The sequence below is a fragment of the Gadus chalcogrammus genome, chromosome 4 (genome assembly GCF_026213295.1).
Source record: "Gadus chalcogrammus isolate NIFS_2021 chromosome 4, NIFS_Gcha_1.0, whole genome shotgun sequence".
Classification (NCBI taxonomy): Eukaryota; Metazoa; Chordata; class Actinopteri; order Gadiformes; family Gadidae; genus Gadus; species Gadus chalcogrammus.
In genome coordinates this window covers 13,259,206-13,331,294 of record NC_079415.1, presented here as the reverse complement: position 1 = coordinate 13,331,294, position 72,089 = coordinate 13,259,206, and the positions used below count along the sequence as shown (strand labels likewise).

The 72,089-nt window shown below is 45.2% G+C and overlaps 3 protein-coding genes across 3 annotated transcripts in view; all 3 read left to right on the top strand.

The window, feature by feature from the left end:
• psmb10 (proteasome 20S subunit beta 10) overlaps positions 1 to 1,355 on the top strand; it is a 5,887-nt gene extending 4,532 nt beyond the window's left edge. The window contains exon 8 of the mRNA XM_056589448.1: positions 479 to 1,355. Within this exon, the coding sequence (XP_056445423.1) occupies positions 479 to 566 (88 nt within the window). The 3' untranslated portion in view covers positions 567 to 1,355. The remainder of the gene's footprint in view (positions 1 to 478) is intronic.
• A 10,800-nt stretch (positions 1,356 to 12,155) lies between these two features.
• On the top strand, positions 12,156 to 28,694 carry ccdc80l2 (coiled-coil domain containing 80 like 2). Its single transcript, XM_056589636.1, has 13 exons — positions 12,156 to 12,617; positions 12,782 to 13,020; positions 13,437 to 13,525; positions 13,958 to 14,131; positions 14,760 to 14,911; positions 15,269 to 15,655; positions 16,007 to 16,238; positions 16,541 to 16,697; positions 17,293 to 17,429; positions 25,089 to 25,237; positions 25,784 to 25,887; positions 26,597 to 26,677; positions 27,472 to 28,694. Exons 2-13 carry the CDS (start codon positions 12,798 to 12,800, stop codon positions 27,831 to 27,833), a joined length of 2,247 nt encoding a protein of 748 aa, XP_056445611.1. The 5' UTR covers positions 12,156 to 12,617; positions 12,782 to 12,797; the 3' UTR covers positions 27,834 to 28,694.
• Positions 28,695 to 32,705: 4,011 nt separating this feature from the next.
• LOC130381325 (FYN-binding protein 1-like) lies at positions 32,706 to 46,230 on the top strand. The gene is made up of 17 exons (XM_056588844.1): positions 32,706 to 33,297; positions 34,884 to 35,013; positions 35,458 to 35,531; positions 35,784 to 35,806; positions 36,049 to 36,101; positions 36,694 to 36,814; positions 37,252 to 37,411; positions 38,200 to 38,338; positions 40,714 to 40,733; positions 40,873 to 40,945; positions 41,801 to 41,841; positions 42,045 to 42,117; positions 42,355 to 42,448; positions 42,624 to 42,786; positions 43,281 to 43,314; positions 43,420 to 43,451; positions 43,582 to 46,230. Exons 1-17 carry the CDS (start codon positions 32,757 to 32,759, stop codon positions 43,602 to 43,604), a joined length of 1,794 nt encoding a protein of 597 aa, XP_056444819.1. The 5' UTR covers positions 32,706 to 32,756; the 3' UTR covers positions 43,605 to 46,230.
• The last annotated feature ends 25,859 nt before the right edge of the window (positions 46,231 to 72,089 follow it).

The following is a 72,089-nucleotide window of genomic DNA, read 5'->3' as shown; positions in this document are numbered from 1 at the left end:
TGTTAGGTTAGATATGGTTAGTTTAGGTGTTAGGCTAGAGATGGTTAGTTTAGGTGTTAGGTTAGAGATGGTTAGTTTAGGTGTTAGGTTAGAGATGGTTAGTTTAGGTGTTAGGTTAGAGAGGGTTAGTTTAGGTGTTTTTCTCTAAATTAGGGACTTACTTCAGTATATCGTATTTCATCAGTGATCATATAAGACAAATGACCATGTTTAAACCACAGAGAGGTTTAGGGTTCACTGGCTCTTTAAATACTCCCTTGGTGTTGATTCTACATTCATTCTATAATTTTACATTTTAATATCCACTATCACAAGCTTAAAACAACACGATTAATCTTGATTAATCACAGCAAAGTGTTGGATTAATTAGTCTATATTATATAATATTTATTAGATTACATTTATTTAAAGGATTGACAGAATTCATAGTTGATGGCCGTGTAAGTGCGTGGTAACATAAGGTTCCTTGTGTTTCCAGGGGGGGGCGATACAGGTTCAAGCCCGGAACCACGGCGCTGCTGAGCAGCTCCGTGACGCCGCTCTCCGTCGACCAGCTCCCGGAATGACGAGGCGGGGGCTCGGTGGACCCGGTCCGACGGACCAGGACGGTCTGGACCAGGACACGGTGTGGACCACATGGACCCGGTCCGACCCAGTCTTTAACTCGTCTGTTTTCCTGCTCAAACTGCAGTCATCCTGTGAATTAAAGCACAATGTTCTCTACAAACGATTCATCAACTTTCCTTAAACGCTCTTTGCACTCATAGAACTGCCGGTTTATTTCCTCACACGTGACGTGAATATGACATAACAGGTATGGCCCTACGGTGGCCCATACATTCACATATCCCTTCAGCTCCCCCTTTTAAGTCGTTAAGAATCCCATGAATTACCCAAGACAGAACAGGTATAATTTCGGGGTAGCCTGCCCGCCATCCTCAGCCACGTAGGGATTATTCTGCCCTCGATAGTTGCTGTCCCTATTGCTCGGAAACAGTTCAAAAATTCCATGTGTTTTCAACTTCTGCAACAGCCTTACAGTCCATTTCCATATCCCCATATCATAACTCAAAAGTGCATTACTTATAACGACTGTATTTCAGTATGAAAACAGTCAAAATCTCAACAATAACAATTTCAATACTGTCAACTTAATAACATATAACATAAACAATCCATGTTTTCATTTCACATTTTCCTCCTCTTTTCTTTTTTACCAAAAGAAGTGTATTAAAGCCGGCCTAAGAGCTAGGTGTCCCTATACCTGTAAGGAAGTCTGACCTCTGGAAGTCACCTGTGTACCCCACTATGCGGCGGTGTATGCGGGGATGCATGCATGCCCCACGGCTCAGTCTGGTGGTTTGTCGCTGAGGGCAGGACTGGCCGCAGGAGAAGACCCCCTTGGCAGTGCTGTGGGTCTCTCTCTCAGTCCGCAGCTCCTATTGGTCAGACCAATCTGCAGACTCTGGCAAGGCCTGCAGGTGTCTCCGGTTGCGACGCAGCACTGCGCCGCTGTCCAACTTCACCAGGTACGACCGGGGTTCTATGAACCGGCCAACCACTTCCACCCATTCTCCCCATCAATCTTGGCTCTGACGTCCTGGCCCTGATGAAGTGGTGGAAGTGGACATGTGGAAGTCTGAACAGCCTGTTCTGATGCACCATTCCCCTGGAGGTAGTGAGGGCTAATTGTGGTATGGGCAAAACTAGTGGTTTAGTCTACGTGATACGCAGGTATACGCCGTATACCCACTAGGAACACTCAAGGTTTTCCGTACACCCACCTAAAAATGTGCACAGATACGTATCAATCGTTTTGTGACAGAACTTTTACTTCAGTGTTTATTTTTTGCAATTTTTTGCAATGAACGATTAAAAAAAACACAACATAAAGTAGACTATTTCAGTGTTTTAGTTTGTTATAAGCCTGGCCCAAAATCTACTGCTGCCGCTTCGGTTAACCGTGTAGCAGCAGACGCCAGAGCTACGGAGACTAGCAAAGACACAACAGAAAAGTGTGTGTGTGTGTGTGTGTGTGTGTGTGTTGGTGTGTGTGGTGTGTGTGTGTGTGTGTGGTGTGTGTGTGTGTGTGTGTGAGAGTGTGTGTGTGTGTGTGTGTGTGTGTGTGTGTGTGTGTGTGTGTGTGTGTGTGTGTGTGTGTGTGCGCGTGTGTGTTTGTGCCCGTGTGTCCAGTCCTCCCATATTAATGTGTATACCACATAACAAGTACTCAACAGAAGACAATGTTTTAATCCCACTGTATATCTCCTTGTTACTTTTAGATGAGAACCCCTGACCAGCCTTTTGGAATGAGTGTCAGGCTAGGGAAATGAAAAACAAGTATCCTTGGTTAGAGTGGAGGGAAAGACACACTGCAGGTACTGGAACATGACCCCTGCGTGTCCATCGCCTCGTCTCGGGACTCATTTACTTTGGCTTTGGAGACCGGATGGCGCGTGAGGCACTCGACCGCGGGCATCAGACGCTTCAGCCTCCAGCCTCTGGATTCCTCCTCATTCAATTCAATTTAAATTCAATTTTATTATCGCCCTTAATCACCATTACAGTCTCAAAGGGCTTAACAGGCCAACTATTTATGACACCCCCCTTTACCCAAGAAAAAACACCCAGCAAGGAAGCAACGCATAGTAGGGGATCCCTTCTTCCAGGGATGGTCAGGAGTGCATGGTTGCCATAATTGACATCCAGGTAAATACATGCAAAACCTATTAAATTGATGATGGGGTGCTGGCCGGTTAACCATGAGGAGAGTCCAGGCATCCAGTCGCAGTCAAGTCAAGTCAAGTCAAGTTTATTTATATAGCACATTTTAAAACAACAGTAGTTGTTTTAAACGCAACACGCTAGAAAAGACAGAATAGTGAATTAGAAGGGAAGGTGATCCTTCACCTCCGATTCCTCACCATGGGTCTGCTCAGCTTTAGCGGCTATAGACCTGACTCCAGACGCTATGCCCCCCCGGTGGCAGTGCCCGGGGGGGCATAGGCCCTCCCGCTGGGACTGGACGTGAGTATCTTCTGATGAGGTTGGTGCTTTTACCGCGTTATCCGAGTCTGCTTAATCCCGTCATGTGCCGCACGCGGAACGCGTCTGTTTTCCCAGGTGCATTTTGAGGCATTTTACGCGTCTTGTGTTCACGGGTTCATGCCCTTACAGCATCTATCTCCATTTATACTTTTCTTTCACTTTCTCCCAACTCCAGTTTTGAATCAGTAGGGAACGTGTCGCACGCGAGTTGATATGTGTTAAAAGTGTCCACTAGACCACTAGAGATCAACTTCAATCTAAAGACATCCACCTTGATCTAAAGCCACTAGAGATCCACTTCAATCTAAAGCCACTAGAGATCCACTTCAATCGAAAGCCACTAGAGATCCACCTCAATCTAAAGCCACTAGATATCCACTTCAGTCGAAAGCCACTAGAGATCCACCTCAATCTAAAGCCACTAGAGATCCACCTCAATCTAAAGCCACTAGAGATCCACTTATATCTAATGAGATCCACCTAAATCTAAAGCCACTAGAGATCCACTTCAATCTAAAGAGATCCACTTCAATCTAGAGAGATCCACTTCAATCTAAAGCCACTAGAGATCACCTTCAATCTAGAGATCCACTTCAATCTAAAGACACTAGAGATCCACTTCAATCTAAAGAGATCCACTTCAATCTAGAGAGATCCACTTCAATCTAAAGCCACTAGAGATCCACTTCAATCTAGAGATCCACTTCAATCTAAAGCCACTAGAGATCCACTTCAATCTAAAGAGATCCACTTCAATCTAGAGAGATCCACTTCAATCTAAAGCCACTAGAGATCCACGTCAATCTAGAGGGATCCACTTCAATCTAAAGCCACTAGATCCACTTCAATCTAAAGAGATCCTCTTCCTTCCCCAGACCACAGGCTTCCTGGCGTGGCTGGGCCAGGGGTCCCCGCTAACCCACAGCGGGGCGCTAACCCCCAGCAGCCCGCTTACCCATAGCGGGGCGCTAACCCCCAGCAGCCTGCTTAGCCATAGCGGGGCGCTAACCCCCAGCAGCCCGCTTACCCATAGCGGGGCGCTAACCCCCAGCGGCCCGCTAACCCACAGCGGGGCGCTAACCCCCAGCAGCCCGCTTACCCATAGCGGGGCGCTAACCCCCAGCAGCCCGCAAACCCCCAGCAGCCCGCAAACCCCCAGCAGCCCGCTAACTCCCAGCGGCGCGCTAACCCCTTGCGGCGCACTAACCTCCAGCAGCCCGCTAACCCCCAGCAGCGCCTTAACCCCTCACGGCGCACTAACCCCCAGCAGCCCGCTAACCCCCAGCGGCGCCTTAACCCTGAGGATGCTGGCCAAGGAGTGCAGTCTGTCTATCTGTCTGTTTGTCTGTCTCTGACTGTCTGTCTGCCTGTCTCTCTCTCTGACTGTTTGTCTGCCTGTCTCTGTTAAAGGTCCCATGGCATGAAAATCTCACTTTATGAGGTTTTCTAACATAAATATGAGTTCCCCTAGCCTGCCTGTGGTCCCCCAGTGGCTAAAACTTGCGTCCGGTGTAAAACGAGCACTAGGTGTTCTGCTCGCCTTTGAAGAAAACGGAGGCTCAAGCGCTCTGATTTGGAATGTGGTCCCATATGTCGTCATAAAGGATCTAAGCTCCTCCCCTTTCTCCTTTCTTGCCCACCCAGAGAATGTGGCCCGCCTATGAGACACGGCCGTGCGAGCGCCACATGTGTGTGTGTGTGTGTGATTACACACACTGTAACGCAAGTGTTTGCTGTCGGTTCTTTGACGTCTCTTGTATTTCCACAACGAGACTGTAGTGGGGGTTATCTCAGCCATGGTTGAGAAGGAATTGGGGGAAAGGAACTTTGGCTTTGACTCCCTGAAGTAGATGAACTGCGACATGCCGCCGGTTGCCGCGAGGCACCACCGCCGCAAAAGCACCACCGCCCGGCAGCGGGCAGCCGGCAGCAGGTAGCGCGCCGTTCAGTCTACTTCAGATTTATGTGGAAGTGGAAGAACCAGAGACGTCAGAGAACCCGACAAAGTCGTTTTGTGATTCATAATATCGTCTGGAGGTGCACACAGCTTTTGGTCGTGATATTATGTATTATATGATATAGATATCTATGTATTATACTACATTATTTAGATATAGAGCTCCAGGACCTTGTTATTTGGATAACCGTTCTGCTGTTGGTCTTATGGCGCATAACACGTCGGACTCTCGTCTCTGGTATTTCCACAACGAAACTCGTAGTGGGGGTTACCTCAGCCATGGTTGAGAATTAATTCAGAGAAAGGAACTGGCTTTTACTCCTTGAAGTACACGAACCACGACATGGAGGAGAAAGGGATTGTTGGCCGCGAATGTCTCCCCCTTGAGCCCCGCTTCCCGCTGCCGAGGGACCACCGCCTCGACGCTGCGGGAGGCGGTGTTGCCTAAGCGCTGACCGCTGCCAAGGCGGTTAGCTCTGTCTCCGGCGGGATTCAACCGCGGTCAACAATCGCGGGCAACAATCCCTTTCTCCTCCATGTCATGGTTCAGTCTACTTCAGATTGATGGGGACGTGGAAGAACCAGAGACTTCGGAGAACCCGACTCGGTCGAGATTCATAATATCGTCTGGAGGCTCACACAGCTTTTGGCCTTGATAATATATATTAGATTATATAGATATCTATGTAGAATATGATATTATTTACATATAGAGCTCCAGGACTCTCGTGTGTTCTAGAATATTTACAGAACACGGCTAAAGGCTGTGTGTGCCTCGCCATTGCGATACATCCACTGTTAATAGTGCGCATGGTACCGTGGCTGCAAGCTGCTCAGGGCCACACCCCCACCCTCCTCCTTGACCCACCTCTCTTCTCCTCATTTGCATTAAAGCTACAGACACTGAAACTGCGCATTTGGGGATAGCTCAATGTGAGAGTGGCTCGTAGTGGCTGTAATTCTGCATCAGGGCTGAATTTCGGGAACGTCTTCAAATACTGTGTTTGGGGCCTACTAATAGTGTGTCAGATCTCGGCCACCAGCTTCATTGCAGGGATGGCTGGTCGGTGTTGTGCAGGGCCGATGTGGGTTTCCTGCATGCACACTATGTCAAAGCGTTTGGCCGTTATCGCTAGTATGTCTGCCTTGCAACTGGAAAAACCTTCAATGTTGATTGATGCGATTGACTGTGCAGGCCCCGAGGGGGGCGAGTGTCTGTGGCGCTTCGGCATCATCATCTATTAGATTGCTTGGGTAGGAATACAGATATTGGCCTGCTGATAGTAATAATCATATAGTAATATGAGATTATACAAATCTGTGTTTCCCAGGCTGCACCACAGGGAGGTTTCAAAATGTTATTCTATTTTTATTGTTATAACTTTTGCAATTTTAATTGAGGATTGCATTGTCACTTTGCATATTAAAATACACTTTGAATAACGTATTTCCAAATACATTATAAAATTGCATAATGAATTGTCAATTGCATAATGTAATGACTTATTGAATTGCAAATTGCAAATTGTATTGCCATTTGAATTTTGCTACATATATGCTTCCATACATTAGGGTCAAACATGAAACAAAAGATGGCACACACACACGAACTACGTTGGCCCACAAGGGACATAATTTTCAAATACTGTGTTTGGGGCCTACTAATAGCTATATTAAAGCATCCATAAAGTAGCATGCCATGGGACCTTTAAAGACATGGAGTTGGACAGTGCAATGCCTAAGCTTTACAAAGTGTTATTATCATTAGTGGCAACAATCTGCATACATCTGGTGTAGAAAGGAGCTTCTCCTGTTTAAAGCGGCTCAAGTCCTACACCCGCAACGCAATGGGCAATGGCGGTTCTACACGGGGGCATACGGGGACCCATGCCCCTGTAGACATGTCCCTGGCCCCCCCTGTGACCCCCCTGTCTGACCAAATAAAACAATCATGATTTCACTAATTTACGGAACTAATGCGACGCAATGTTCCACACAGGTAACTTAGAGGGCCGCACCCAAACACCGTGGTGCTGCTCCTCGGTGAATGAGAAAAAGCGAATAAGTTTGTAAATGTCTGGTCTCGATATATTAAGAAACGTAATCATATTTAAGCAAACTCATCGAAGCAGAAGCGAGTATCCAAATGTCAGTATCCTTGCTAGGCTACCAATGTTGTGATGTTAACCACGTATTTTCAACTGTTTTGGCTGTTGCATTGGGACAACAAATACATTTGAGTAAAGAGTAGTAGGCTATCTGCCCGTGTTAAGTAGGGAGGGATGGTTATGCAACGAAATGTAATGCATAACCCTATGTTTCTTTTCTTTTTTTCTTTCTTTTTCTAGCATTTATCATGAAATGAGGAAAGAACAGTAGAATAGGGATGTTTTCTAAAAGGGAAGAACAGTTTCTCCACGCTGAAACTGATAAAATAAAGGGGAAATGGCACATTGTTTTGCACTTCGTTGTACCCTAGATCTTTTTTTCACATTGACACACTGTAATTGAATCCTGTAGGCTTATTGTATTTTTTATTTTTTATGGCCCTATCACTCTTGCACGCTTGTACAAAAAAAAAAATTATATGAATTTGATGATTTAGGCCAGGCAGTTTTGCGTTGTGGAACAGGGTCGGGTGGTTCGACTCGAGCCAGGGTTCGACTTCCTCTCCATCTTGATTGTTCACTGCATAACCACACAATGTGCTATGGGCATTGAAGTCCCCAATGCTGATGTGGTATCTCCTCTTGCATCTGTCTGGCAGTTCAGAGTGGAGGAACAGACTTTTGGGGGGTTTGTACCCCCCAAAAGTGAATTGTCAATTGCATAATGTAATGACTTATTGAATTGCAAATTGCAAATTGTATTGCCATTTGAATTTTGCTACATATATGCTTCCATAGGGTCAAACATGAAACAAAAGATGGCACACACACACGAACTACGTTGGCCCACAAGGGACATAATATTCAAATCGCGGTAAACAGCCCCACATGGTGGCCTGTCTAATTAACAACCTTACACATGTACACTTATTCATATTTAAAGTACACACCACACACACACACACACACACACACACACACACACACACACACACACACACACACACACACACACACACACACACACACTGCCAGTGATATGCGTAGGCCTACGATACTTTCTCGTGCTCACAAGATACTTTCTTGTGCGCACAACATACTTTCTCGTGCTCACGAGATACTTTCTCGTGCTCACGAGATACTTTCTTATTGCGCACCATATACTTTCGCGTGCGTACCAGATACTTTCTCGTGCTCACGAGAAACGTGAGCACGAGCAGGTATAGGAAGAGTCATAATCAACTTCCAATTCATTCTTTACTTCAGTTTGATCTTGACGATTATTTTGACTCCGATTATTTAAAACCACACTTTCACCTCACAAAAAGTTTACTGTCAAATAATTGGTGGCGATGTTAGGATGATAAAGGTATATGGCATAAAAACTTTGATTGACATAAAAACTGCACATAAAAACGAAAAGTGAGAAAAGTTTCAGGTTGCAATATTGTTGATTTTAGCGTTTTTTTTGTTGCCACATGAGCAATTTGTAGTAATCACATGTGACCACTAAGAAGGGCTGTTTCTCCACTCATAAAAATTGTCATGTGTGAAATGGAGAAATTCTCTATGTTGAGTTGAAAAATAACAATGTTTCAATTATAAACACTATTTAAGATATTTTCATGAGGAAGATATTACCACCAACACATTCCCTTGTTTAGTCATTGATAGGAGTATTTTATCTGACAGATACTAACAATTATATGTATTTGACTTTGCCTCCCTCCACACTATACCCTAAACATACCATACGATACAATAACTTCTTGCTTGGATCAAAATCATTAGAAATAATGGACTGCATAACAGTTTTACAACATTTCAGTAAATTCACTTTAGTACAAATACAATGCAAAAAATATTGAATTCTATTTTATTCTGTGAAGACATTCATTGTTTCTTATGAGTCGGTTTTCCAGTGTATTTCGTTATGGGGAACATTCACAATAATGTGGGGCTGTACTATTTTATGTAGGAATGCAATCCTTCTCAGTAATCTGGGTTACATTTGGATTGATCTATTCATGTCCATCCATTTTCTTTGCTTACAAGTTCTTACACACACACACACACACACACACACACACACACACACACACACACACACACACAGGCACACACGCACGCACACACACACAAACGAGGGAGAGAGAGAGAAAGAGAGAGGGGGGAGAGAGAGAGAGAGAGAGAGAGAGAGAGAGAGAGAGAGAGAGAGAGAGAGAGAGAGAGAGAGAGAGAGAGAGAGAGTCCTATTGTGTCATCTGCTTCTCTTTAAGATGTTGAGAAAGGAATGTGTAGTTTTCTTGCCTTGTTGTGTTTAAACCTTTTACCCTGAAGACACTTCCTCTAATTGCATGTTTTTTTCTTTTCATTTCTTACAAATAATATAAATAATGTACAATATAAATAATGTATAAATATAAATGAAGTATCATATGTATGCGTGTCTTTTTCATTGTTAGTAACCAGTAATATAATTGCCATTATTATTCAGTTATAGCCTATAGAGCACGACCACATATGTTTCTGTTTAGCCCAAATCAAACTCTTTTTTACAAGGAGGAGAAAGGACCGTGAGCTTTACGCAGACATGAAACACGACCACGGGCTGGCTGGGATGATGGAAACTCTTTCACTTTGCACCGTCATCATTTGGCTTATGAAGATCTAGGACGGTATTTTTAAATATGAATCGGAATATACCTTTGATCGTTTTTTCAAATCCCATATGAATTGTATCAAAGAAAGACATTAAAAGACATTTTGGGATGCTCAAGGAGAAGAGTTAAGTGTAGTCTTGTGGTAGATTCTTCAGACATAATTCACCATAGCATACTGTGTTATTTACATGTTTTCGTTGTGTTATAGGCACACTGTCTCTTTAAGATCAAGTCACTTGTGTGTTGATATGCCGGTCGGCGCTATGTTTGAATTTAACCTTTTTGATGTGACTAGAACGACCTGCCTTTGCTTGTCGAGGTGAGAAATTGTCTCTTCCCTTATTTTATCACAATTGATATAGTCTATAGAGTGAACTTCTAACGTGGGAGAGTTTGTCGACGGGTTAGGGTTAAAAACGTAACGTCTTTACCTGGGCGAGTGCACATGCGTGTGTGTTCTTACCTGCGTGCGTGCCGATCGCAGAGCCGTTAAACGTCTTATCTGTGCGTGTGCGTATGTCTGTGTGTGTGTGTGTGTGTGTGTGTGTGTGTGTGTGTGTGTCTGCGTGTGTGGCTGCGCTTCCGTGTATGTATGGCTGCCTTTGTGTGTGTGTGTGTGTGTGTGCGTGTGCTTGTGTGTGTGCGCGCGTGTTGTGTGTGCGCATGTGTGTGCGTTTCCGTGTATGTTCGCGTGCATGTGCTAGCTTGCAGTGTATATATGCGTTCGCGCTTGGCACATGCGCACTTCAGTAACTTGAGTAACTGGTGCGACAGGCCTGCTATTAAAGTTAGGTGTTTTATTATGCAAACCTGTTTGTATTTCAGTAATGCATACGTCAATGTTACTTAATGCCGAAACGGTCGTCAATATAAATAAAGTAAAAGTAAGTTGATATTATGTTTATGTGAATAGTCCGTTTTCTTCCATGCCAAACCAAGAGCTATTTGACGGAATGATATGATGTCATCTATAAATGTCAAAGAAACATTTGTAAACCTTGATTGATTAGTATTTCAAGTGTAAAAGCGTTACACTTTAACAGTTAACTACACAACAATTGGTTCTGTGAAAGAATGCATGCATATTTGTTGAGTGAGATCTGGGCTAGAATAGCTAAATCGTCAATGGGATTTGAAGAGTTTCTATGTTTGAGGTAATTTGCTGAGTGCACCTCTCACCTATTGGGGCAGGCCTGCGCAGAAGAATAGATTATAGTGAAGGCAGTGGTGCGCAGTCTCTGACCTAACTGTCTTGGCTCCCCCCGACATACTCCAGTGGCATGCTGGAGCATGACGACCTTCAGTGGAAGGGAGTTGCAGAAGACTGCCAGAACACCGGTCTGTTGGTGACTGCCTAATGTGGGTTATCTCCACAGGTTCTTGATCGGAGTGGCCTTCTCCTAGATGGGTTGCCTGCCATGGCTATGAGCCCCATCTGCCCATGCTATTTACCCATAGGCTGGGGCAGTGGTTGAGAGGCGCCAGGGCGTGTCCACACACCGGTGGGCCTGCACGCCTTCTCTCTGGGGCCCACTGCTGCTCCGAGATCTCCTACGCTTTAGCCTGGGACCGCGAGGTACCCAGTTACCGTGTGAGGCCACGAGGAGGCACTGTAGGAGTCTTGGTGGTGGAGAGGCTATGTACCGGCAGGAGGAGACTTACGCGCTCTGCTCCTCTTTTCACCCCAAACAGAGGTTAGCCGGTGGCCGTAGCTGAAAGCAGAAAGAAGCAAGCAGAAGCAGCATGCAACATGCACTAACTACAAGCACTACTGCCACAGTACTACTGCACTGACGCGTCACACACACCCTGTGTAACAAAACACACACACACGTACAGTTGAAATTTGCCTATAAAACGCAAACATTGTCCAACATAAACACATTCAAGCATGCATAAACACACACCCAGAAACACACACACACACACACACACACACACACACACACACACACACACACACACACACACACACACACACACACACACACACACACACACACACAAACATTATAGTGTTATTGACATTCTGTGATTCTGTTCAGCCTGTGTGAGTGTGTTTTATTCTGCATGTGGCTATAGATAATTGAGACCATAAGGAACATCTGTTCACAAAGCACAACCAAACACACACACACACACATACACACACACACACACACACACACACACACACACACACACACACACACACACACACACACACACACACACACACACACACAGACACACACACACACACACACACACACACACATAGATTTACAGAGAGAACAAGTTAAGAAGAGCGAGAGAGATAGAGAGGAAAAGAGAGAGAGAGGGAGAGATGGACACCAAAAAGAGAGAGAGAGAGAGAGAGAGGAAGAGAGAGAGAGAGAGAGAAAGAGAGAGAGAGAGAGATAGAGAGAGTGAGAACAAGTGTCGACATGCTTTGAAGTTAAAGCAAATTCCAGTAGTTTCCTGTTCGGGGCTGGGCGTAACGTGAACCAGGGTTCCTGTTGTAGAGGCTGCAGCATAGCGTGAGCCAGGGGTCGCTATCTGTCTCTGTACAGAGGAGGGCTCTGCAGCAGTCCTCGGTTTGTCTCTGCCTGCAAGCAGCTCCAACATCATTCTTGACATCCCAGCTAATGATATTTCCAGTGTACATCACTGGCCTGTTTTAATCATGGTATTCACCGCAGACCTGGCGCACACCTGGTGGGTTGTCCTACGGAATGCCAATGCATAAATCTCAAGGAGGCCGTGGAATTCTGGTCGGTGTAATTTCACGCTTGGAGTTCAGAGAGATTGGAGTGGAAGTATTTCCCACAACTTCTAGGACATTCTTCAGCGTTCCACTGTGTAAGTAGGCCACACACCGGTGCAAGCTGTCTCACATGCTGCACAGCTGTCTTTCGCAAACCCATAAGCTTTGTTATTGTTGACACAAAAGCATGTGGCTTTAAGAAGATCCACAAATCTTAGATGATGTCCTTTTTCTGACAGTTTTGACGACTAATCCGCAGATCCGATCCATTGAGGATGTCTGGGATCAACAGACACCCCTTCTCTTCTCTCGTGGTTCTGGTGGTACTGTGGCACCTCAGCTGCGGACAGTCCAAAGATCACTTGGACCCCAACACCAGAGACTGGGGGGACTATTCAGACCTCCAGGGTCTGGGACACGGTCTGGGTTTGGACAGGGAAGAGGAAGACGGAGAGTCAAGCCACTTTCAAGAAGAGGACTTTTTATCAGACTTTGCAGGTAATATTATCAACTTGCATTGTGTAGTAGTGGAGAGATGGCCGAGTAGTAATGGTAGGGAAGAAACCCTAAAAGGTATAAAAGATCTTGAATATGCTCAATTGGCCTCACCTGTCTATGCTGTATATTTGAATGTGGAGCCACACAAAGTCAAAGAAAATCAAAAGGGGAATAGTTTACTTGTTACTGAAGTTCTAATGTCTTATGCATGAAAGCAGAGTCTGGTCCATTTAGCATCTGTTGGTGGGGTGTCTGTGGTTCTGTACAACTGTAGCCATCTTTAAGATCTCTCATAATTGGCGCATCTGCCTCACACCTGGTAAAATAGTTACCCTAAAAATTATCTTTGCTTGCTCGTATCAGTCAGATCAGGTGCATTGGAACACCCTCAAATCCAGTGTCTCTCTCTCCCTTAGGTAAAAAACGTCTCTGGGTGATAACGGCTCCATCCCATGATGACCACTACCTCCGCATGATGGAGAAACAACTAGAAGACATGGAGCAGGTAAAACAGAAGAATTGCTCACCAAGAATCGATTTGGATGAGAACGTAAAGTTTTTGAGGAGAGAGCATGTGATCATCTTTATATGAAATAAAAAACATTTTCAATTCAATTCAATATGTCAATCATTTTTGCAGATTACGCCCTTTATCTAAGTGGAATTTACATTGTAGAATTTACAATGTGTATGTGTGTGTGTGGATCTCTGTCTGTCTGTCTGTCTGTCTGTCTGTCTGTCTGTCTGTCTGTCTGTCTGTCTGTCTGTCTGTCTGTCTGTCTGTCTGTCTGTCTGTCTGTCTGTCTCTGTCTCTCTCTCTCTCTCTCTCTCTCTCTCTCTCTCTCTCTCTCTCTCTCTCTCTCTCTCTCTCTCTCTCTCTCTCTCTCTCTCTCTCTCTCTCTCTCTCTCTCTCTCTCTCTCTCTCTCTCTCTCTCAGGAGGGGCTGAACTGCCGCCTGGCCGAGCGAGACACATACATCGTGACCATCATCCAGAATGCGATGATGGAGGGCCGCATCCAGAAGACCACCCCCCAGGGAGATGCCACGGTGGAGACCCTGAGCCCGGACACCGTCTCCAAGCTACTGCACCACCTGGAGCTCAGCAACCAGGTGACCCCCAGCTGGGCTCCCGAGCACGTCTCAGTGAGGGCCGCTCTCAAGAGTTAACGGATCCGTTCGGACCTTTAGCTTAGCACTGAGTGCTGATGAGCCATTAACTAGGTGCTTTTCTACAAAAGCAGCTTGTAGTGAATTCCTGATAAGGAGCAGGTGGGTCATGCATCTAAAGACTTAGTTATGGTTCCACGTCGACGCAACACAAGGGGGTTTACGGACCCATCACGTCCTTGCGGACCCCCCTTGCGTCCACCGCAAGGGCCTGACGTGGGCCTCACAAGAAATTGTAACCTTGTGTCGAGGCAACGCAGCAGCAAGAGCTGCGATTGGTCGGCCAACGTAAACCCGACGTCAATCCCACGCAGAACCAAAAGAGGTTCATGACTGCGACTGCGTGGGCATTGCATTGCGTCAAGGTGGAACCATAAATAAGCCTTTAGTCAAGGATGCCTACAGGTAGGCTGTGGACAATGGCCCTCGAACCCAGAATCCTACTTGAGAGTTCTCTCATGTCTGCTTGACTCCGGAAAACGCACATGGATATCGTTTCCTGCTTTTTTAAGTTTGTTTGTTTGTGTTTTTATTTTTTTGCGGTGGATTCTGCCGCCCATGGAACCCTCAGGAGCGGGAGTTCTCCATGTTGGTTCTGAAGAAGAACCTGCGGGTGGGCGAGCGATTCCCGTACCCGGTGCGGGTGGACGCGGTCCTGGAGCTCATCGACCAGCTCCCGGTCAGGAAGCTGGAGAAGATGACCCGGAAGGGCTCCCCTCTGAGGTACCTGGGAACGCCCTGGAGACAGATCGGTCCACTGGTGTGATTACGACGTGTGATTACAGCTGGATTATTTTACTATTTCATCCCACAGATTCCCACGGTAAAGTGTCTGCAGAATCAGTATTGTTTGTATCAACGGCAGTCCATAGTAACAACGTCTCAGCGACCCACGGAATTCTTAGCATTACTTTTTGAATGTATATGTGGGACCTTTATGGGGCCTTCAAACCTTATTTTCGTGTATCAGGAACCAATCAGATATCTTTAGTTTACAAGTCTGCAAGTCTTGCTACCCCATACAGCAGGGGACCCTATATACTGCTCTTCACCACAGCTGACCGCCGGTGTTTCCATCAGGTGCCGGGTAATGAAGAAGAGAGTCCTGGTTAAGAAGAGGAGAACGATGAAGAGGAAGACGGCCCTGGGGGCGCTACGAGGTAGGAACATCACAACCGTGAACGCGGCGGCGGCAGCGGCACGCCTGCGGAAACTGCCGCTGGATAGAAAGGCGGCTTTAAAGAGCAAGATCCAGGACATCCTGATGGGTCGGTCGAGATTTGTGATCCGCAGGACTCCGCCTCCTGGGAGAAAGGAGGGCAGCGCCGGTGGAGGTGGTGGCGTCGTCGATGGTGGTGGTGGCGGTGCTGTTGGCGTTGTCACCGCCCTCAGGCGAGGTAAAGAGAAAGTAGAGCTGAGCAGACCAGACGGAGCGGTCAAGGCAAAAGAGGAATCGAACGCCAACAGGTGCTTTCTCTTCATGTTTTATTTTGTGTACTTTAGGGAGATCCAGCGCAGGGGGAAGTTATTTTGCTGGCTGACATTAACCACGATTCTTTCTAGGCTATAGTTTTAGTTTTGCAGAAGTAGTGCTAGGTTGACACCTGTATTCTAATATCTTTCTTTGTTATCAAAGCCAGTGGGGATGGTTTGTTGTGGTCCCAACCGTAAAGGGAAGAGGACAATGTGAAAGATAGGACAGTGTTTGACTGAACAGAAAAAGTTCTGTTTTTAAACAATGTATTTGTGATTCTGGATCATTGTGTCTGCTGACTAGGTATCTAACAAAGGGCATTTTCTCCACTCTATCCGTTACAGTTATGAGGGGGGAGGGAAACAGAGAGAAAGAAAAACAGATGATAAAACTGCAGAGCAGAAGAAAACAAACGCGGGAAAAAGTAAAAACAACTCGAAGAAAAAGGGCAAGAAAGGGAAGAAAGGGAAGAAGGGGAAGGGAAGAGGGAGGAAGTCTGACGGCGGGATGAGCGAGAAGGATCAAGCAGCCCTCAGGGAATTCCTGGAGGTTTTACGAGGAAAAAGACGACTGATGGTGAGTTTAATGAAGCATTAGTCCAAGACTTCTAGACGGGACCTCTTAAATCATTCCTGACTAGGTTCACCCATCCATTTCATCCAGTGTATTAACTACCCACTCGCATACTATCTTATTTTGTGTCTAAATGAAAACACGACAGAAGGCAAAAGTACAACCAACCAACCAACCAATCACAAAAATCATACATATATTATATATCTACATCTCAGCACAAGTTGGTCAATTGTTAATGCACACCACCATCCCTGATTCAACCCTGCAGTGTGTGTGTGTGTGTTTGTATGTGTGTTTGTCAGGTGATCTCAACGCCCAATAAGGACGCACCGCTGTACGTCCAGCTACAGGAAGAGAACAACAAGCAGCACTGTGACTTCGCCCTCAGGAAGATCACCGTGGCAACCCTGCTGGGCCAAGGCCGTGACAAGACCCTCACTCTGCAGCACTTCCAGCTGGGTGTGTGTGTGTGTGTGTGTGTGTGTGTGTGTGTGTGTGTGTGTGTGTGTGTGTGTGTGTGTGTGTGTGTGTGTGTGTGTGTGTGTGTGCGTGTGTGTATGTATGTATGTGTGCGCGTGTGTGTGCGTGTGTCTGCATCTGTGCCTGCATGCCTGCGTGCCTGTGTTTGTTTGTATGTGTGCGTGTGAGTGCGTATGTGTGTGTTTGTGTGCGTGTTAGTCCATGCGTAAATGTGTGTGTTTGTGTGTGTGCGTGTATGTGCATGCGTGGATCCAAACTCTGACCAATCCCATTATATTTGCCTAATCAAAAAAAAAAAGTAACAAATATTTGAAAATACTTGATTGGCAGGAGCTCATGAGGTAGAGCAGGTTGTATGGCATGTTTGGAGTGCTGCTGGTTCAAGCAAGACCTCCCCCAGACTGTTCCTGAGGTTGAAATATGTTTGACTTCAAATTATCGACAGATTGCTCAACCGAAAGCCCACTCAGTGTTATTATAAACCCTTTAGGTGGCCACACAGGTTAGAAAAGTGCTATATAAAGGCAGTGCATGAATCCATTGTGCGCCTCTTATTCATTCCCATGTGTTCCAGACTCGGAGGCCCCGTTCAGCGGGCTGGCAGACGAGTTCCCCGACCCGGGGATGGCGTCTCTGCTGCGGGCGGAGCTGGGCCTGTCCTCCGCTGACCTCTTCTCCATGACCGTCACCGACTACGACCTCAAACGCACTGTGAGCACTCGTCTCCTCAGGACTGTCCCATAGAATACGGTTGTTTTATCCTCAACGCTAGCGTCACTAAACAAGCACGTTCTCTTCTACACCAAAATAAGCCTCCGCGTTGACAATATGCTGAATGAACGTGCGATCTGTTAGTGAGCTAAATGCGCTGTGAGAATATATCTCTCCCCCGGTTGGTTCAAAGAATCTATTTTACACGTCAATCACAGGTTTGTGTACGCAATGGGTGAGGGACGTAAGGAGGGCGGGACCAGAGAGCGAAGGGGACGTTCATTTGGTTGCTTGGTTTCAAACCCGTTCTCTCTTCTACTCTGTCCTCGCTCTAGTCAAAGTCAAAGCGAACCTTAGTGTCAATCAGTCCCTCAAGGATTTCGCGGGCCTTTTTTGAGATTGCTGCGGCATAAATGCCAGATGCTGCGTGAGCTTTTCCAAAAAGTTGTGATGAAAGTTGCGGTGTTTTCAATGTTTTTGTTCCGATTACAGTGCGACAGGAAATTAGAGTTGCGAGAAAAGTTGAGATTTTTCTGATGTCAAATATTAAGTTATTACTGCAATTTTCCCTGAGTAATTTGTTAAATATTAAGTTATTAAGTTGTTAAAAGAACAAAAACACTGAGAAATGTTCCTATATAGATTCTTGATTCTTTCCGCGCTGGCAATTGACTTGGATGCAACAGCCTGTGTCAGTGATCTGCCTCGTCGTCTGACGTCCTGCCTGCAGTTCTGTAGTTATGATTCGCGGTGGCAATATGCTTATCAATGGAAGATTTCCGCTTATGTTCCACCACAACATTGCAAATTAATTTCCCCCCGCTTTCATTTAGAATACCAGGATACTGCTTTTACAATTAGGGCATTTAGCATACGCTTTTATCCAAAGCGACTTACATTGTTTAATACACATATTGACAGCAGAGTCATTGTCAACATCAGCTTGGAATTGAACTAGCAACCTTTCGGTTACAAGACAACTGCTCGACCTCCTGAGCTAAGCCGACCCCTTTTCGTGATCTTTCGCAGTTATTTTGGTCGGAAAGTGTGAAACGTTGGATGCTCACATGCTGCATGAATGCTTGAATCGCTTGAAGTAGTAAACACTGAAGTAAGGCGGAAGGTTGTTTGTTGACGTCAGTTCAAGAAGACGCCACTGATTGGTCAAATTTGCGGGAAAGTAGCAGTGGTTGGTTAAAATTGCGACACCGCACTCAATTTGCGGTGATTGGTTGATGTTGCATTGAAGTTGCAAATCGCAACATCGCGAAATCCTGGAGGGGCAATTGCTCTGTCGCTAGCTTAGCCACTTATTAGAGTTCAACACGGTTTTAAACTCAATAAATCACGTGACGTCTTAAGCTCCATTGCTGTGTCATATGTACTTGTGGTTTAACCTGCAGCTGCGATTTACCTTGATCTCAATTGCTGTTTTTTTTCAGAGAAATTCACATCAGACACTAGAGGGCGTATTTTGTGCGTGTGAGTCTAATCTCGAAACTGACGTGGTTTTAGAGGAGACGATAGTTACGTATTGTAAGTCTAGATTCTATGAGTATAGGCGCAGCCTTTTAAGGCTATCGCTATTGGGTTATCCCTTGGCGTGAGCCGTAGCACTGAAAAAATTGTAATCCCCGCCCACCAACAGCGTGGGCCCCAATCACGCCCGCGGGGCGCAGATTTACGGGGGCGCCGGGGGACGTTCTGCTCCCAATAAACAGCTTTTCTTCAGCTATTTAAAGGACAATGAGGCCGACACCTAAAAGGCTGCGCCTATAATCATAGAATCTAGAGTTACAATACGTAACTATCGTTCTATGTTGTATAGGCTTCGCCTTTTAAGGCTATCGCGTTCAGCGGCCAGGCCCACAAGCGCCGGCCGATCTCTGGGTTATCTATGATTGCTCCCCCTGCCTGTGAGAGAGTGTCTCGCTGCCAAGGGAGTGCCTTCGGCGGCCCCGAGAACAGACGCTGGAGGCAGGGAAACCACGATGCACTCGTGCGTTGCGGTGCTATGAGAATCATGTACAGCCGCTCCTCTTTGACGTGCGTTCGGCCACGGTCTATGAGCGAACGCATCCACCCCGATTGGGGGATTGTCCTTCGCGCTGAGGGAGAAACACAGCTCGCACCTTGTGTTGTCCCGCGTGGCGAATAGGTCGACCTCCGCCTTCCCAAACTCGCTCCATATCTGATTGATTAGATCGTGGTGAAGAGTCCAGTCTCCTGGTCTGGGACCCTCCCTCGACATTATGTCGGCCCCTCTGTTCAGGACACCGGGGATGTACGCTGCTCTGATGGAGAGCAAGTGTGTGTGCGCCCAGCATAACACTGTCTCGCTATGCTCAGCAGCTGTGCCGAGCGCACGGCCCCCGTGGCGATTTATGTATGCTGCTGTCGCCTTGTTGTCCGTGCAAATCATTACGTGTTGATTCGTCAACATTGGGGCAAAGTGTTGGATCACTTTCAACACAGTGAGGAGATCCAATGCGTTTAAATGCATGGTCACGGGGGGCGGCCAAATGCCGCCCACTACGTGAAACTCGCATGTTCCTCCCCAGCCCGACAGAGAAGCATCCGTGAACACTGAGTTGTGTGACGTTGCTCTGCCCAACGGCACCCGTCTCGCGAGAGTTCGGGGATCTCCCCAGTGGGTCAAATCGGGGGGCCCACTGATAGGGGAATGGTCCACTTTGCGCCTCCGTTGGCGCACCGGTCGATGCGCAGGCGAGAAAACCAATCTCTGCAGCCGCCTCATGTGAAGCAGCCCCAGCGGCACCACCGTGTGGGCGGCCGACATCATGCCCAGCAGGCTCATACAAGGGGGGGCCTGACACAACGCTGCCCGGGGAACAGCGGCGGAGGAGAGACCACAGCGTCTCCATCCTCTGCTGTGAGAGCCATGCTCTCATTACAGCTGAATCCAGCTCTACCCCCAAATACATCACACTCTGTGAGGGGAGGGGGGAGCTTTTCTTCCATTTACAGGGCGAAGCCTAATTCGACAGGTGAAATACCAGCTTTTTTGTTTGAATAGCTGCTTCCTCCTTGGAGCGGCCATCAAAACAGCGATCGTCCCCAATAGAACGTACCTCATTCCTGTTGCGTGCCAGCGGCCGGAGAGCCGTCTCCACGCATTTGGAAAAACGTTCGGGGGGCTAGAGAATAGCCGAACGGGAGACGGTTGTACTGGTAGTGTGACCCTTGGAATGAGAAACGCAGGAATTACCTGTGTTTGGGGATCACTGTGACGTGGAAGTAGGCGTCCTTCTGAACTATTGAGGTGAACCAGCAACATGGTCTCACAGGAATCCGTGAAATGACTACGGTCGGACGCTTAAACCTCGAAAATCCGTGGCCACATCACGGAAACACGCCGATATCCGTGTGTGAGCCACGGATAAACAGTGTAATTTACTGTGCATTGGAGCAAATTCCGTGTACCACATCACGGACAATTGAAGTGATTTCCGTCAGACTCTACCACGGATTATGAGTTAAGTCCCCCGCTGTGGTCAATGTGGCACACACACGACAGATTGAAACGGGAGGTCCAACACACAGATATGATTTACTTGCAATTGGAGCAACTTCCGTGGAACACAACAAAGGGACAATTTAAGGGTTTCAGTGAAGAACCAACCCCGGGTTTTGAGTTTAAGCCCCCCGTGGTCGACTCGCTCGTTGAAACGGGGATCCGTGTGTTGAGCCAGCGGAACATCAGCGTCATTAACTTGCATTGGAGCGAATTCCGTGGCCACATCACGGATTTCGAGTTATTCGTCCGTAGTAATTTCACGGATTCCTGTGAGACCAGGTTGCAACCAGTCACCCGGTTTTACACACTGTAACACTCGTCTGATTGTTAACATGTGAAACGGCCTCTCCGCGATGCATTTGTTGAGTAGGGCTAGATCGAGAATCGGTCTCAGCCCTCCTGTTTTCTTGGGTACCGGGAAGTAACGGGAATAGTATCCCTGCATTTCCTATCCCTTCGGGACTGTGGAAATCACTTTTTTCGCTAGAAGCTACTGGAGCTCCGCCAAAAGTGAGAGCTGTTGATCCTTGGATGACAGCGTTGTTTCCACAATCCCGTTGAATCGTGGCGGAACGGAGGTGAACTGCAGGGTGTGACCCTTGCTGATCACCCCGTCCATCCATTTGGCCAGGGTGCATGCGTTCAGCCATTCTGAGTAATGCACTGAAGACGGCTGTGCAGCCTCTTGTTTTGATGCATCTGTCATGGAAACGAACCACGCTTGAGCCCCTGCCGCCGCTGCGAGGGGAGGAGTCCTCCTCGCAGCCCACGGGGAGCTCTGCCCGAAAAGGCTGGGTGTGTGCATTAGCAGAGGCATGCCCTGCCTGCTCAGCTTGTGACAAGAGTGTAGCCTCCTCTCTCCTGAGCGTTGGGACGCGAGGAGGAATAACACTGACTGGGCAGCAGACTGCTGACACTGTGAACGAGCTGCGTGTCCTTCGTAGACAGAGAGCTCGTTTTAGCGGCCGTCTCGCCACATGTCATGCCAGGCATGATGTGGTGAGGGGAAAGTAATATAGGGCTGGCTCGATCAATAATACGAGGTTTATTGACGGCCTGCCTATATGTGGTGGGAGATGCGTGTGAAACAGTTATGGCCGGGCCGATAACTGTGATAACAGGCTCCGGCGTTAACTGTGTGGGGAGAAAACAGCCGTCTTTAGTAAAGAGGTGTTTCTCGCTGTCACACGCTTCTCCCTCGCCCCGTAATAGCCGGCGCTTGTGAGGCGGGACATCGCCCCATGAGCCTGCTGCCCGAGGCCTTTGCTGGCCGCTCGCCGCAGCCTGCGATGGAGGAGGGCGGGGCTGGTAAGCCGGGCGAGGCTGCCTTCGTAAAGGGAATGAAGGGCTGGCTCGATCAATAATACAAGGTTTATTGACGACCTGCCTATATGTAGCGGAGATGCGTGTGAAACAGTTACGGCCGAGCTGGTAGGATCCGGCGTTAACTGGTGTGTGGGGAGAAGCCGTCTTTAGTAAAGAGGTGTTTCTCGCTGTCACACGCTTTTCCCTCGCCGGCGCTTGTGGGGCGGGACATTTGCCTTTCGCTGGCCGCTCGCCGTAGCCCGCGACAGAGGCGGGCGGGGCTGGTAAGCCTGGCTTCCAGGAGGCGGAGGTCCCGGCGGCACCGTGACAGTGGCTGTCGGGTCCTATGGCGGCGACGGGAGCCTGTAGCGGAGTGCTGCTGCCCGGGTGGTTTTCGCCACGTCGACTGCCTGTTCGGCCAGACGATGAGGGTCAACCGCCATGTTATGTGCCAGCAGGGCGATGTTATTCATAACAGCCTCTTGCTGCATCATACACTGATGCGCTCTGTCTGTAAGCTTAGCCGTCAGCTGGTCTTTGGGAGTGGGGCAGCGGTCGCTGAGCCCCGGCTTCACTCCAAAGTCAGCACACGGAGCGGGATCCAGCGGCGGTACCGCCCTGTAACCCCGGTCTGTCAGACCCTCCGTCTTCTTGACCTGGATAAATGTTTTCACCGGCCCCGAGCTTCCCGGCTCCGCCGCAGCCCCATTGAAGTACGGCCTGATGGTGGGAAACATCGGCCAGATCGGGTCGAGACGGGCGGGGCGTGTCGCGGCCTCGAGCCCCCAGATGCCATGCAGCTGGTCCGGGCGTTGGGGGTCCTGAGGCATGGACACCGCAAAGCCAAGGTTTGCGGCTGCCCTGGCGATAATGCCCGTTAGCTCTGCCACCAAAGCTCCAACCACTGGAAGTGAGGTGGCGGCAGAGACGGGCAATGCTGCTGCCCCGGGCCTCTCCATTCGGAGAGGGGAAGCCGGGGGAGACGCCCCCTCCTCGTCGCGGTCGGAGTCTTCCGACTCCGAGCTCACAATGAGAGAGGGCATCGTCGAGCGGAACAGTGAATTCGTCGGCCCATTCCGCAATGGCGGCAGCAGTGTCGGCTCTGCGCTGTCTGTCACCCGACGGCAGCGCCGCACAATTCCGACACAGAGCGGCGAGAGCGCCAAGACGGCATGTTCATGCCCAAGGCAGCCCTCGCACACCTCATGGCCGCCATACGGCAAGATGTAACCCGTGTTACATGTCTTGCAGATGCGGATCGTCTTCCAGTCCATAATATCTATTTATTTACTTCAGTATGCTACAGGATCGTCCTGAAGCAAATGGGAGCAGAACGTCCGCCGGCGCTACGGCTCTCGCCTAGGGTAACCCAATAGCGATAGCCTTAAAGGCGAAGCCTATACGACATAGAACTAAACTAGTTTGCAGGATGAAACAAGGCTCCATCATAACCGACACACATACACAGAATTAGTTTTATGAATTATTATTAATAGGTATGATACATTACACTTATTACACCAGATAGGCCTTCAGTACAATACAGGCTACAATATAGGAGTTGCTTAAAGTGGCCAACTAAAACTCTACAAAGAACAGATTATTTGTATGTAAAAAAATGAATGAACGTACCATTCAATGAATCATAAAAAGGTCAATGCTTAACTAAAATGGTTAGCAATGAATGAATTAATGGATTGACGTAGGTGAGGGCAGATTCAGGACTCAGATTTCCACAAAAAGTAGCCCAGACTATTTCATAATATATGTCAACATTATTAGCCTTTTTATTGATTATATTTTTATGATATTAAAGTTCACTTTAAATTCCCATTAAGTTTTTGTTGGTAATTATAGCACAAAATGCTTCCACCATTAAGTTAAGACTGCATCTACTGGGGTAGAAATCACAGTACTTCCGGTTTCCAAGCAGTTTAAACCAAGTCAGCTAGGAATCAGCTGATCCTGTAAGAGTCGTTACACAGCAATCCCGTTCAACCTTGTGCGCAGCTGCGTGTTAAACTCCAAAACCTCCGTTTTAAGGAGTACGGTTTTAAAGTGCAGCAATGCTAATTTACAGAGCAATCTGTAAGTCAATCAGACCATGCAACAAGTAATTACCCAGAGGATCAAAATTGCGTCTCTAAATTTGCTATTCATAATTTTATCACACAACATATAACATAATTATCAACAAGGTCAACAACAAATAAACACAACGCATACAGACAGACTATACAGATTATACAGAATATAAAATGCACAGTGTGCCAGAGTGTAGTTCCTTTTGAGGTATGTTATTGAGGTGCAATAATAAAAGGTGCAAAGTGCAGAATGGCAGCACGGAGATACATACTAGATACAGTTATGTAAACATGTATATTATTGTGCATATCAATCTTTCTGGTCAATCAGACCATGCAACAAGTAATTACCCAGAGGATCAAAATTGCGTCTCTAAATTTGCTATTCATAATTTTACCACACAACATATAACATAATTATCGACAAGGTCAACAACAAATAAACACAACACATACAGACAGACTATACAGATTATACAGAATATAAAATGCACAGTGTGCCAGAGTGTAGTTCCTTTTGAGGTATGTTATTGAGGTGCAATAATAAAAGGTGCAAAGTGCAGAATAGCAGCACGGAGATACATACTAGATACAGTTATGTAAACATGTATATTATTGTGCATATAAAGAGCATACTTAAGAGTTTGAATTTAGATGATCTACAAATCTGGCATCCAGCAGCTCTACAGTGTCTTCTTCTTCCCTTGTTCCAATGTTGTATCTGGCCACCAGAGGGTGTTTGAGGCTCCGCCCTCAACTGCTGACCTGCTGAAACACGTCGACGGTTTCCCCTCACGCCGGCCCGAAAGGGAGCGGGAGAAGAAGGGCTCCTCCGCCTGCTCCAAGGACCGGAGCCCTGCAGCGGAGAACGTGTTACTACGGTAACGTAACACCAGCGCAGGGTTATCATCACCTGTTCAGATGCTTTGTGTGATGTCTGTGGGGAAGCTGCAGGAACTTGGGAGAGATTGAAGTTCAGGTATCTTCTAATCCGCAAGTGAATCATTATTCCTGAAGGAATTAGCACAACAACGAGAATGTTGGCCTATTTCATGCCATTTACTGACGTGGATATTAACACATTTGGGCTGATATGGAAACCCTAACATGCAAAGGAAACAATGATCCCAATGATGATCAACAAGGAGGATCAATAATAACTTTATTGTACCCTGTCTTCACAGAAGTATTACTGTAAGGCTGTAGGCCCACACTGTCTTCACAGCTCTATTAGTTGAGGGGGAGGCCTACACTATCTTCACAAGTCTATTACTTCAAGGCTGTAGGCCTACACTATCTTCACAGGTCTATTACTGTTGCCCTGTAGGCCTACTATATCTTCACAGGTCTATTACTGTAAGGCTGTTTGATATCCTCCAAGGTTGTATTGAGTCTAAGTAACATGGTTGGTTCATCCCTTCTCTCAGGTTCATGTCCAAAAGGAGACTGCTGCTGGTGTCCACGCCCTCTGAGGACGACTACTCCTACCAGCAGCAGCTGTCTGCGTTCAGCGGCCAGGACTGTCCCATGGGTCAGTGGTCGGTCACCTGTTCACACCTGCAGTGTAATCACACGCTATACTCCTTTCCTGTCAGGAGCTGAATTTGTGTCAGGGTTGTGTGTTAGACGTGTAGGCGGGTGGCCATGCACACCCACACACACACACAAATCATGTATGCAAAAGTATGGATAAACAATGGAGTCATAGTAGTCAGGGTGTGATAACCAATCAGACACCACAATGGTCGCTATGCGACCAACCGGTTTCTCTTTGTTAATAGGGAAAATACACTTCTTTAAATACATGTCAATATTCCACCTTTAATAATAACCCCAGCCGGTGATGTTCATGGAGAGAGAGTTCTTTTAGGGAGCCACATAACCGCTAGGCTAGTCCAATGGCATTATCTTAACTCCTCCTTGACCGCCATCTTCTCCTCTCTCCCCTTCACCACCTTCTCACCCTCCCACTCGCTGCCCCTCCCCTCTCTTCATAGTGCTGACTTAATAGCTTCAAACCTGCATGTGCCACTGAGGGAAGTACTACTTCCCAAACCACGCCCACTCTGCTCCTTTTGGCCGTCACTCTGCAACCAGCACAAACACACGCACATGGGTTCTTCATATGGTTATGTGTACTGTAGATGTGGTGTGTGCATACTGGAATTACATTGAGGTCAAAGTAAACAAACGTAAAATAAGTCTGCATATGAATGATCACTATGATGATTTGTCCTCAGGAATACGTCACTTTGCCTTACTGAAGATGATCGGCACAGGAGCTCAAGCTAAAGGAACCGTTGAACTGTTTCCCCTAAATGGTGAGCTGGGGATTTCCAACTGTAGTCTGAAGTCTTGAGTCTGAAGTCTGTTGGCTTTTGGCTGAAGTCTGTTTTCTGTTGTCTGTTGTCTGTTGTCTGGAAGTCAGTAGTATGCAGTCTGTTGTCTGAAGTCTGTATTGTGTAGTCTCAAGTCTGAAGTCTGTTATCCTTAGTCTGTAGTCTGAAGTCTTAGTCTGTTGTCTGGTGTCTGGAAGTCAGTAGTATGCAGTCTGTAGTCTGAAGTCTGTATTTTGTAGTCTGAAGACTGAAGCCTGTTGTTTGTTGTCTGTTGTCTGAAGTCTGAAGTCTGAAGTTTGAAGTTTGAAGTCTGAAGTCTGAAGCCTTAATTCTCAAATCTGAAGTCTGTAGTCTGTCAATCTAGACTGGGTACCACCAGCCCGTTCTCTCGGCGATTTGAATTCACCCTGCAGCAGGGTCTGGAGAGGAGCAATATATTTCTTCCTGTTTCCGATCCGCTTTTACTGCAGCCAATCACCAAGCTGGCTTTTCCCCCTGGTTAAATCTGTAAGAATGTAGTCTAGTCTGTAGTATGTATTAATCCTTTTAGATGCATTCAATTACATAAAAAGCATATTATGTTCTCTTAGATTCATTACAATACATATAATGCATATGATGTCAAGACGAATATGTTCCTGAACATTGCTGCATGTGTGAACAGTGCAAATCACTAGCGGTGCCTGCAATGTTACCCCGGTCATTTACCGGGAGCTTTGTTTGAATGGGGCTTGACAGAACTGCGTGACATGTAAACGTGTGTCTGGCTGCTGCAGGGCGGAGCCAGAGCCAGGTGGACCCCCTGTCCCAGGGCGTGGTGAACAGCCTCCGGGAGCAACTGAAGGTCAGCAAGGACTACTTCAGCATGCTGGTGGTGGGCAAGGACGGGGACGTGAAGGCCTGGTTCCCCTCGCCCATGTGGTCCCTGGAGACTGTCTACGACCTGGTGGACTCCCTGGAGCTCCGAGTCCGGGAGGAGAAGCTGCAGACCAGCCTGGGGATCAGCTGCCCCGAGGACGGAAGAGGAGGAGGAGCAGGAGGAGGAGGAGGAGGAGGAGGTGGTGAGGATGGAGGTTACCGTGGTTACCATAAGGAGCTCGCTGATGAGCGTCGACTTTATCATCGTGGAGAGGACTGATGGGACACGCATGCAGAAATGACTTTGAGTGACAGAGGTGTGAAATACTGCCCTTCAGGGTGACACTACTCACAGACTCCCCTCACATGCTCCGGCATCATAGTAGACCAGCAGAAGTGAACAGAATAAATATTTCAATAAAATGACATCGGTGAAGATTACAAGGATGAATGCCTTTTTGATTGTGAAGATGTGATGGTTAGAAACATTAATGGGGCAGAAATAACATAAAAAATATATTCTGTGGGGTGGTACTCTGGGCTGGTTGCTACAGCAGTAAAACAGGAAGAAAGGGGGAAAGGAGAAGTTCATATATAGCCAGAATTTGGCTTCAATTGTTCTCATATAAACAAACCCATTACAATTCATGTGCAAGAATTGTAAAGAATTTTAAATGAGCTTTGACCAACAACTTTTCAGTTCTGATCGTGTGTTGTAATAATAAATGTTATTTTCGTTATCTATCTTTAATGTCAACAAGTTTTTTTTATTTGCCTTTTACGGCCAATATGGGTTTATAAAACCAGTGTTATATAGCTTGCGTAATGCTTTGAAACTATTTGACTTTTATACGAAGCTAACTTAGGTCGAAGGCACAATTTGCTATCAATTATGCACTATATCGCAAACGGTATGCAACATTAACGGCACATATATTATACAATGAGTCAAGTTCATTTCAATTTGTTAATTTGATCCATTATTGTATTTAAATATAGCCACTAAAAAAAATCCAGAAATTTAAAGAAGTCGATTTATTTTCCTACTGCATCATTCTATAAAAAACAACAACAATGTTCATTTATAGCGTATCTCCAAATTCAATATTATTTCATAATCGAGGTTCTCTGGAGGTTTTTGCGTTGCTCATAGACAATCCACAACTATATTCAAAGTGCGGCTCTTGTAAACATTAAATGACTAGATTTAAAGTTAAACTCATGTTTACAATCCGTCACTTTGTTTGGAAATAAAGAGGTGGAACGAAGGGATACTAATAATCTGTAAGTGACGTTATTATGCTTCCTTTGATGGCCACTAGCTGGCGGTATTTCACACAAATCCTAATTAGCTAATTGCTTTATTGTTATTTATGTTACTTGATGTGTGTGGCATATACTTTTTGACCAATCAAGTGCAGATCTAAGACAAGAGAATATATCCACATAGCATTGCAGAACTGTATCCAAACATTCTTTGCTTAGTAGAGTAAACCGTTTAGCAAACACATCAGAAAGAGCTTTACTTATTCCTATGAGCATAATGATATGTTACAAATACGTTATGCACTTCATTTATGAAGAGGCTAAAGATAGATGACAGAGGGACAATGAAAGAGGAAGGGGAATCTTCAGTAATAGTGCAAGGCAAACAGACACAAACATTGCCTAACAGTCGTCTCATTGCTATCACTCAGCCCTGCCATGTTGGACTGGGGATTAGCTCATCGGTCCAGGTCACTTTAATTGTTCGCTTAGGATTGCCCCAGGAAGTAATGCATCATTACTTCGGTCTATCATTAACTTAAGATAAAACTTTTAATTATTTTCAACCACAGGTCTTTTAATTGAGTCAATACTTTTTTATTTTGACACGTTGTTTTCATTATTTAATCAATTCATATTTGTGAGGGGGGTCCAACAATATATGAGGGTGAGAATATTTCCTAACGATGACAGCAATATGAGAACTATAAAGATTCTAAATATTTTTGAAAAGGAAAAATGTCTGTGCATGACATTCAATGGCGATGTTAATGATTAGGCACGTTTCTGGTACACGCAAATACTGCTGATGAACATGGGGAGATAAGAGGTTGTGAGACCTGCACACACACACACACACACACACACACACACACACACACACACACACACACACACACACACACACACACACACACACACACACACACACACACACACACACACACACACACACACACACACACACACAATGCATTCACATACAAACTGTGGAGAGAGGAAGTAGATAGTCATTAGCATTGCCCCTGTTGCACACATAGACACACACAGATACAAACAGAGACTTGACATCCAGGCTCAGATATAGACCTCAGTGGTTGCTCTTGTATTTCTCCTCCTTTATCTGTGTGTGTATGGGCGTGTGTTTGTGTGTGTATTTGTGTCCGTTAGTGTGTCTTTATGACAGCCTTGGTAACTCATTCACACTCACACACTCATCAGCACTCTCTCACAGAAGTCTGGGATTATTGCCGTCCTGAAAATGGTGAGTACCAACATGACTTATTATGGTCTGTCTCTGTAGCTTCCCAGCGTTGAGGAATGGCACCACATCGGTTTGATGGAAGATCATGAGGTTTTCATGGATATGTGAACAAGCGTGAGGTTTCTTCGAAACTTGCCTGGGTTTCATCTGGTGTGAAAGTTGTATCCGATTCACTTCAGTAACGAGTAACCATTGACCTATGTTTACTTAGTCGATCAGGCAATAACTTGTGTTTGTATTCCACCTGTATTCAGCTATGTTATTTCCGTATATCATTTTTGTATGCATTTTAAACACTGAAATGTATCCTCATTTACTTTTCTAAATAAGTTTCTTATATGCTAGTAGATTGGGTTATTATCAGCTGAATACTATCACAGTTTTGTGTACTTCATATAAGAAACATGTGTGACATTTCCAAGGTTAAAGCATTAAATACTAAACTTCATTTGGTGTTGCTTTTGCATATGAAAGCCTGAGAGTTAGTTCCTTACTCAATGGAGTTGCCAGCCAGTAATGGAGAAGCAGCAGTGGAAGCAGTTGTTGTGTCAGCTGGATTGTGAAAGATGATGGTGAAAGCGTCTCTTTTCACCACATTGGAAATACATCTAATGCTTCCTCTTTGTTGTAATGGTAAGCCAGTACCAGTCCATCAGTATCAAACTAGTTATGACCTCAGACAGATTAATGTTGTTGTTTGTTGTTGTTAGTTAATAAATTGCACATTTTTGATATTCTTACCATACATTAAATGTTGTAATGTTTTGTAGATTTTTTTTTTTTACTGGATACAATTTTTTATTATTGTATGAAGTAAGAATGTAACATCATGCGGAATCACGCTGACCTAGAAATGTGAGAAGCAATTCACTGGAGTCCCTAGTGTATTAAATATTATTTATGTATTTTACATTGAAGTGGTGCCAAATAGAAGATACAAGTGAAAGGGAAAGTATACAAATAGAGCATATATACTTTAGCCAGGAACGATGATCGCCTGAGCATTAGGTTGCAGAAGCTCTCTGTTATATTACAGACAATGAACCGACGAACATTTGTGCACAGCATTATGTATGGCTCTGAAAACAATAACACTGCCCTGGTAACTTGGCAAACAGGTTTCTCGGCAATCAGGTGTTTCTGTATTAAATTCAATTCAATTTTGTATAGCCCTTAATCAAAGGTACAGCCTCAAAGGGCTAAACAGGCCATATATTTATGATTCCCCCCTCACCCTTGCCCCCAGAGGACAAGAAAAAACTCTCTTACTCATTTTGTAGGATACTACTAATACTACAACAACTACTATTGCTACTACTACCACTATTATAAAAACGACTATTACTACTACTACAACTACTACTACTACTACTACTACTTCTATACATTTATACTGCATACATTTCAAATTACAGTTGTGCAAGTAGTAGTCATAGCATTTGACAGTACTGTAAAGTAGACTATTGCAGCAGTCTGTCAATGTTCCTAGAAACATTGCGTTGGATCATTTTGGGTTAACCACTGTTTGGACACAGCAGCAGAACAAAACAAGCCTTTTCTCAATACATGGCCTGCTGTGTTTATGCTGTCAGAAATGGAGGCCTACATGAGCATTTATGCTGATGACTTTAAATACAACGCAAGTAGATCAATACTTCATTGGTTGTACTCAATCCACCGCAGTGTGACTCACTGGTGCAGTTTTCAATTCTATGGCGTGAATAAGGCAAGTCACTGTAGTCGTTCCCCCTTTATCTTTACTTCCTTCACTTCTGAAGCCTCATTCAAACTAGCCTTGATTAAGTAAATAAAGCATGAATTCGCCTTGTGTGTGGATTCAACTAGCTTCTTTGTCGATTTTTGAGTACAAAGTGTAAAAGAGTACACAGGTGTGCAGTGACTACTTACCGCAAACCAAAGTAGGTAATTCAATGTAAAAACAAAGCGTGGCTGCCATTAGTTTGATTCTTCTTGTTTCAGTCTTTTTTTTTATAACATCGCCTTTTTTAGGTGAATCATGAAAAAACACCACATCCTGTGTGTTAGGATGTCGGTGGTTGTGGTACGATCATTTAATGCTCACGCACGCGACAAAAGCCATGACTGCATTCCTCTTTTGAATGACCCGACGACCTGGGAAGCGAACTATCACGCAGCACTAACACTAACTGAAACAACTCTACATTTTCCCACCAGGAATCAGATGTGAAAGCCATCAGGGCTCGCTTCCAGGCCGCTCAGACCGCCAGCCCCCAGACAGACAGCACAGGGTCTCCCTCTCATCCCGGACGTCTCAAGACGCCCTTGCATCCCACCCTGTCCTCCTCCTCCACCTCCTCCCCCACTCCCCCCTTCTTGCTGCCCAAGAAGCCTAGCTTTGATGGCCCCTCCAGCTTTCCTTCAAAACCCGCTTTCCCTAAACCCTCGTCCACCTCCTCCTGCAAAGGAGCTCCACGTGGAGGCCAGGAGACGGCCAAGGCTCTGGCCGGCCGCTTCTCCGTGCCCCAGGAGGAACACGGCGGCAGCGGCAGCGGCAGCGGCAGCGGCGGCAAGCCCTTTCCACGCGGCCACCCCGAGCCCACGCTCCCCAAACCCAAACTCCCCGTCCTGAAGCCCCCCGGCAGTGCCCCCCTCACTGAGTCGCGACCTGCCTTCCACAAGCCGCCCCCTGTGATGCCCACGACCGTCAAGCCCTCCTGGGTGAGAGACGGCGGCGGCGGCGGCGGTGGCGGCGGCGGCGCTGGTGGTACAGCCTCCAATCACGGCGGCCTGATGTCCAAGGCGCCCCCGGCGCAGCAGAAACCGAGCAGCGCCGTCACGAAGACATGGCTGCACGGCGAGGACGCCAAAGCGGAGTCCGAGAACAAACACATCAACGCCTCGGCCTCCCGGCTGCCCATGGGCTTCACCATCGCCCCCATCAGCGCTTCCGGGGCGATGGCGATGGAGAAGACGAAGCCGAACCCGCCGAAGGCGGTGGACGCCAGGAATTCCACCCCTCCTCCGAAGCCTCTGGTCAATAAGAAGCCTGGTAGTTTCATCAGGAGGAACTTGGACTCCCGTCCGGCTCCTCAGCAAAATGGGGGGGATCCGGACGGGGCGCCCAGGAGGAACCCCCTGCCCAACCCCCTGCTGCTCGGCCCGCCGCCCGCCAAACCCAACCGCCCGCCCCGGGTCAACCTGGACCGCTTCAGGGGACAGGCCAAAGGCCCTGGTCAGTGTTTTTTTTTAAACATTCTATACATTGTACATTATAGATTTTACATTATACTTTATACATTATACATAAAGAAAATATTTTATATATAATCTTATCATACATTATTTATTATGTATAATGTATTATGTTGCATTTTTTTTGTATCATATATTCTATAGTTTATAGTATAATCCAAATGTTTAGACACAATGATGTTTTTTAATGATGTCTTAAAGCTACAGTGAATACCTGCTCATTAAAGAACAGGTATGGGACAGCGGGCAGCATACCTGATTGGTTTGAGTGATTGTTCCATTTGTTAACACAAGTTGGGTTTCCATGGAGATGGGAAATTAGAAATGCGAGGGTGAACCAAGATAGATTTTTGTAAAAATAAGTGAGGTTTATTCCACAATCATGAAATTTTTATATTTTATAGCTTAGGTCATCAAAGTCAACACAACAGGAAGCAAAACTAACACACAGTTTTCTTTTTTTTGTATTGCTGACAATAAATCTCAGACCCTCATCACTAACATCACTAATGTCCTTAGACAAAGCATCAGTAAAGGTTTGATATAAAACCTGTGTAGACTGTAGGCAGCTCTAGGAAAACATGTGTTGCATTCGTCTTAAGAAACCGCCATCCTGCCACTTGTGTTTTTCTTCCCGCAGAAAGGTATAGCATTAGTGTTAGATTTGAACGAGTGAAACTACATTTCAGTGAAATATAATTTCAGGGTTGTGGTTTCTGCTAATGCATACACATGTGTGTTGGATTGATTATTGGCACTAGACCAAGTTTATCTCTTTTCTGTTTACTCTTCAGATAACAATCAAGGCACTTATATTTAAAAATGCCCCAATTTAGTTTTGACCAAGTAAGAGTGGTTTAATAAAAGAAGTTCATGATAAACCCAGCTAAAACCTAAGAGGACCTTTAGAGGAAACAATTTTAGTTCCTCAATTGCCCCCAACTTATCTGCCCGCAACCTTATTTTAAAACATTCCCAAGTTCCACATTCTACTTAAAGTCACTGTTTATAGATGTTTTAATGCATCGTCGTTTAGCGTTGAGGGGAAGGAGAAAAACGAATCGAAAAGTTGCATTTTTTCAGAACTTCAATTGACTTGTCGAAAGTCAAACCAGCTGGGGAACCTGAGTTACGCACAACATTATGGTCTGTCCTGGGAACCGCCTTAATCAAGGTTAAGGAACATGGCTTAACCAAGCCACGTTAAAGGTGACACATTATACCACCAGGTGTGAGTGTGATTAGCTGTTACAAGCCGTGGAAAATCAACCTCTTTTGACATCACAAGTGGGCTTATCCCCCTAGATGGTTGGATCAGTATACAAGACTACCCAGTGGACTATAGCAAACGTTACTCATCTCTCCGTCATACATCTAGGTGGAAACACGCCCACTTGTGAGGTCAGAAGTGGCAGATTTCCATAACGGCTAGTTATTGCTAATCACACTCCCTCCTGGTGGTATAATATGTCACCTTTAAGGTACCACAGTGGGGTGTTTCAGAAGTGGCCCCACTCTGCCATGTCACTGCCTATGATGACGAGGTTTTGTTTTGTGACATCACAGATCAGGGACCAGTCATTGTCCCGCCTCCACCAGCTTCTCACCCCAGTAACCAAAGCAACGGTGGTGGGACCCCGCCCTTATCTGCTCAGCCCATGGCTCCAAGTCTGCCACCCCGACACCCGGGGATTAGGTGTGCACAACACACACACACACGAACAAATGTACACACGGACACATGTTCGTACACACTAACACACACGCACACACACACACACACACATACAAACAAATGTACACACGGACACATGTTCGTACACACTAACACACACGCAAACACACACAAACACACACACACAGACACACACACACACACACACACACACACACATACAAACACGAAAGTACCCAAGCACGTGTGCTCGTACACACTAATACACACACGCACAAACACACACACACACACACACACACACCAATGAACATAAGCATGCACGCTCATGTACACACACACACACACACACACACACACACACACACACACACACGCACACACACACACACACACACACACACACACACACACACAAATATTACTAGCATGACACGTACAACCAGATATTTCTTCCTTTCATAGTGAACCGGATCCAGAGGAATACGATGATGTGGGCTTGATTAAAACTGCTCCACCCCCACCACCCTCAACCGAAGGTACACACACACACAGAGCCTCCAACGTCTCCCACAACAGCTCCACAAAACAAAAAACACACACACACACAAGCTCAGATATATATATATATATATATATATATATATATATATATAGAGAGAGAGAGAGAGAGAGAGAGAGAGAGAGAGAGAGAGAGAGAGAGAGAGAGAGAGAGAGAGAGAGAGAGATGGCTGGTGTTTTAGACTGATATTATTGTGTTAATGTGATGATTTAATGTTCTTTCCCTTTAGGTCGACCACGGCTCGTGTCCAAGGTAAAATTCTAAACACACTTTAAACACATTTATACGCACATTGAAATGCATGTTTACACACACTGACACACATTCCAGCTTAAATATGTAAACGGATGTCGTATTGTGTTGACAATACGACATGTAAATCACACTACATGAGATGAACAATGCTATTGTTAATCAATTCAGTGAGAACAAAAAAACTTTTTTCTGTTTGTGCTCTATCAGGTTGTATTAAATTTATTTTATTTTATATTTAGCCACAAGATGACGAGAGCGATGGTGAGACGTATGAAGAACTAGATGAACGATGGTGAGGACAAGTCTAACCTTTACCAGAGAAAGATATCTAATAAGAGAATAACCCAATAGATCCTTGTCCCCGATGGGTCTGCTACTTCAGTGCACCAGGGCGCACGGTCCCAGCCTGGAGACCACCCTGATCACCTGACCTCCGTTCTGTTCACTCCATCATGATCACGTTACCTCACATTCTGTTCACTCCATCCTGATCACGTGACCTCACATTCTGTTCACTCCATCCTGATCACGTGACCTCACACTCTGTTCACTCCATCCTGATCACGTGACCGCACACTCTGTTCACTCCATCCTGCTATGACCTCCAAGCTATGGTCTCTAGGCTAGCATGGTCCATGCTCAATGTATGATAACCATTTGTGTGGCCTACTGCCAGTGCTGCTCTGGTTCAGAAAAGAAGCAGACCTGTGATAAGTTTGATGAGCAGTGGTATTTGTCCTATGATGAAAAGGGGTCTGTTGATAAATCCATATTAATTAATGAATAATTCTTTAATATGTTTTTTCGTGCTTATGACAACACTATTGAGATACAATCACATGTAGACCGCTCGCCCTTTCTCTTTCTCTCCTCTCGTCCAAAAGGGAAGCAGCAGAGCAAGAATCGAAAGAAAAGCAGAAGGAGGAGAAAAAGCGACTGGAAGCTGAAAAGAAAGAGCAGAAAGAGAGAGAGAAGAAGGAGAACGAGGCCCGCAAAAAGTTTAAAGTGGGGAAACATTTTTTTATAATAATGCAATCCTCCTATTGTACACTGTTATAAAAAGGGCTTAATGAAACATGGCAGAACAGTATGTGACAACAGGCTGTCACTAGTAACAGCCTATAATAACAAAAAAAAAAAATGTACACCTCAGATGTTGATGTATTTCTTCTTCTTTATCTGTGTGTGTGTGTGTGTGTTTCTGCGTGTGTGTGCATATGTGTGCGTGTGTTTCGGCGTGCGTGCGTGTGTGTGTGCGTGTTTGTGTATACATGTGTGTGCGTGTGTGTGTATGTGTGCATATGTGTGCATACATGTGTGCCTGTATGCGTCTGTGGGTGCGTACGTGTATGTGCATGCGTGCATACGTGTGTGTGTGTCTGTGTGTTTGTGTTTGTCTGCATGTGTGTGTGTGTGTGTGTGTGTGTGTGTGTGTGCCCCAGCTGGTGGGCCCCCTTGAGAAGATGCACCAGGTCAAGGTGTTGGTGGAATGCAAGGGCAGTAAGACGGACCTGGCCCTGAAGAAGGGGGACTGTGTGGACATCATTCGTGTCCAGGACAACCCGGAGGGGAAGTGGCTGGGTCGGCTGGCAAACGGCTCCAGTAGGTTTCATCTCTCTTCACTTATAACCAATGACTTTTATGTAGAGCTGTTTTATATATGGCCATGCTAACAATCAATGCACTCATGGGCGCCATTGTAAACAAATAACAAATATAATAACATAGGTAAAATATCTTTGTTATTTTATTTTTATTTGAGGATTTGTGTTTTTGAGAAGACATGTGTCCCCATTTATCTGTCGCTTTCTCTCCAATTCTCTCTCCCTCTCTCTCTCTCTCCCTCTCTCTCTTGCTCTCTCTCACTAACTCTTTACCTCTCCCTCACTCTCTCTCCCTCTCTCTCTCTCCCTCTTTCTCTCCCTCTTTCTCTCGCTTTGTCCTCACTAACTCTTTCCCCCTCTCTCTCTCTCTCCCCCTCCCTCCCTCCCTCTCTCTCTCTCTCTCTCTCTCTCTCCCACTCACTTTTTCCCTCTCCCTCTCTACCCCACTACTCCATATCTCTCTCCCTCTCTCTCTCTCTCCCTCTCCCTCTCCCTCTCTCTCTCTCTCTCTCTCTCTCTCTCTCTCTCTCACTTACTCTTTCCCTCTCTCTCACTAACTCTTTCCCTCTCCCTCTCTCCCTCCCTCTCTCTCTCTTTCTCTCGCTTTGTCCTCACTAACTCTTTCCCCCTCTCTCTCTCCCTCTCTCTCTCCCACTCAATTCTTCCCTCTCCCTCTCTACCCGACTACCCCATATGTCTCTCTCTCTCTCTCTCTCTCTCTCTCTCTCTCTCTCTCTCTCTCTCTCTCTCTCTCTCCTATTCCCTATTTCTCGCTCCCTGCTCCAGTCGGCTATCTGAAGAACGACTGTGTGGAGGTGGACCTGCAGAGCTGGAAGCAGCAGCAGCAGGGCCCCCAGCCCCCCCAGGAGATTGATGATCAGGAGGTTTACGACGATGTGGACGTCTCCAACAACCACCCCGACAGGTAACCCACAATCTACCCCAGTGTTTTTCAACCTGTGGTTCGCGCACCACCGGTGGTAGGCGAGGGTACTACAGGTGGTATTTGGGGTTTTATTCTTGAGGAAATTACTTTACAAAAATCGCAACATTTATTACAGTTTTTCTCAATCGCTTAAACACGTTTTCTGAAAATATAGCTCAATTTCTCAAAACTCTAAACACAAACCTGAGAAGAGTTAATGTTTTGTCAAAACTACACAAATTCTTTTGTGTAGTTTTTCTTTTGTGTTTTCCACCAAACAGTAAACACAGCCATCAAATGAATACCTCTTACTGTGTGTTCACACCAAAAGCTGTAAAGTGTTTTGAGCGATAAACGCCCATTCACTTTCTATTAGACATGAGCGATAAAGCGATAGGAGCGATAAACAATGGGCGATAGCTTTAAAGCTGTAAAGCTTTAAATTAGAGTTCAAAACAGCTCAACTCTATGCAAATGAGCTAGCAGCATTTCGACAGTAAATGACCGCCAGCCAATCGGAATGTAGATGTCTCTCAGCGGCGTGGGTCCCGGTAAACATACGCGAGAACTTCAGTTCCTAGTTTTGTTCCTTCATCATGGTGCATGAGAGAATAATTGCGGCTATTGCAGGGCATCGTATTTGTCCGGGATTGCATAGCCAACATGGTCTTATTATAGCCCGATCATTAACTAAAAAACACATAGAAAGAATAAAGCATCCAGCATATGATTTCAACAATGAATGAGGGCATACGCAATCCGCATTACGCAACAGGGATGGTCGAACAGTGGAATGCTGATGGAAACCAGCGGACGAGCGGCGGGTGGAGATGTGCAAGCATTTCAGAAGCAGGGAGATACCGCACAAAAATCTATTTCTAATATGACTATCTTGTGTTTTTGTGGCTCGGCATCAGCAGCAGCATTTGCCTCAACTACAAGCGTGCAGGCAAAAAGCGCGGCTCCTTTAAATGGAAAAGCAAAATCGCAAGAGCGATTTGAGCTGTAAATATCGACAGCGTTGCGGTTTGAGCTATTCAGCGATTTTTCCATCTTTCACAGCTTTTGGTGTGAAAGTACAGTTACAGAGCATCAATTAAACACTGGTGTGATAAATTCAAAACACTTCCATCAAAATACTATTTACACATGTTTTATCTTATTTTTTTAAGTTGCAATTAGGTGGTACATATAGTATAAAGACTATTGCAATATTGTGATACAATACTGTGAATATATCATATCATATCAGTATTGCATTGACACAAACGTATCAGAATAGGATAAAATGCATATTTGTCTATCCAATGAGCTCAAATGGGCTAAACTCACAATTCCAGCTTCCGAGAGTCATACTGTTCACCTATAGTTGATGCTGCAACATTGTTCTGACAATATATCTTTAATTGCATAATAATGCAATTAAATAAATAACCTTTAATTGCAATGATAAGTAAAATGAAAAACATTACAGTAAGAAGATTTTTAAACTTCAGTCTTTCGGGGGAAGTACAAAAGGTAACAAAGCAAATATATTTTTTTTTTACTGTAATACAGTAAAATCTTCAGTTGAACTGCCATAAAAAGCTTTTCGTAGGCCAATAAAAAATCAAAATAAGAATATAAATGAGGTGAAACAGATCTAGATGTAAATCAGCATCCCACCCCCAAACCTGATCAGTCCAAAGAACCATATCTACAACACAGTAGAGTTCACCGAGTCCTCTTTTATGCTCTGACACATGATTTAAGTGTTTTGCCAGTTGAGTTTGAACAGGTGATAAGTGAGTTAGACTTATCGGCAATTAGTTGGTCTTCTAGTTCTAGTTCTAGTTCTAGTTCATTTTTTGTGTGTATACAATCGAGAAAAACTAAGGTCTTTGAAAATGATGTGGCCGTAAAATAATTTAAATTTTTATTATTTCCAAAATAGTGTTGTTGGTGCATTCAATGATTTTCTTCCATTGAAAGGTTATGCATAGATTTTTTGTGTTTTCTGTTTTTATTGTGTCATTTGTGTTTGCTAGATTAACACAAATAAGCAGTGTTGCTGACTTTATTTTCATCAGTTTTCCCTTGGCCACGGCTTATTTGCAGGAATAATTGTTGAAAAACGGGTGCTGGAACTCTTTGCTCAGCCACTGCATGTGTTTTTATCTACTTTATACCATTTGCATATAAGGTAGAATGCCAAAGGTCTTTATGAAAATGTAGTGGTACAGCTAAAGTCAAAGGTCAAGCCTACAACCCTCCTCACCAGACTGATGCTAAATGTAGCATCGGAATGAAGGAGATTTGGATGTGTAAAATTTGGATCGAAAATGTAAGGGGAATATTTACATTAATATGTGGTTTATGTTTTGTTGTTGCAACAGTGGGATCAGAGGATCAAGAGGTATGTTGTACATCTATGTATCTTTCCCTCCTTCGTATTCGTGTCCTGATTCATTGAGACTGTAGAACTGAGTATCATGACAAGCTGATATATTTCTTCTGACTACTTGATGGTTGACCTCTTATTTTACCGTCTGCAGTCATTTTACCACCGCCACCAGACGACACTGAGGAGATATATGATGATGCTATCGATGCCAGTCTGGACGTCAGGTGAGGAGTGTTGAATCAACAGAAATAATACTGTCACATTTTTTCAAGTGCTTCAAACCACGTTGTTTTTAAGTTATAGAAAACCCTTTTAAACCTCATATTAATGCCACTACCTACATTGGCTCGATACATCTAGTTGTGAAATGGAAAAACGTAAATAATTCATTAATTCATTGAATAAGTGGGAATAAATAATAACTAGGAATAAACATCGAAAATATTTTTTGAGAAGTTGCACTAAAGAGCTTAGTTAGTTATTTTCTATTGATGAGCTAATGTAAAAAGCCTTTGATAGAAAGAATAAAGACGTTCTACCCATTAACTCCCTCTTGGTCGGCCTTGCCCTTTAAGCGTTTTGGAAGCTCCAAAGTCTTCTCCAAAGACTCTACTTCTACGGATGTTTGAGAAGAAGAAACCTGCTGCCGGCGCAAATGAGTAAAACGTCCTCCGTAGTCAGAAGATGATGAGCTAACATAGCTAACAACACGGTCCAATTGGCACTAATCATCAGCTTACCACTTACACAACTCCACTCTTCTCTTGAGCTAACTCTCCCTAACCGATCAATTTTGCCGATGCTAACGCTGAATGTGGAGATGTTACTTTGTAATACCTGCTGGCCTGTTGTGGTGCCACCAATCAGACCATGGGTGAAATCTTGCTGCTTAACCAATCAGAACAGATGGAATCGTTCTGAATTATTTCCTTTATTTGATTCTAAAATTGATATTTCTATGTAATATGATAATTAACTTTTAATTCTGATTACTTGTGTAACTATTTGCTGTAAATATGTCATAATGAGTGATTAACATTCATAAAGTATAAAATAAACATATATTTATTTTCTGCCAGAGTGCCTCCGCCCAGCCAGTTCACTGCGAAAGGACAACCAGGTAATACAATTTGATTCAATCTTTCACTCTTTCACAAAAATATTTGTGATATGCCATCACCTTTTGTAGAAGTATTTCTACAGGTGTGAATTTTGTCAATAGTCTCAACTTTTTTACTATCACTGTGTAGCTCTCCTGTTACCTGTACCAGTATGCTAGATTCTGCCAAACAGCAAACCTTTGTCTTCATTTGTTGGATAAAGGAGCATTGATCGATGATGAAATCTACGACGATATTGACTCACAGGTGGTTCCTCCTCCCCTCCCGGTCAGCAGGTAAGGCGTCACATTTTGATGCTGTTGATCTAATTTGCTGTGTGTCTCACATTGCCTCGAAACATACAGAGGCCGGCGTAGGAAACAGATATTCTGACAGAACATTTCACTCACTAAAAGAAACCTATTGCTTTTTTATCAGTTACAGTCAAATGATAGCTCTTAAATTTTAACTCAAGCACCTTTAACTGACATACTTTGATAGTGATATAAAAAAAATCTTTTTTTGTATTTCAGTCATCCACCAACAAAAACTAAGATGGAGGAAATCGATCCAAAGCGACAGAAAAAGTTGGAAAAAGAGGAAAAGGAATTCAGAAAAAAGTTTAAAGTGTGTCCCTTTATAAGCTATAAGTTACTTTTGTTCTTAATACCAATCATAACAATACTATCACTCACTCAAAATTGCCTTTTAAGTTTTGGACCCTTTGGAAATGTTCGTACACTATCACCTAAAACGAGGTTCACCAAATTAATCTCATGGACGTGTCTTGTGTCCTGTTCAGTATGAAGGGGAGATTCAGGTTCTTTACCAGGTGACCATCATACCTACATTAACGCTGAAGAAGCTTAGTGGGAAAGATCTGCCGGTGAAACCCGGGGAGACGCTTGATGTCATCGTGAAAGCCGTGGATAACAAACTTGTTTGCCGCAACGAAGAGGGAAAATGTGAGCGGGCTACCGTCATCTGTATGTTGTGTACTGGAGCAGCCGATAACATGTGGCTGTTTGCCTGTCAGTAACTCTTTTTGATTGTAGATTCATTTCTTCTGTAACCTCATTATACCACATGATATTAAAGCTGACATTAGTACCTCATTGGACCACCCATTTGCAATGCTAGCACCGGTTTAGACTAGATTCTGCTCCTACACCCCATACCTTTATAAACTTAAGCTATACCTGGCTAAATCTGACCCTGTAGGCGTGGCTTATGTACCATGCAGCCCCTACCAATATAGACTGGATTTTTACCTTGATCCGGGAGGTGCTTCCTGAACCTCCTCCAGAGTGCATGTCCATTTACCCTGAATAAACAACCATGTTTAACCTTTACCACTCTTTGAGTCATGCTGAGCCCACGAAACAATGATGGTGAAATGAACTACGCTTCAGCAGGATTTGAAAATAGCTTTTAACATCTCATCTGCTCTCTCTTCCAGTTGGCACCGTTCTAACCAGCCATATTGTCACAGAGTAAGTATGACACACGTGAATACATACATCACATGCAGGCTGAGGATTGTGATCTAATAATGAATCGACTCAACTAACTCGTTGTTCTCACTGGTAACGTTTCAGCGATGGGGACATATATGACGACATTGGAGACGGTGGGTTTTAAACAGAAACAGATATATGCATCTGTCATCCTATCATCACCAATATTTAGACTAATAAAGTATTTGTTAATAATGGTTACTTGTGAACACACAATTAATTCATGTCCCAATTGATTTTCAGAATGCATCTATGACAACGACTGAAGGAAGACAATAAACTGGGATTTATTTTTTGACAGGCTTTGTTGAATTATTACCTTTTGGTATAACTTGTTTCATGTTGTTTGATTATTTATTACGTGCAAAGATATTACAACCAATCACAAGAGCAGCAGTTTAAGGCCCCACACACACAATGTTTTTCGTGTTTGGATTCGTGTGGACGCCAGATACGCAAACGATGGCGTCATCGCCCCCCCACCACGAAGGAAACTTTGGAGGTCCGTCAAATTTGATTTGTTTGATTTTTGTAACTTTAAATACAGCCCCTTGCTAAATTGTATTACTAACTCTACATTAAAAAGTATTCTCTGCAAAATCGAAAAGGTTTAAAAACTGCTTTCTCCGCCTCGTCTTCTTCTTTTAATGGTGGAGAATCAGCGCCACACAGTGGCCCTGAATATATACCACAGCGTTTCTACAGCTAGATGCGATTTCGCAATGAGTCTGTCTTTACAGAGATATTCCTGAAACGCATCAAAGGAAAACGGAGGGGAAAAGATTGTTGTCGCCAGTGTGGACGGGGCCTTAGTTAGAGCCGACACTTGTACAGTCTCACACTGTGAGACTGTATAAGTCTGACACTTGGTATATCTGGGGAAGGAGATATTGTGTTCAGTAAGCTACAAATGCACAGACAAACACATTTTCTACTGTAAAATAAATATTTATCGCATTAAAAGCGATTTCAAAACCTCCTTTGTGATATAGTGACTTCACAAGGGAGTTTCCACCTAGATGTATGGATAGATAAGCCAACCAGCTTGTATTTTCCACTGGGTAGGCTGGTATGGTAGAGAAATCATGAATGCATACATTTAGATTAAAAACACAATATTTACTGCCATAGAAGCAGTCAAGCAGATACATATTTCAGTGATTCTGTCTTACCTCTTGATTTTACTTTGTGTCTTTAAATGTCTGAGACTGTATAAGGAATTGGAAGGTTTATCTATAAGATCATTTATAGATAACCCTTTCAAAGATTTGGCGTATTATTATGAAAAAGTGAGCGGAACATTGTTTTTTTTGGCAAAGTGTGGTAAGGAAGGGCCACAGCATAATGCAGTGTAACATGTTTCACTTCGTTGTGTCATTTTCCTGCAAAGATAAAAACAATACCAAAAGGGTACTTCCATTCTACATTATAATCCATATTTGCATTGGATGTACTGGGAAATGCTGCTGGGAATCCATGCAAATCAATTTTGTCACACTGCATTTTAAAAGCAGAAGTTTCGATCAAACGACCAGGTGCACATGGGGTGAAATTCATAACAATCCCTATTACGGCTTTACTTCTACTTCAGTTATATCATTACATGAGAATAAGTGCTGTCAGTTAAACGCGTTATTAACGGCGTTAACGCAAACCAATTTTAACTGCGTTAATTTTTTTATCGCGCGATTAACGCAATTCTTTCTTTTTTTTAATTTATTTTTTTCTTTGGCTCAAAACAAAGAAGCAGTAGCCTGACTGCTATGTTCAAGGCAGTATGAATGTATCTTCATCGTTTAATTGCACTATAGGCTTTTTTTTTGTATCGTCCTGTTTTGATCAGTATATGCCGTTGTTATCAATAAAAAAAGGCAAGCAGATGCACTTCTCCATGTTGATAAGAGCATTAGATTGAGAAAAATCAATGTGACAAAGAAATCAAGGGATATTTAGCATAGAAAAAAAATTGAGCAATCGCGATTAATCGTGAGTTAACTATGACATTAATGAGATTAATCGCGATTAAATATTTGAATCGCTTGACAGCACTAATGAGAATAGATATCCTCATATCAATATCCATTGGAGTCTGTTCATATTATCTTTGGCGTTTTTTCCCCTAGTTATTCATGGTTTAATGTTGGCCAGCAACCAGTAGGGAGAGCCGTTCACCTACTCAGCAGAGTCCCTGCTGTACTGTCTACAAACACTGGCCCGGCCCCACTTCAGAAACACCATCAGTGCAGCAACGTATTTTCCACAGGATGGAATTGAAGAAAGCACACCACATTCTTGCCGTCGCTGATATAGTCGATTACATTTACATTTAGGGCATTTAGCAGACGCTTTTATCCAAAGCGACTTACAATAAGTACATTTGTCATAAGAAGTGAAACAATATATCGCTGTCAGTACAGTAAAGATGTTCAAAGAACCAAGTGCCAATACTAACAATCGCTAGCCTAACCCATTCCCTGTGTACAGCAGTGATAGCAGCTACTGCAGATGCAATACAATTAAGTACTATAAATAAGTGCGTACAATAAGTGCGTACATTAAGTGCCAGGACGTACAACATACAATGGTGGCCGGAAGGGGCTGGGTGGCTATGCAGAGTCAAGGTGAACTCTGAACAGGTGAGTTTTGAGTCTTTTGCGGAAGCTGGTGAGCGACTCCGTGATCCTGACATCGGCAGGGAGCTTGTTCCACCACTGAGGTCCCAAAACAGAGAAAAGTTGTGACTTTGCAGACGACCTTTGCTTGCTCTTAGCGATGGCCGTACCAGCTGCCAGCTGAGGTAGTTGAGCGGAGGGATCGAGCTGGGGTGTGTGGCATCTCCTTCTCCAACTGCCAGAAACCTCGGTGTGATACTAGCAATCAGTTATGCTGCACCGCAAACATCACCGCGGTGGCCCGATCCTACAGATTTGCACTTTACATTAGCAGGAGCTCAGTCTTGTTGAGGTTATGCCTCAGGTGATGGGCAGTTGTCCAAGTGCTGACGTCTGCCAGACATTCAGATGTGCGTGTTGCAATCAGGGCTTTGTCCGATGAGGGGAAAGAGAGAAATAGCTGAGTGTCATCAGCGTATCAGTGATAGGAAAAGCTGTGTGATGTAATTACAGAGCCCAGAGATCTGGTATAGAGGGAGAACTGAAGAGGCCCCAGTACAGAGCCTTTAGGGACACCAGTTTCAAGCGTGAAAGGTTTGGACAAGGAGCCATTCCATGTTACCTGATAAGTGCGATTCGGCAGATAGGATGTGACCCAGGAAAGGGCAGATTCAGCAATGCCAAGTTCGGGGCTAGTGGCAAGGAGAATCTGGTGGTTCACCGTGTCAAATGCTGCAGACAGGTCAAGGAGAATGAGAACCGATGAGAGGGACGAGGCTCTGGCAGCACGGAGGGACTCAGTCACCGCGAGGAGAGCCGTCTCAGTGGAGTGTGCCATCTTGAAGCCTGACTGGTGAGGGTCAAGTAGGTTGTTGGATGAGCGATAGGAGGACAGTTGGTTATGTAATCCACAGTATTTTTAATTAGGTAATATAACACAATGCAGTGGTGCATCAATTCCAGGTTATAAGGAGACTGGCTTGTATTCTTAATAGAACTCTGATAAAAGGAATAACACACAGACACAGTGAGGCACGTTTGACCTTTTATCTAACGATCACTCAGAATCAATCAAAGATTATTCACACAATACTAATAACAACACTGAACCTAAAACACTGAACTCAAAACACTGAACCCAAAATAGGTCCCTAAGAAAAATAACAAACTAAATAAAATGGGTACCCAGCAAGTCTTTGAGTGCACTCAATTCAATGAAAGGGGGCGTTGCATACGGGCGTTTAGAGAACAGGGTTGTGACGTGTAGGCGGGTGGCCATGCACACCCACACACACACAAATCATGTATGCAAAAGTATGGATAAACAATGGAGTCATAGTAGTCAGGGTGTGATAACCAATCAGACACCACAATGGTCGTTTTGCGACCAACCGGTTTCTCTTTGTTAATAGGGAAAATACACTTCTTTAAACATATGTCCATTGTTCACCTTTAATAATAACCCCAGCCGGTGATGTTCATGGAGAGAGAGTTCTTTTAGGGAGCCACATAACCGCTAGGCTAGTCCAATGGCATTATCTTAACTCCTCCATGACCGCCATCTTCTCCTCTCTCCCCTTCACCACCTTCTCACCCAATGCGCAATGCATTGTAGATCCGTGCGCTGAAGGCTCCGTCAAAAAGTTGAAAAATGTTCAACTTTTTCAGCAGCGACGGATGCGTCATCCAATCAGATCACGTATGCGAATTTAAGCACTGTGACGCTCTGACGACCCTGGAAACCTCCCCCATCCGTCAGCCACGCCTTCTGACACCCTTTGACTGATGGTGCAGTGGGCACGAGGCGAACACTTGGGACCAGGGTTGGATTTAGTGATTCGTTTCCGTGATTAATTTTGCGTCATTCAGTTTGCCAAGAGGAGTCGTTCGCGAATCGTTTGTTCGTTCGTTCAGTCGAGTTTCCGGTAGCGGTGAATCGAATCATGTACGGTTCTCTGAGTCAGTCAGACTCAGCCCCTCCCTCGTTAGTTGTTCGTTCGTTCAGTCGAGTTTCCGGTAGCGGTGAATCGAATCATGGAATGCACGGTTCTCAGACCCTCGTTCTCATTCTCAAACGTCAACATTACAACTTTAATCAAACGCAGCGGGATGGGGGCGTAGTTGATTATTGGATGTTTAACATGTCAGCAAGATAATATACTTGATTTAGCAATGATGGTGGGGGTCCCGGGCGTTTTAGGCTCTCATAAACAGAACCCTGTGCAGCCCAAGACTAAATCTAGCTGGTTAATTGTGAAAAATGCATTCAACTGTAATCAGACAACACTGTTATATGCTATATACCAGGGCCGGTCGGTATACGTGTGACTGAGGCCGATATATGCTCTGTTTTAGACGGAACGCGTAAGCACGTAAGATACATAACCCCCCCTTGCGCGGTAAAATATCCCCCCTTACGTGCTTAAGTGCGTCGGCCAAAATTCCTGACTATGCGACTGAAACACTACGGCCCTACGCAGCTCGCAAAGCCTGTGATTGGCCAGCTAACCACATCCTTTCAGGAGTCTCACATTTCCGGTTTTACAGCATAATAGCGCCAATTTTAAAAGGCTGTGACAGAACGAATGAAGAATTTTGAAGAAGGAGAAGAAAACACAAGAACGAATTATGATAATTATAAATAAACAAGCCAGCGATTTCCACTTCCACGCCCACAGATTCGTTCGTTGCTCCCCCTACTGTTCTGGCGGAGAATCCCCTTGCACACGCGCAATCCTTAAGGAACCTTAAAGGAACCGTAAATCAAAACTTGTCTAAAACAAGTCCCTTGTGTAAATTACGTGCCCTAGAGTATATGTGGTATAAAAATTGTCTCTCAGTCAGCCCCTCCTCACCACTGAACCACAGTGAATGAACTGTAAGCGAGTCAGCGACTAGTGGGTCTGGGAGGAGTCGAGTCTGAGAACGAACGAGACGAACAAGACGAACGAGAGAGAGCAACCAGTTCGGTTCGTTCGTTTTAAAGATTCGTTCATTCGAACTGATTCGTTCGCGACCGAGCCTACTCTACTCGGGACAGACTTGTCAACGCGCTGCGGCATCACTTACTTGATGTTGTTTTGATTGAAGATCGGCAGGTTGAGTGGGTGCGTGCGTGAATGAATGAGCGTGTGTGTGTGTGTGTGTGTGTGTGTGTGTGTGTGTGTGTGTGTGTGTGTGTGTGTGTGTGTGTGTGTGTGTGTGTGTGTGTGTGTGTGTGTGTGTGTGCGTTGCGAGCGAATGCAATTTCAAAGTAACAAACAAACTCAAAGCCGATGCATGCATCCAAAACTATCTGTTCAAAACCAAATAGACAAATCAAAAACAGAGTCGCTTATTCGCTTCAAATACCTTATTTTCTTTTCAAAACTTGGGAATTAATACGGCGCGGTACCGAGCGGTTGAAAACAATGTTGGCGTCTCCTGTGGCTGGCTTGCGCACCTGCGTTCAGTACCGCGGGAAGTAGGGGTGCTGGGGGTGCTGCAGCACCCCCTGTCTGAGGCCCTGTCTTATCACAGAAAACGATTATTTCTAAAAACTCCGGCCAAAGTGGAGATTTCTGAAAACGCCGGTTATGTGTTGTCGTGTCAACGGGGAGAAACGGGATTTTAGGTTCTGAAGCGTCACATTATGCACCAGGAAATGCTTAACGTCATGTGAGCGCCCGCTGTACCGTATTGGTCCGAATATAAACACAAACCCGACCTATATTTGGAAAAAAGATTTGAAGACCAGATCTTGTTTTTATAAATAAATAAATTGTATTCATTGAAATAATATACGAAAATTAAAAGGCATAGAATAAAACACTGCATTGCCACTAAACAGTAGTGCAAATAGGCCGTACTGATGTGTACATCAAAGACTATTCCTGACACTCCTCTGCCCCGCTGTGTTCGCTCTGGCTGTGGTCGCTCCGCACTGTTTCGGCCCGTGGCAAAGCGGGTCATCGTCGCTGCTGTCCAAGGCATTTTGAGACGCAGCATTTATTTAATGCTCATATGACCTAGTGCTGAAAAAAAGTTATATGAAAAAGTGTGAGGGGAGCGGTGGTGCGCTAAATTTGTTCTGTGAGCAGCTGGATGTGAACCATGGTGTGACACAACGATCGATTTTCGACTGTGCGCGCATGCACTGGTGTAATTGAGCTGCGCTGCTATATATCTTTTTTATCAATGTAGCGAGTTGCGAGTCTAGTCCAGGCTGTTTTTTTTTCCAGCACCCCCTGCTGAGAATACGTTCCCGCGGCTATGCCTGCGTTACATTACTTAATGGCAGTAATGTTGCGCCATGCAAGCAAGTGTAAACGCGCGCAGCATAGCTGCGGGCCTGCCTGCTTTCACGAGTAATTTATATTATTTGTTAAAAAAAAAAACTATTTTTTCAAAAGATATTTATCAGTCACAGCCACATACCTATGTTTTTCGTATCCGTGCTTCCGTAAATTTACGGAAGGAGTCGCTAGTGTTTTACGTACGGACATGAATTTATTTACGGAGAAAAGATGGGGGAGCGTATGGTAATGGACGTTTTTAGGAGACCGGTACTTTGGAACATGAATATCGACATATACAGGCATAAAAACAAAACCAACCAGGCTTGGAAAGAGATAGGCAACAACCCTAACACTAACCCTAACCCTAACCCTATGCCTAGATCGGCGGGGTAGGATGTCGTGGTAGCCACCGCACACCTACTTACTTCTGACATCCCTCTCTCTCTCTCTCTCTCTCTCTCTCTTGCTCTCTCGTCCCTCACCATCCTACCACCACTCTGCCCTTCGCCGGGTTTGAGAAGGTGAATAGGAGTCGGAAAATGCCTAGATCGGCGGGGTAGGATGTCGTGGTAGCCACCGCACACCTACTTACTTCTGACATCCCTCTCTCTCTCTCTCTCTCTCTCTCACTCTCTCACTCTCTCTAAACCTAAACCCTTCAACATTTTAAAATTAAAAGGATTCTATTTTAATCCTAAACCTAACCTTTAGCTGTATTCCCTAAACCCACCCCTAAAAAAATAAGACTTTATAGAGTGTAGTGTGGGGAGGGGGGCCTTGACCTTGGTGACCATTTTGTATTTATTTAGAATGATATTGTCACGGATTTTAAGCACATAAACTGCCCCCACATAGCCACTAGGAAGCAGGATCTAAAGGCACGAACACACCAAACGCGTATCTCGCGTAATTTTTACGCGCGTAACGCGGCTAAAATGTTGCTTGACCAATTTGTGTCAAAAATGGTCCTACGCATACGCTCCTAACGCGCCTACGCTCCTAGATGAGTCCATGTCCATGCAAGTGAACGGAGCGTTCCCTCTTCGTCATAACTATCAAACCAAACATCCTTCACATTCACCGAGCGAACATTACGAAAGTAAAATGCACATTTCTCGCTAAAAATGTTTCCATAAACGCATTTAATGGCGTAACTATGTTACTATTTCCACCCAGAATAAAGAAAGTTGTCGGCCGTGGCTGCGCTGGAGTCCGAGGTAGGAAACCCAAACGCCGCCGTGTTTGGGTGATAGAGTTTAGATCGGGTTAGATTAAATAATCTTGGATATAAATAACAATAATCGGGTTAAATAACCCGATTATGGTGTGTCTGGTGTGTTTCCAGCATTCGTAGTGTTGATCAGCAGATATATAGTCCGCCAAGACGTTGAGGTTGCTTAGTAACCAGAGACTCTGTCCATGCAAGTGAACGGAGCGTTCCCTCTTCGTCATAACTATCAAACCAAACATCCTTCACATTCACCGAGCGAACATTCTGAAAGTAAAATGCACATTTCTCGCTAAAAATGTTTCCATAAAAGCATTTAATGGCGTAACTATGTTACTATTTCCACACAGAATAAAGAAAGATGTCGGCCGTATGCTTCTGTCCAAGCTCACTACTCTCTGCCAGTGACGTCGGGTCAAGCTCAACGCTGATTGGGCAACGCGGCTAATCGTCATGCGTATGAGCATAAAAAGTTAAATTTTTTGAACTCCTCGCGTACGCGCGTATATGTACGCGCGTAAATGTACGCGCGTAAATATACGCGCCTCATACGCGGCTAACGCGGGTAAAATGTTGCTTTAGCGCATGTAACGCGTGTACGCGTGTCATACGCGCGTAAACCAATGGTTCCCTATGGAAAAATTTACGATTTTATACGCGAGGTACGCGGGTAACGCGTTTGGTGTGGCCGCACCTTAACACACAAGCTGCATAACCCTCACATAGCCACTAGGAAGCGGGATCAAACACCATTAAACAGGCTAGGAGGGTGGAACCATTACGTCACATTGGCTACGCCCACTTGACCCTATAAAAGTCGACAGAGAGATTGGAGGGCAGAACACATAACCAGACCCACAGAGAGCCTGGGTCTCGAAGTAGCTCTACTATATTTCTCTCACACACGTTAGATACTATTCCCTCCCTTCGATTTCATAGTTATCATACCAAAATGACCAACGAAGGCGAAGGACAACTCTGGGGTAAGTTTTTCTTACTTTATTTAAAACTAAACAATGTTAAATTACCTAATGCTATGCTATGTATGAGGTGCAGGTTATTTTGTAATTATTTTAACATTTCCTGGGATTGTGCAGTGTATGGAACAATTTACTTTAGACTTTATCCCTACCACTTATCTAAATCCTAACCTTAACCTTTAGCCTTATTCCCTAACCTTAACCCGAGTGGCTATCCCTACCACTTATCTAAATCCTAACCTTAACCTTTAGCCTTATTCCCTAACCTTAACCCGAGTGGCTATCCCTACCACTTATCTAAATCCTAACCTTAACCTTTAGCCTTATTCCCTAACCTTAACCCGAGTGGCTATCCCTACCACTTATCTAAATCCTAACCTTAACCTTTAGCCTTATTCCCTAACCTTAACCCAAGTGTTTATCCCGACAGCTAACACTAATCTTAATCCTAACCTTAAGCTTTAGCCCTATTCCCTAACCTTAACCCGAGTTTTTATCTATACAAAGAAAAGGTTCTTGATAGGTTATGGAACATGACCCGAGAGTTGATCGACGTCGGGTGGGCCTTCCTTGGGTGAGAGTGTCTTGTGATAATGGCCGAAACACTCGATGATCCCAAGGTCCACGACTGATGAACATGTCCTGCAACCCTACAAGGGAATTTTCAACAAACATAATTTTAAAACGAATAACATTTCCACTAATACCTAACTTTGGTTCCAAATGGCCCTCCAGGCCCCTTACGGACTACCATCCGAAACAATCCGGGGTTCTTCTATAACAGAATATGAAAAACCTGTCAATCTATTAAACCAAACCAGAAAAAATAACCTCTCCACCAATAGATTCAAAATTAATATGAATAACAATTCTATCAATGCTCAATATTGGCTCCAAATGGTCCTCCAGACCTTTACGGAATACCATCCAAAACAATCCGGGGTTTAAGGAAAAACAACAAAAAAACAAGTAACAAAATACGAAAAGCCTTGTAGTTACGAATAACATTTCTATCAATGCCGAAAATTGGCTCCAAATGGCCCCCTAGGCCCTTACGGAAAACCTTCCGAAACAATCTGGGGTCCCAATAAAACAAAATACGGAAAACCCTTCTATCAGAAAAAACCCCAACCGGAATGAAACAAACATCTCTCTTTTTTTTGGGTCAAAAATGCATGTGGACATCTAGACCATGAATGACAAGCGCCGGCCCGTGCCTTGCCTTAGATCTCTATCTAAACCGCGGAAGTCGTTGGACGACCCGGGGAGACTGTGAAAAGGTAGCCCTCCTTTTCACGAACATGAGCACCTGGGATTTAATCATTGCCTGATTGGGATGCACTAACATGACTGGTTGTAAAGGGGGGGGGGACGTTATTTTTCTATGTTTAATTATTGTGCTATTTTGCATTTTTGCAACAGTGAACTTTATGATCAAGATGCAAACTGTTAAGATATGCAATGAAGTGTCTGGTTGATTATGATTTCGTTATAAAATATAAATGTATTGTGGTACTTGGGTCGGTGAACCCCCATGGCAGTTGGTATCTACCATTTTGTGTAATTGGTTGGCTTTATTTAAGCCCGGTATTTTCTACGTTCAAGGTTGGTGGAGGATAGAGAGACCGCTTGCTGTGAGGCTGGTTAATGTTCAGGTTAATGGAACTTTGCTTGTTTGTTTTGCTTAAGTATTTTGTTTGGCTTTGCCATTTCACTTTTCAAGCGTGGAAAATAAATCACAGTTTTCAACTAATTTATGCTGCTGGCTGAATTTTTGCGGCCTACTCAAAGACCTTCATTGCGTCCTAAACCGCTACGTCCCGAAGTGGAAGTGAGTCGGGAGGCTCATTTTCACAGAGACCTATGGGAAACGAAATTACCCCTAATCCTAACCCTAACCCAAAAACTTTATATGTATGTAGGTATGCATGTACATATGTGTATACATATGTTTATATATCTTCGTCATATTCTATACACCTCTTCTTCCTTTATCTCTTTACCTATAGACCTTAACCATGATGAAGCGGAAGAATCTGGACGATTTCCAAAACCAGACCCGTGAATTCTACAATTTAATAAGGGCCAGCTACCATCTGGAGAAGGTCCAACGGGGTCCTCTGGAATATCCAGCCCCTAAATTCCTGAAAGAGGTCAAATTATGGCTCTCCCAGACCATCTGCCCGGCAGTCCCGAGTGACAGGACGGCTTTTATTCTAAATGGTAATGCTGAAATTTGGCTCCAAACGGCTCTCCAGACCCTGACGGAACACCATTTGGGAACAATCCGGGAACTCAAGAGGGCCATTTACCCTTCTCTAAAAGGGGAACGGGAGGAAGCCTGGCGTATAGCCGTAAGGTGGATGAGGAAGAGGTTCCCATATTGGAAGGATCTAAATGACAAAAAAGAAACATGGGACCACCCTGCAGCGGAAATATCACCACCACCCTCCAGTGAGAGGCGAAACCCGGATCTTAACCAATCACTCCCTAGGAAAAAAAACCAACCCGATCCACAAAAAATCGACCGCCAATACCCACAAAACTCGCTGATACACTGAATCCCAGTGGGGACTTGGCCCCGAACGACAGCGCGGGTGCTTCGGGAGATGTACGACCACCAGTCCTGGCACTAGAAAACATTGATATCCCACCCCCACCCCCCCTCCCCTTGGAACACATGGGATATCAAGTCCGGACTACGGATTCCCGCAAAAAAACCCAACCCGCCCCCTATGACATCTGATGACGCACTGCCGGGCCGTTCCAAGCCCCTCACCCTGGCGGATTTTGATTTGCCCCCCTCCCCCCAATTAGAACTTTTTATCCACCACGCCCATGAAGGGAACAAGGAACTTAATTGGGTTTTAGAGCCAACTAGAAAAATCATAGTAATGGGGGACTCCAATATGTCCAGACTACCATTAATCATGGACGAATGGGTCCAGGTTGACTGTTTTCCTGGTGCTAATATTGCACAGGCCGTACATCTCAAACGCAACACCCCCACTTCGGATATAGTGGAAAAGGTCATCCTGTCATTTGGCATTAACGACAGAAACCGTGGCAACACCTCTCTGTTGGGCGATTCCCTTAGGAGACTTTTGTCGGCAGCCAAGGCCACATTTCCTAACGCCCTGGTACACATACCGGTGATTAATGCCTCTAGGGACCTCGATAATACGCAGACGATCAACCTAAATCTCCTGAATGGATTGATCAAAAATACCCCGGACCACATTCCCAGGTTGACCCAGAGCCAATTCCAGGTAATTGGGGATAAGATCCACTGGACTGCCTCTACTGGTGGCCAAATGTGGAACCATTGGCGCTCTTTTTTAGGCCAGCGCACCCAGAACCCATTATCCCGCCCTTAACCCAGGACAAATCGGTCATTAACCTATCCTCCACTTTCCGGCCCCACCCCCGACACCTAAAAATTCTCCGCAAAGGCCTCTCATTTATTCCAACCACTCCCATCAATAATCAGAAAGTTTCCCTAAGGGCTTACCTATCGGGCTACCACCGGAGGCTTAAACTCCTTTCCCATTTTGAGGGAAGACAAGCCAAGGACCCACCCCCCTTCAACCCAAAATCAACCTGGGAACCCAACCCCTCGAGCCTACCTAAGGAATTGCTAAGCCTATTTCAAAAGGACCATAGTACGCTACGCGCTGCACAACCAACACTGGTTAAATCCAACCTCTCGGACATGGAAAAACAGGCACTGGTAGAACTACAACAAAACACGTCTATAATTATCAAGCCAGCTGATAAGGGCAGCGCGATTGTTATCCTAGACAGAGAACAATACGTGGAAGAAGCTCTGAGGCAATTGTATAACACAGAATATTACCAGCCGCTTGCTGCCCCGATTTATTTGGACACAGCGGCTCAAATTAGGGAGGTCGTAGATTCTATGACCCACAACAAGATCATTACCCCAAAGCAGAGCACATATCTAATCGGGGATGATACCCCCCGAAAAAGGCTCTTCTACCTCCTCCCCAAGATCAATAAGGCGCCGGATACCTGGCCGACCCCTTTCAAAATTCCCCCGGGAAGACCAATCGTTTCAGATTGTGGGAGCGAGAGCTACCCGATAGCGGAATTTCTGGACTATCCCCTTAACCCCCTGTCCATCCTTCATAAAAGTTATTTGAAGGACACTTATGATTTCATCAGAAAAATTAGGAATAAAAAATTGTCAGAACTTTTTTTATCTTTTCCATGGACGTAGAAAGTTTGTACACCAATATTGATACCAGGAGGGGCCTGAAAGCAGTACAGACGTTGATGGACGAGAACCCAGACCCATCCCGGCCGGATCAAGAAATTATCAGATTGCTGGACATCAGTCTGTCAAAAAACGACTTTGAATTTGATAATCAACACTAACTCCAAATTAAGGGTACAGCAATGGGCAAACGTTTCGCCCCGGCCTACGCAAACATATATATGGCCACATGGGAGAATACAATCCTTCCCAAATGCTCCAAATTGCCCATACATTATTATCGCTTCCTTGACGATATTTGGGGTATTTGGACCCATGGTGAGGAGGAGTTCCAGATATTCACCCAAACCCTAAATTCCCACCACCCCTCAATCAAGATCAAACCCCTCTCTAGCCCCACATCAATGGACTTTCTAGATGTCACCACTTTCAGGGGACCCGACTTCGACACCACCGGTCATTTAGACACTAAGGTCTTCAAGCCCACGGACTCACACGCCCTCCTCCACTATACTAGTTTCCACCCCAAACACATTTCGGGGTATTGTTAAATCCCAGCTCATCCGCTATAAGCGGATTTGCTCTAGATCAGGGGATTGTATAGTCGCAACGCGGACCCTTTTCCGGGCACTTAAAAGTAGGGGCTACCCCAGATCCTTTCTGAGAATGGTCAGGAAAGATTTCCATAAACAACCGGACCCTTCTGTGCAGAGGGAGATCCGCAAAAAACATATTGCACCTTTTGTTGCAATTTACTCCCCCTTGGCTACTAGGGTCATGAAAAACACCAGGAAAAACTTCAATGAAACAATGGCGGGCACCTCCCTGGCACGGGATACAAAGATTATTTCTTCCTACAAACGAAACCCGAATTTAAGGGACTTCCTGGTCCGGGCAAAACTCCCTTCCCGTTCAGCACCACCCTTATCCCCGGGACGTTGCATAACGGCAACCAACCCGACGACCAAGACCACCTACTTCCTGAAAAGGAACATCACAATGAAGCACAAAAACTGCGTGTACAAGATCTATTGTAGGCGGTGCAAAATTGCTTATGTTGGTGAAACCAGGAACAGCCTCTCAGCTCGTCTCTCCTCACACAAATACAATATTAGCACTGGACGCAAGTCGGACACTTTATTAGTAAAACATTTTATGTTCCATGGCCTACGGAACCTAAGACTTTTCGGTTTACAACACAACCCCCTGTGGACAACAGGAGAGAGGAAGAGAGCGGAGCGGGACTGGATCACTAAATATGGGGGCAGGGCACCCCAATGGTCTGAACGAGGCTTAAGGGTCCCCAAATATAATATTTTGTCATTGTTCATCATCATCCATATTCTCTTGTAAGAAAACAAAAAAATAAAAATAATAAAAAATAATCATAGGATGGGAGAACCGATGAGGTTTTAGGTAGTCTCTCCATGGTCTTTGAACCAAGGGAGTTACCCATTCTGAGGTACCCACTCTCATCCTTCTAAAGGATCTGTCTTTTGACGGGACTACCACAGAACCCGCCATCTTGATTGGAAATACTAATTTACTTAAACAGGGGGCGCTCTCCACCCATAGGGTAGGAAAGCTTAATTACTGTACGTCCACACCAGGAGCGACCAAAGCGTCAAGGACGCTTTGGTCGCTCACAAAGTTTCGCTGCAAATTTTTCTGTTCGCTTTGGTCGCTGAAGTCGCTCATTAATGTACAATTAAATTATGCAGACGCATTTAAAGGAGCCGTATGCTTTTAGTAGGCCCTACAGACAGCCATATCAAAGAGTGAACTCTCCCATACACTGGAGATGCACCGATCAATCGGCCGCCGATTAAAAAAGACGGTTTTATATCCAATCGGTGACCTGCCGGTTACTGTCGTAATTTCCGGTTTTCGGCCGATCAAACTCACCCGCATGCGCGGTGCGTAGCAGCTCAAGGCGCCCAGAGCGGGAAGAAAACATGTCGCTGATTTGGACATATTTCACTGTGTGCCAGGACGACCCAAAACACGCTGCTTGTAATGCTTGCAAGGCAAAAATAAGCCGTGGGGGATCAACGCCTAAGACATTTGGAACAACAAACTTAATACGCCACTTGGAAAAGAAGCACCCAGGTGTGTTTAGCACATATAAGGACACTGCCGCTAAGAGGAGGGATGCAGCAGAGTCGCAGCGACCACAACAACCCTCCACCATGGCTGCTATGTTCGACATCAACACTGAAAAGTCCAACGCCACCACTAAGAAAATAATGGAGTTCATGGCTCTGGACGACCAGCCGTTTAGCGTAGTACAGGATAAAGGCTTCGTAAACCTGATGAAACACCTGAGTCCACGGTACAAATTACCAAGTAGGCGGTACTTTTCTGACACAGCGCTGCCCGAGTTGTTTGAGAGAGTTTCAAGCCATATACACAAACTGCTGGACGGCACTAAATCCCCGGTCAGTTTCACAACGGACATTTGGACTTCTAACGTGAGCTTAATGTCAATGTTGAGCCTGACTGCTCAGTGGCTGGATGATGAATTTGAGCTACATCAAGTCCTTCTATGCTGTGAGGAATGCCCCGGGTCCCACACCGCCGACAATCTAAGAGCCAAATTTGACAAAATGTTGGCGGAGTGGAAAATCGATAAGAAGAGGGTTCATGTCGTGTTGCGTGACAACGCTAGGAATATGACCAAAGCACTGGATGATGGCAACCTCCCCAGTCTCCCGTGTATGGCACATACACTACAGTTAGCGGTGATTGAGGGACTGCAGTCTCAACGCTCTATCACTGACGCTGTGGCAACAGGCAGGAGAATAGTCACGCACTTCAAACCCTCATCGCTAGCCTATTCAAAACTCCACGCTATCCAGGAGGAGTTGGGTCAACCCAAGTAGCGCTTGCAACAGGATGTCCCCACGAGGTGGAACAGCACATTTTATATGTTGCAGTCGCTGTTGGAACAGAAACGTGCCCTGGGCTTATACGCAACAGAACACGAGCTCCCGGCCGTACTCACCACAAATCAGTGGGGGTTAATTGAGAATTTGTTGAGCATCCTTGAACCTTTTGAGGAACTCACTAAGACAATTAGCTCCTCGTCAGCCACCGCCGCAGTTGTCATCCCTGAAATCACCGCACTGAAGCGCCTTTTGGGGAGAGCAGCAGACACAGACCGTGGTGTGGGCACTGCCAAAGCCACGCTGTTGGAAGCAGTCCAGAGAAGGTTTAAAGACATCGAGAAGAATCCACTGTACGCTGTGGCCACTGCTATGGATCCCAGGCAAGTTATAACTTACTGCTAATAATGTTAATCAGCCCACTACTATTCTTAAATGAATAAGCATTTGCTACTAAGCTATAGGCTAACGTGTTTGCATGGGTATATCAAAACATAAAATTAATTAAAACAAAAAAAGGTATTTTTTGTTGGCCTTTTAGTGCCTGCTTGTGTATGTTCAGTAGGGGTGAAACGGATCAGTGTGTCCACGGTTCGGTTCAGATAACCGTTTTGGGCTTCGGTTTCGGATACGGTTCGGATTAGGATCATGTCCGTGGTAGTAAAAAGGCGGACTTTTTTTTGACGGAGGGTTTGGGGGAGAAACACAAAAATGAATGAGACCCACAGGCTATTTGCAATGTGTTAATTGACTGCAATCAGACAACTTGCAAGGCTTTTTTGTGCAATAAATGTTCCCCTAAATGCATTTGAAAACATGGTGCACTGACACATGTGAGGGATAACGGCCGACGAGGCTTAGAACTCTGGCGACGAGCGCAGCATGAAGCCAGAGTTGCCTCTACCTGTCCATTATTTCCATCGAACCGGTCGACCTCGAAGGCCGTTATCCCGCTTATCACCCGTTTGTATTTATCTCCCGTATATTTAGAATATAATTGTATCAATTACTTTCTTTAAATTTAGGAATCGTGCGCTTGAACTTCAGAAAACAACCTATTACAGCTACCTCATTGGCTCGGGCAGCACTGGAGAGAATGCATTCCGCTGGGTCCTAAACACCCTTTTGTATCGGACGTAGGCTACAGTAGGCAAAATACGCTACATAAGGCAATGCCTTCATGAAACCGAAATCCGCGGATCTCCAGAATGCTCCGAACTGTGGTAAACGAACCGAACGGATTCGGATACAATTCGAATCCGCTGCAGGCCTAATGTTCAGAGTGCACAACATTTATGTATTGCCTGGCTAATGTGGCTATATAATAAAAAATAAAATTCCTTTTGTCTGTTGATACAGATACAAAACCTGCTACTTCTCAGCAGAAGTAAAGGATGAGGTGAAAAGGGTGCTTCTGAACATGCTGGACACAGTGGACACCAGTGCCAGCAAACCCACACCTGATCAGCCTTCTGGGGAACCTGCAGCCAAAAGGGCAAGTCAACTGCTTTCGGTGCATGCTGAGATACTGAAGGAGAGTGCTAGCAATGAGGAAGAGCGACTGCTGGACAGCCCTTCATCTGTGCAGTTACATCGTTACCTCTCCGAGTTGCCCATCAAGAGATCTGAAGATGAAACTGTAAATGTACTGAAATACTGGCATGAAAACAAAACACACTACCCTGCACTTGCCCCGCTTGCCCAAGCCTACCTTTCTGCTCCATGTACAAGCGTCGATAGTGAGCGCTTGTTTAGCTTGGCTAGTAATGTCATAGACGAGAAAAGAAACAGGCTTTCTGGTGAGAAGGCAGAGATGCTTCTGTTTGTGAAGAAGAACCTGCCATTGATGGTTAAGTGATTGCATTGGGAGTGGGATGGAGTACTTTGATCACAACCTAAAGCTACCTGTTTGTATTGATGTTTTTTTTTTATCCCATATTATGATGCACTTTTTTATTTAGAGGTCAAAGGCCTGAAATGTGCAATTTACTTTGAGAACCAGTTTATTTTCAGTACATAATAGTGCACTTTATCTTTTGTTTGTATTTATTTTAGTTTTATCCTAGTTATTGACCTGTAAACTGGACTGAATGTCAGTGTTCAAAATAAATCTGCTCAGGAGGCACTGTTGAAACTCTCATTCTATTTCTTATTTGTGATGTTTTATTCTTGAAAAGGGGAGTTATGATAGCATATAGCCTACCACTAGTTGTGGTTTTAATTGCAGTTATATAAGCAAAATGTTGTCTGGGAGAAGGGTACTCAAGCCAACAAAATGGTGTCTATTATATGATTATAATTATTTCTTAGAAAATCGGTATCGGAAAAACCGGTTTTGGCAGGTCAGACCTCCTTAAAAACCGGAAATCGGTATCGGCCAAGAATTTTGCAATCGGTGCATCTCTACCATACACCTTGGCCATATTGCCGAGACGGTTTTGATTGTTGGATAAAGTGCTTCGACAACAAGTAGGACAGTGATTCCCCCCAATATAAAAAAAATCCTAAAATGTAGGCTAATTACAACCGAGAACAAATAGCCCTGCGTGCTGTAGTAGGCTAGTTAAAATATGTTTCACTGATCTGCATCTGCAAATCATGATCTGCACTCATTCGTCGCACTCAAAACAAATAGACATTGGCGCACATGGCTAATTTGCATACGTGCTCAGGACTGGTTGGCTCCGCAAGGCAAATAATAGAACATATCTATCTATCTAGGCCTATCTGTCTGTCTATCTATCAACGCGTGTCTAGTTGTGATGTATTGTGTGTATGTCCAGTCAGACTTGTTCTGTGTGTTCTTGCCGGCTACTGTCCTGTGTGGGCCGAACCACCTAAATGGATTCCCGACGATTTGTGTCGTTTGGTATTAATAAAGACTTGACTAGGCTATCTATCTATCTAGACTATTTAATAACCAATTATTCACCTCAGGCTCCGTGAATAGTGGGGAATAGAGGGATAAAAGACAAGAGATATATCCCTTGTCATTTATCCCTCGTCTTGTCGATTAGTTTGTTTATGTGACGATTTCAAAAACTTTTTTGGTTTTGTTTAAAGCATGCTACACGCGATGGTTAGATTGGTGGCATGGAGAGCAAATTAAAATGATTCCCGCTGAAATACGAACGTTCTAGATGTATAAATACTCCCGCTTGTCATCACTTGGTATCCAAACCACTATGGCGTTTCGATCTCTGAACTGAAAAAGGGTTGGTTCATACAACACCGGGTGCCCAGTTACAGCCGCGATTAATACTTCAGCCGACATTTTGTTCAGTGAGTGAATAAAGGTAGGTAGGAACCAATGTGCCTGCCGGTGTTCCCTGGGATCCACGCAAGCGAAGAACATCTACATTCCGATTGGCTGACAGTGTTTGGCCGCTGAAGCGCGTCATAGTCATTTGCATAAAGTTAAAAAGTTTTCAACTTGACGCTCTGGTCGCTCAACTTTGGCCGCTGGTAGCGTTGGTCGCTTTGGTCGCTCTTGCCCATAGAAAGTGAATGACTTCCGACGATTTGGTCGAACCCAGGCAAGGTATACTCGATTATTACCTCAGCCCGCGCTCCTGAACGTTTCGGCCCCATGTGGGCCGAAGTCCATCTTACTTATGGTTTTCGAAGTAAAATTTATTTTTAACTTTTTACCCCATTAGTCATCCAATGCTGTACTACCCATCGATATTTGTGAATTTCCCAGCTAATATTTGATCCCAAATTCACCCAATCTTGTATTACCTATCGGTTTTTGAATTTCCCGCTGTTACGTCCCCGCTAGGGGAAGGGATGGCAACATATAACCAGATGTTTTTGGTTTAACTGAAAGTTGTTTATTTAGCCCAGAGCAAGAGATAATCAATTTAAACACAAACAGGAGGCAAAACTACAAAAGGAAAAGGACCATTGGGTGCTGTCCAAATCAAAGAAACAAATATAACTAAGAAGAATCTCCCAAAATACAAGAGTGGAACAGCACCCCTGCGTCTAGTGTGTTTAACAAAGTATAGCTGCGAGACAGTGTTCGATAACCCCTAAACAAAACTCTGGCCCAGTTCCCGTGTAACAAACTAAAGCCTCAATCAGACAACGAATGAACATTCCAAGACCCAATATGGCGAGCTGCATGTCCAAAGCCAGCTGCCGTGAATGATGAGCTCGCCCGTCCTTTAAACTCCCGGATCCTCGGCCCTCCGGTGCAGCAGCCCATCACGTCCGGGGAAAGGCACATCCAAATTAACATAAAGATCAGCCAATCACACGCGGGGAAAACACATGATCATTAGCATAGAAATCGTGTAACTCACTGAAGGTTTTACCCATGAGGGCGGGGCGTCAATCCGCAGCCGTAACACCCCCCCCCTTAAAACACAAACCATTAGGCTTTGGTAACATAATTAATTACAGCAGTTATCAAACTACAACCTAGACAGAGCATCTGCCAACACGTTCTCTGACCTGATGCTTGTTAAACTTGCGCGAAAAATAACAAACCGGATGGTCGACCCCCTCAGCATCTTCCTGCAACAGTACCGCACCAGCTCCGACGGCGCTAGCATCCACCTCTAACTTAAAGGGTCTGGTGAGATCAGGAGCGGCGAGCACCGGGGTGTTGCTTAGGAGAGCCTTGGCGCTTTCAAAAGCCTGCTGGCACTCAGGGGTCCACACAAAGTCCACCTTTGGACTGAGCAGATTGGTTAGCGGATGGGTAATAGTCGAGAAGTTACGGCAGAAACTCTGGTAATAACCTGCCATGCCTAAGAACCTACGAAGGGCTCTCCTTGTTGGCGGAATGGGGCACCCCGTTATTGCCTGCACCTTTGCATCTACCGGGCGGACTTGGCCTTGACCAACCTGTCTCCCCAAGTAGGTGACGGTTCCTCGAAAGTGTCGAGGAACGGCGGAACGGTCGTAATGACGCATTTCGGGGCTGGCGAAGCGCACCGGCTCGGCGGCACTCTCAGAGGGGAACGCAGCAGAGACCCCCGTCTCTATTTCCATGCCAGCTTCCTCTAACAACACCGGCTTAAGCACACTATCAAACAGAGAGCCATTGTACCCTTTCTTTGCTTCTGCACGGGTTATCACACAAGTAGGAAACAACCCCGAAGGTGCCGGTGTTAGATCAATCTCTGTGCGGCACGGAAGATCCACTACTTCCAGTGCAGGAACCACTTTACCGCCAGCCACGTCATTACCCATTAAAAGTGTAATACCTTCAACTGGCAACGCGTGGCAGACAGCAATCGGAAAGAAACCAGTTACTAGCTTTGTCTGTATGTGTACTCTGTGTACTGGCCGGGGGCGGTACCCCATCTCAATGCCACGCAACACAGAACCATGTCCACAAGCAGAACGACCGGAAAACGGCAGCGCAGAGGCGAGAATGACCGATTGAGAACACGCGGTGTCTCTTAAGATCCTTACCAGGTGTTGATCAGCAGGCTCGCCTGTTAACGACACTAGCCCATCGAATATGAAGGGTTTAAAACAATCGTCAACCGGTTTTCTATTACCAACCCCATGGTTGGTGCACAGATCTGTTTTAATTAACCCAATGCCTTTAGGCTGTGCCCCACTGGAAGACGATTGTTGTTCCCTACGTTTTCTCGTAATACAGTTGGCTATGACGTGCCCAGGTTGGTGACAGTAAAAACATTCCCTGTCCTCCCTTCTTGGGCTTTGCGGCTTCGGCAAACTATTTTTGAAGCCGGTATATAACGCGGCCTCTCAACACTCTCCGATGGAAACATTACCTTGTGCGTTAAAACATACTCATCGGCTAACACCGCAGCAGGGGAAAGTGAAGTAACCTTTTGCTCACTTAGGTACACCACGATCCTGTCAGGCAAACATTTCTTGAATTCCTCCAGTAATATTTACTCCCTCAAGGAATTAAAATCATTGGCCCTACATGTGGTGCTCCACTTGTCGAACAAGACCCCCTTCTCCCTGGCAAACTCAACGTAGTTCTGGGTCGGGGCTATTTTGTGATTCCGGAATTTTTGCCTGTACGCCTCAGGTACTAATTCATATGCTCGCAAGATGGCAGCTTTAACAGAGTCATATTTTAGGCTGTCCTCCAAGGAGAGTGCAGCGACAGCTTCCTGTGCTTTCCCATGAATTTTTGCATTGCAACAGGAGGGGCCAGACCTCAGTCGGCCACTGCAGAGCGGAAGCAATGCGTTCGAATGCATTAAAATGAATCGACCTCAGTTTCACGAAACGTGGGTACTAAAACAATATGCTTGCCGATATCGAATGCTTTACCGAGTGCCGGAGTTGGTGACGAGGAGGTAGCCTCGGCAGATGCCCTCAGCGCATGCACCTCCTTCTGGGACTCGAGCTCAAGTCGTCGCAACTGGACCGCTTTGTCAGCTTCAATTTCCAGCTTCTTAATTTCTAGCTGCAACTGGGCTTGCCTATTCTCTGCCTTTTCCTGAGCTTCTAGTTGGAGGCGGGCAAGGCAGACTTTTAGCCGAGCAACATCTCTGGATCCGGTGCCAGCAGAAGAGGAGGGATCATAGCGAGGCAGAGTATACGGAGTTTTGGTCAGATCATCTACCTCAATGTCCACTCCAAAGTCTGCTCGAGCACCGCCGTGAAGTTCAACCTCTACCTTTTGGCGACCCACCTCCTTAGCCAGGGTGCCATCCTCAGGCACAGCAGAGTCCGCTTGCGCTGGCAATACTACCAACGCCAACTCCACCAATTTGCTAACCACGATAGCTTTTAGGTCCCTTTTAAGTATTTGTCTAGAATAGGACACACCGAAATAATCCGCTATCTGTGCCAAATCATCCTTCCGACAGCGGTCTACTTGACTAAGCGAGGGACCGACCAAGAAGGACTCTAAATCGAACAGCGACATTCCAATTAAACTATGTCCAACCACCAAGCTATGTACAACGTCAGTTTAATTAAGGGATCCGTTTAAAAGAGATCCCGGACGAGCCCCCCCAATCACACGCGGGGAAAACACATGATCATTAGCATAGAAATCGTGTAACTAACTGAATGTTTTACCCATGAGGGCGGGGCGTCAATCCGCAGCCGTAACACCCGCCTAAACGCCTGTTCCCGAATTCGGCAACTTTGGATTACCCATCGACATTACTTTATCTTATCGATTTCTGCTGGGTATTTTCTCCCTCGCTGCTACCTTCGGCATGGGTCACATAACGAAACGTTCGTCCTTTCACACTGCATCTAAAGATGTATCTTTCAGCATAATTAAACCAATGACATGGAAACTACTATATCAAGTTTAATCTTCCTTTTTAAACAAATAAACATAAAAAAACATCTATCGGTCATACCGGACGATGGAAGCAGAGGGATTTTTCTCAACACGATCCTTGAGAACCATTGAAAACCAAAGACTGTACGCTGAAGAATACCCTACAGACCACGCCAGGAAGACCAAAGACTGTACACTGAAGAGTACTCTGCAGACCACTCCAGGAGACCACGCCGGGGGACTACTCTATAGTGAGTATTTGCTCCACTAGCAATTCCTGGGGTTGAGCGGGGTATGGAACACGGGGGGTTGCTTTCCCTAGGGTGCTCCACTGGCAATTCCTGGGGTTGGGCGTTGTATGGAACACAGGAATTGGCCTTCTCTGGGATGCTCGGGGGTGGTTGCGGGACGGCCGGGGAGGGAGTCAACTGCTGTGTACGCAGCTCTGCTCTCTGCCTCGGTTGCCTGCTCCACTCTCTTGCCCTGGGAATGACTGGGAAGGCAACGCTTTGTCGTGGCTGGCCCCGGTCATCCTTGGGGGGCATTCGCCCGGGCGCTTCACCAGGGGTGACTGGGAAGGCAACGCTTTGTCGTAGCTGGCCCCGGTCGTCCTTGGGGGGGCATTCGCCCGGACTCCACACCAGGGGTGACTGGGTAGGCACCGCTTTAGCGTGGCTGGCCCCGGTCACCCCCCCAAGGACGCTCTTGTACATCACCAGACTCTCAAACCTGCCCGGCCAAACCAGGGCTACCTAGCGGTGTTAACGAATGGTTTGGCTAATCAGGTGGTAAGTATGCGGCCCCCCTGGGTTCCGACTTTAGGAACAGCACGCAGGGTGTGGTGGTCCAGGGCGGCAGGACCTTAATCGTGGCCCAGTCTTCTATGAGGTTTAGCCTCACCCATACAACGGCACATCTTACACCACATACGTCTAATCTGACCTTAACTTAAACTTAATTGGACACCTTTTAGCCAGTTCCAAATTTTCGCCCCCTAGCCCATATTAGGGGCTGGGCCGAGGGTGCACCGGGACCTAGTGCTTGAACCTTTTAGCGATTCCAATTCTTCGCCCCCTAGCCCATATTAGGGGCTGGTCCGAGGGTGCACCGGGACCTAGTGCTTGAACCTTTTAGCCATTTCAATTCTTCACCCCCTGGCCCATATTAGGGGCTAGGCCGAGGGTGCACCGGGACCTAGTACTTGTACCTTTTACCACTTTTTAACTTAGCCCTATTCCGTACCAAAACATTTTTTTTACCGGACTACTTACCCAAACCTTAATCCTAACCTTAACCTTTAAACCATTGGTCGCCAACCCGTCGATCGCGATCGACTGGTCGATCTTTGAGCCTTTCCATGTAGATCCCGAAAATAATAGAAACATAAATACACAATATTCTATATTATGCATGATACATTTTCATAATACGTTTTGCAAGCACATCTCTCTCCCTCTCTGGAGGCCTACTATTTTTTTCAGCGTAGCAGTGCTGCATTTAACGGTGTCTGATTTAAGTGACCAATGAGATAAAACAAGGGGGGCGTGGGGCGCGAACGTCAATATTGGCCTGTTGTCTATGGTTGCTACGATACGGCTCTCTGGTGACAGTTAGCATGGCGGAGGCTCCACGAAAGAAGAAGAAAACGTACAACTTCCATTCAGAATGGGAAGAGGAGTTTATTTTTACTTTAGTGAAAGACAAGTGTGTGTGCATGTTATGCCACCAAACACAAGCACTGTCCAAAAGAGGAAACCTGGAACGGCACCACAACACCAACCACTCGAAATTCAATGACAGCTACCCCCCAAAGAGCTCAATCCGTGCAAGAAAAATTGAGGAGCTGAAATCGGGGTTGAAGGCCCAGCAATCACTTTTCACAAAACCCACTACGCAAAATAAGGCTGCTACTGAAGCATCTCTTCGCATTAGCCACCTGCTAGCAAAACACAACAAACCTTTTACAGATGGAGATTTAATCAAAGAAGGGATGGCCATCACCGCAGAGACAGTTTTCTTCAAAAACAAAAACGACATTAGAACTGCACTTCGTGGTGTGCCGCTTGGCCCTGCGACAGTGACAAGGAGGGTTGAATCACTGTCGGAGGACGTGGATCGACAAGTATTGAAAGACTTGTCCCGCTGTGAATAATTTTCACTACAGTTCGATGAATCCCTGGATGTAATGAACACAGCCCAGCTTGTTGTATTCGTCAGAATGGCTTTCCAGGATTCTACAACCAATGAGGACTTCCTTACTCTTTTGCACTTAAAGGGGTGAGGAGGGGTGAGAGGTGAGGATATTTACCAGGAGTTCAACAAGTATATCGAAGAAAACGGCATCCCCATCGATAAACTAGTTGCCATTACTACTGATGGGGCCCCGGCAATGCGAGGTGTGCGGGCGGGTTTATAGCGCTGTGCCGTAATGACCACAAATTTCCCGCATTCATGGATTATCACTGTGTTATCCATCAACAGGCCTTGCTTGGGAAAGTCTTGGACTTTTCTCATGTCATGACACTGGTGGTCAAACTGATAAACTCCATTAGAGCAAAAGCCCTTCAGCACCGCTTATTCAAGGCGTTATTGGATGAGCTCGATGCCTCATACGGAGACCTGCTTCTCCACGCTGAAGTCCGGTGGTTGAGTCGCGGCAAAGTGTTGCAGCGATTTGTTGACTTGCTGCCTGAGATAAAGACTTTTTTGTCAACAAGGAACGAGGAGCACGAGGAACTGTCCGATGATAAGTGGCTACTGGATCTGAGGTTTTTAACAGACCTAATGGAAAAACTAAACACGCTCAACAATGAGCTGCAGGGAAGGGACAGACACCTGCCCCACATGATTAGCACAGTGAATGGGTTCAAGGCCAAGCTGGGTGTTTGGACCACACACCTAAAGAACAAGAGGCTGACCCACTTCCCCAACCTGGTGAAAATGTCACACGCAATCAAAAACAAGGATGTTTTTAACCCAGAGCAGTACTGTGCCCAGCTGGACAAAGTGACAACTGAGTTCAATCTGCGTTTTGTTGAGTTACACGTCATGGACGTTATTGTTGCATTCCTCTCAAACCCATTTCTGCCCATTGATATAGACCAGGTAGCAGACAGATTCCAGCAGGTATTTGCTTTGCCAAGTGGAGTTGACATGGAGATGGTTGATTTGCAAAATGACATAGAGCTAAAAACCAGATCAAGGGACAGTGACTTTTGGGGACTGGTCAGCAAAGAGAAGTATCCTCTCCTCACTGCATGTGCACTAAGGGTGAGTGCCTACTTTGGATCAACTTATCTTTGTGAAATGGCGTTTTCACAAATGAAAATAATCAAATCCAAGTACAGGAGCCGCCTTACAGACCGACACCTCACTGACTGTCTCAGGCTGGCTGTCTGTAGCTATGAACCAGACTTCAAGGCACTCCCTGACAGTATTCAGTCACAGCCATCACACTAATTTGAATAACATGACAGACCTAACGGCTGTCTTTTGCCTTTAGATGGCGTTGTGAGGTGATGCTGCAATGAAAAAGATTTTTTCCTCTTTGTTGTGTTGTGTTTGCTGTGTTATGTGTGTGTTGTTGCACAGTTGTACAATTTTATAAATGGGAAATAGGGCACATGGCTTTATTTTTTCAGTTCGTTTTGATTGATTGGATTAAAAAAAAAAAAGCTGAGCAAAGAATTACATGTAATCCTTACAATTAGACTCAATAAAAGGCCTTTAATTGGAAATACATTCTGTGCTGTCTGTTTTTTCTCAAGTCTTCAATAGGTAGATCTTGCCTTTCACACAGGTCGAGGTCAGAGATCTTGGGCTTAAAAAGGTTGATGACCACTGCTTTAAACCTTACTCCCTAACCTTAACTCGGGCCTTCAACCCGACCGCTTATCTAAATTTAAATCCTAACCTTAACCTTGAGTCTTATTCCCTAACCTTAGCCCGAGTTTTTTTATCCCAACCACTTATCTTAATCCTAACCTTAACCTTTAGCCCTATTCCCTAAACTTAACCCGGGTTGTTATCCCAACCACTTATCTTAATCCTAACCTTAACCTTTAGCCTTATTCCCTAAATTTGATCCGAGTTTTTATCCCAACCACTTATCTTAATCCTAGCCTTAACCATTAGCCTTATTCCCTAACCTTGACCCGAATATTTTTTTTCCCGACCACTTACCTTAACCTTAACCTTTAGCCTTATTCCCTAACCTTAACCCGAGTGTCTATCCCGACAACCAACCTTAATCTTTATCCTAACCTTAACCTTTAGCCTTATTCCCTAACCTTAACCCAAGCCTTCAACCCTACCGCTTATCTAAATCTAAATCCGAACTTTAACCTTTAACCTTATTCCCTAACCTTAACCTGAGTTTTTATCCCAACCACTTATCTTAATCCTAACCTTAACCTTTAGCCCTATTCCCTAAACTTAACCCGAGTTTTTATCCCAACCGCTTATCTTAATCCTAACCTTAACCATTAGCCTTATTCCCTAATCTTAACCCGAGTGTCTATCCCGACAATCAACCTTAATCTTTTATCCTAACCTTAACCTTTAGCCTTATTCCCTAACCTTAACCCGAGCCTTCAACCCGACCGCTTATCTAAATCTAAATCCTAACCTTAACCTTTAGTCTTATTCCCTAAATTTGATCCGAGTGTTTATCCTGACCACAAACCTTAATCTTAATCCTTACCTTAACCTTTAGCCCTATTCCCTAGCCTTAACCCGAGTGTTTATCCCGACAACTAACCCTAATCTTAATCCTTACCTTAACCTTTAGCCCTATTCCCTAAACCTTAACCCGAGTGTTTATCCCGACAACTAATCTTAATCCTTACCTTAACCTTTAGCCCTATTCCCTAAACCTAACCCGAGTGTTTGTCCCGACACCTAACCCTAATCGTAATCCTTACCTTAACCTTTAGCCCTATTCCCTAAACCTTAACCCGAGTGTTTATCCCGACAACTAACCCTAATCTTAATCCTTACTTTAACCTTTAGCCCTATTCCCTAAACCTTAACCCGAGTGTTTATCCCGACCGCTTATCTAAATCTAAATCCTAACCTTAACCTTTAGTCTTATTCCCTAAACCTTAACCCAAGTGTTTATCCCGACCACAAACCTTAATCTTAATCCTTACCTTAACCTTTAGCCCTATTCCCTAGCCTTAACCCGAGTGTTTATCCCGACAACTAACCCTAATCGTAATCCTTACTTTAACCTTTAGCCCTATTCCCTAAACCTTAACCCGAGTGTTTATCCCGACAACTAATCTTAATCCT

Coding starts and splice junctions, on each gene's coding strand:
- ccdc80l2 (XM_056589636.1), top strand. CDS start 12,798: ATGTCTGGGATCAACAGACACCCCTTCTCTTCTCTCGTGGTTCTGGTG. Junction 14,132..14,759: donor ACCTGGAGCTCAGCAACCAG/GTGACCCCCAGC, acceptor TGGAACCCTCAG/GAGCGGGAGTTCTCCATGTT. Junction 15,656..16,006: donor GAGGAATCGAACGCCAACAG/GTGCTTTCTCTT, acceptor TATCCGTTACAG/TTATGAGGGGGGAGGGAAAC.
- LOC130381325 (XM_056588844.1), top strand. CDS start 32,757: ATGCCCACGACCGTCAAGCCCTCCTGGGTGAGAGACGGCGGCGGCGGC. Junction 35,532..35,783: donor CCCACCACCCTCAACCGAAG/GTACACACACAC, acceptor CTTTCCCTTTAG/GTCGACCACGGCTCGTGTCC. Junction 42,787..43,280: donor CCGCAACGAAGAGGGAAAAT/GTGAGCGGGCTA, acceptor TCTCTCTTCCAG/TTGGCACCGTTCTAACCAGC.